This window comes from Heterocephalus glaber, unplaced genomic scaffold (genome assembly GCF_053883595.1).
Source record: "Heterocephalus glaber isolate CG9 unplaced genomic scaffold, H.glaber_assembly_v1.0 deba00001498, whole genome shotgun sequence".
Taxonomy (NCBI): domain Eukaryota; kingdom Metazoa; phylum Chordata; class Mammalia; order Rodentia; family Bathyergidae; genus Heterocephalus; species Heterocephalus glaber.
In genome coordinates this window covers 2686340-2758428 of record NW_028258321.1, presented here as the reverse complement: position 1 = coordinate 2758428, position 72089 = coordinate 2686340, and the positions used below count along the sequence as shown (strand labels likewise).

At 37.4% G+C, this 72089-nt stretch overlaps 1 protein-coding gene across 1 annotated transcript; it reads left to right on the top strand.

Annotated features, from left to right (window-relative positions):
- Positions 1-31725: 31725 nt before the first annotated feature.
- On the top strand, positions 31726-45714 carry LOC101719933 (ribosomal L1 domain-containing protein 1-like). The gene is given in 6 exon segments (XM_087185720.1): positions 31726-31735; positions 33112-33341; positions 36708-36838; positions 39314-39366; positions 44153-44252; positions 44254-45714. Coding segments are annotated over 6 exon segments (1842 nt in total). The 3' UTR covers positions 45572-45714.
- Positions 45715-72089: the final 26375 nt, after the last annotated feature.

The following is a 72089-nucleotide window of genomic DNA, read 5'->3' as shown; positions in this document are numbered from 1 at the left end:
CTGTGACCCATTGGTTATTCTGAAGTGTGTTGTTCAATTTCCATGTGTTTATGAAGTTCTTGTAGCTTCTTTTGCTATTGATCACCAATTTCATTGCACTGTGGTCTAATATACAAGGGATAACTTCTATTCCTTTGCACTTACTTAAACATGTTCTATGAGCGAGTATGTGGTCTATTTTGGTGAACAACCCATGTGCAGCTGAAAAGAATGTGTATTCTGACTTTGTGGGGCGGAACACTGTGTAAACATCTGTTAAGTTCATTTGTTCAAGAGTTTGATTGAGTTCTAGTATTTCATTGCTTATTTTTTGTGTAGTTGATCTATTTGTGACAGTGAGGTATTGAGGTCCCCCACTACTATTGTATTAGTCCTTATATGATTTTTCATGCCCATCAGTATTTGTTTTATATAGTTGAGTGCACTAGTGTTTTGTGCATAGATATTTATGATTGTCATCTCTTCTTCTTGGATTGTTCCCTTTACAAGGATGTAGTGTCCTTCTTTGTCTCTCTTAATCAGTGTTGGTTTGAAATCCACTTGATCTGCAAAGAGGATAACCACTCCTGCTTTTCTTTAGTTCCTGTCACATGGAGTATTGTTTTCCACCCTATCACTTTCAGTCTATGAGTTTCTTTTTAAATTAAGTGTGTTTCTTCATACAGCATATTGTTTTATCTTGCTTCTCGACCCATCTGCCAGTCTTTTTCTTTTGATTGGTGAATTGAGACCATTAACATTGATGGTTGTAACTGATACGTATTGACTTATCCTTGTCATGACTTTTTCTTTTTGTTTTATTCTCCCCCTTTGAATTTAGTTTCTTGCCATGCTGGATGGATTCATTTTGATGGGCTTCCTGGGTTTGTGATCCTTATTTTCTTTTCCTAGGATATTGTCTAAAATTTTTTGCACTGCTTGTTTGGTATTCATGAAGTTCCTAAGGTGCTCTTTGTCATGAAAGTATCTTATTTCTCCATAAATTCTGAATGATAGTTTTGCAGGGTGTATTAATCTGGGATGGAGGCTATTTTCCTTCAGGGCTTGAAATATGTCACTCCATGTTCTTCTTGCCTTGAGGGTTTGCATTGAGAAGTCTGCTGTGATTCTGATGGGCTTTCCTTTGTATGTGATTTGTTTCTTTTCTCTAATTATTTGAAGAATTTTGTTCTTCTGTTGGGTTTCTGGAATCTTAACTATTATATTCCTATGTGTAGATTTTTTTTTTCAAGGCTAGTTAGAGTCCTATATGCCTCACTTATCTGTATGTCAAGTTCTTTTCCCCTGCTTGGAATATTTTCTGCCATCATTTCTGTGAACAGTTTTTTTATGTCATCTGCACTCTCTTCCTGTTTCTTCATTGACTCTGATCAGTCTTGCATTATTCTTTGCATTGTTTAGCAGCTGCTATATTGATTTCTTGTGATCCCTTACTATTTTAAAGAAATTTTTCTTTTCCTCATCACTAATTGCAATCTTGTCTTCTATATCTGAAATTCTGACCTCGCATTGACTCATTCTGCTGCATAAACTTTCAATGGAGTTTTTAATCTCCTGGAAATCTGGTTGTATCTGTTTTATGGATTCCATTTGTTTCCTATGTTGGGATTCCATCATGTTCCTCAGCTCCTCTATTTTTTTTATCTGTGTCCTCTCTAGATTTATTAATCATGTCTTGCACTATGGGCACAATCTCTGCTCTTATCTGAGAAATTATTTCTGATTTCATTTTTCCCAGATCCTCTTTTGTTGCCAGTTCAGGGAGTCCAGGTGGTTGTGTAGCAGAGTGTTCCATCTCATTTCCCTTTGGGGTTTCTATAGGTGATCTGGAAGTCCGGTTTTGAGGCTTGTTTCCATGTCTTCTCATCTCAGGGGGGGGTCATGGGGGTGGTGTGTGTGTGTATGCTGCTGGCAACTGCACGGCTCATCTCCTCTGCTCTGGCTGTGCTGGTATGGTGACCCAGAAGCCTCCTCCTCCATGCTGGGGGTGACTCACCTCCTAGGCACTGGGGGTGGTGTTATGGCAGCCCAGAAGTCTCTTCATCTGTGTGTGAGGGGGTACCTAAGCAACACTTCTAATTTTTATAAATGGTAATATAAATCTTATTCTTTCTTTGCTTATTTAATGACATGTTTTTGAGATGTAGCCTCATTACAGTATATCAACCTGATTCTTTTGCTTCTGACGCTGCATAATATTTTATCTTAGGCATTTCCCTGAAAATGGATATACAGTTTCCAACTAGTGACTTCCAACTAGTGGCTTCCATCACCAAAAACTTGTTATACAAAGTTTTTTGTCTGTGAAATTATGGAGGATTTCTCTGGATATAAACACTGAATAAAATTCTTTGATCTTAATAAGATTATATAAATCTATATGTGAGGCATTGATAATCTATTTCCACAATGAATGAAAAATTTATTAACACCCCAGCAATGAACAGGCTTTCATAAATATTGCTGTAAGTACATTCACATTTGAAAACTTTGTCATTTTGCTATTGTTTTAAATTAAGAGAATATTTTTATTTTAAATTGTCAAATTTTATCATAAGGTCATATAGAATATCATCATTTTTCATCATATTTTGAGATATTTATGTTCATCTCCCCCAAGACATCCAGTATTATCTACAGTAAAATTTTCTAATGTTAAAATGGTTACATTTCTGGAATAAACCCATTGGCTCATGATATATTATTTTCAACATACTATCACTAGCTCCTGTTAGATTTTCTTTTGTTTTTTCCATTAAGTTTATTGGTACATTTTAGATATGCAATACAGTTACATTCATCATTGGTGTTAGATTTTCTTAGCAATGTTGTATTCTTATTTATAATTGAAATTGGCTACTATTTCTTTCCTTGTGCTACCTTAACTTGTTTGGACATCAAAACTTTAATTGACTACACAAAAGTAACTGAATAAGAGAACATTATATAGATTTCTGTTTATGAACTTATTAGGAATTTCATGTTTATTTAAAATTCTTAATATTATTTTATTTTAAAAATCTGTAATACATATAACTATGCAAATATAAAAGTATAAATAATGAAAAATATGTATTCCATGTTTGCTGACTTTGAAGTGCTAAGTAGAACATGGTTTCAAATCTCCTACATAGTCTCTTATTTATGTTTCCTATCAATCTTATTTTCAAAAAGGGTATATTAAATGATTACTTCTCATATACTTCTGTCAAGTACTCACAATAGATTTTAAAATGATATTTGACATTATATTATAATATCACTTTTATTTGATACATTTTAGTTTTCATTTTACTCTTCCATTAAATTTGATTTTCTATTAGAATTTTGAATCTGATTTCTTTAGAATAAGCATAACCTTCAAGCAACAATTTAAAGAGTCTTAATGAATCTTTTGCAAAACAATATAGAATATTTTGATTTTTATTCACTCTGAGAGTTTTATCATTTGATCAATGAATTTAGCCTAGGTTCATATAGTGATATTACTGATGTATTTGGACATATTTTTATTATTTTGTGCTTTTTATTTCCCATTTATATCTTTTTGCCCAGCCCCTTTTCTACCTTTCAAAATAGATCTAGATTTTTCTGCTGTATATTTAAAGGTTGCTTTCTTTTGATTATTCAGGTGGATCTTTTATATCCATAGTAAAAATGTGCTCCATTATCTTTTGAAACTTAATATATTTGCCTTCAGATTGCAATTACAAACAAGAATCTAATACATAATCCTCTCAATCCTAATGTCCTCTTCTCATGATACCTCATGTAGAATTTGAGATTGAATTATGCTCCCCAAGTAGTCTTTATTGTACAAATTACTAAGAACATGAAATACACCCAAATCAAACATTCTCATTTGTAAAATGCAATGTCTACCCAGTAAACTTGCATGTCAAGGTGTTTTGTGAATCATGGAACGCTAAAGCAAGGATAGTGATTTGTGCACAGTGATGCACTGCATATTTGTAAGCTTTAAACTCACAGTCACGTATTAGCTAGTAAGATCCAGTGCCATTGATGGAGTTCTAAAAAGTCCAAGCAAGCACTCCAGAAACAAAAAAGATCTACCTTATAATTGTACTTACTGTGTTAAGTCACTGCTTAAAAGGGAAGAACTAGCGTGGCCCATCACAGTGGTGGCAGGCATTCAGCACTTTGAGATTGGAGCAAAACAAGACTTATCCAAATTCACTTGTTTCTCTAATCATTATACTAGCTTCTCATAGTATTCCAGACTTATTAAAACAAAAATGCAATACCTGAGATCCTCTTAGCCTTTGCACTTAGCACAGTTTGCTGTCAGACAAGTCCCAGCAGATTGCTTCTGACATTTGAGGAGCTGGAAACATAGGAAAAGAATTGGTGAGGCCTGTCCTCCCTCAACTGCCCAGCGCAGTCCAGTCCCTGCCCTGGCTTGCAAGTCCACGGACACCCTTATCTGCATGCAGAGGCTGCATCTTGCCTCACACCAGGCCCAGTGATTATGCTCACTAAAATGGAAGCGGCTTCCCTCCACAGGACATACTCGGGGAAGAGCTCCTCACAGGTCCCCAGGCAGATTGAAACGGGTTGAGCAGAGGAATTTCTGGGTTCCTGACAACTAGAACGCAGTCTGGAAAGTAACACAGATGCACCCGCCGATTATGAACACGTCCTCTTAGGTCCGTGGGATCTTTGTCCCAGAGAAGATCTGGAGAAGGGCAAGGGCAGCCCCTGTGAAGCACGGTGTCCAGGACAGGGGCCACAGGACCTTGGATACAAGGACATAGCTGCGCAGACGTGATGGCCATCGAGGGGGTGACAGCCAGGTGAGTGATTAGGGATTGGCTCTGGAGAAGAGCAGGTACCCTGACATGGGGGCGGAAAATACAGCCTGATACAGAAGCGTAAATGAAAAGAAAATCTAGCTGAACCAAAATCAGTGTCTAAAGGGTGGGTAAGGAGAAACCGGAGCACTGCTGGGTCACAACACTCTACCCCGACCCTGACCCGGAAGGAATACACTGTCCAGGAAGAGACTTAAAGCCATCATATTACAATGACACACACACACACACACACACACACACACACACACATATATGGCAGCAAAAAATATATGTTATATATAAATATGTAATACATAAATATATATTATATAATAAATAAATATAGTATGTATATTTGGCAGCAAAATTCACAGTAGCTAAATAATGGAGGCAGCCTATATGTCCATCAACAGATGAATAGATAAAGCAAACGTGGTCTTTGTACACAATGGAGTACTACTCCGCTATTTAAAAACGGGAGAAAATTGAGTCATCTGTAGGAAAATGGATGCACTTTGAGACCATAATGTTATGTGAAATAAACCAGACACACTGATTAAATGTCACATAGTTCTCTTAGATGAGACACCTAAAGTGTAAGTAACCCAAAGAACACAATTGGAATTAGAGAATAGGAAACATGGTGACAGATCTTTTTGGACTGTGAAAGGGTCTGAGACATGGAGTGAGGGGAGAGATGGGGAGTAAAGCGAATCACGATGTGTCACGTGTGCTCAGGTACCACTTCCCACAATGGATGTAATCATTACGCACTACAAACACGTGCTAATAACCATACAAATAAAAAAGAACACAGCTTGTCCCTGCTTTTCAACCATCAGATTAATAACTTGGAGAGGTGTTATTAACCCTCTCCCAAAACCATAAGATTTTTATTTTATTGACTGTAGGGTTAGTGGTTGAAAAGCTTTCTGTACATACTATAAGATAAGCACCTTAGGCTTTTAGTTTATTTTGCATTTTAGATATGTCTAGAAATTTTGATTCCTTAGTTTTAAGGTAGAGCTGGGAATATGCATCTTCAACAATCTAACAGGCCTTTCATTTTAATGTGAGGTGACATTGGGTAATTGGATTCTTCTCAAGGAGATGGTAATCATATGGAAAAGCTTTAGATAACTTAATAGATTGAATATTAAGGTAGTTGTAGAAACAAAATAAGTAATGTGTTCTTTTAAGATTTGCTTTTCCCATAACTCCTTGTTTAAGGTGATGATTATCTGCCTGTAACCAGTAACTTCATTAACCTAACAAAGTTACCATGCCAAGGTGAATTTACAATTCACCCTGTATATGTGCCTATCTTGTGTCTGTGACTTGTAGATAGGAACTGGGATTGTATTTACACATCAAAGACCACTAAGGATGAGATAATGGCTAAAGAGGATATAAAAAGGGAAATGCTGAACAAAGGGTGCAAGGATACTGACCAGACTGGTTTCTGGCTTTTAATTAAGCTTTCCTTCTATCAGAAAATTCAAGAAGTATTTATATTTCTATAATGGAGTATGTCATAAACAGGAGAAATCTGCAATTTTGTAGTAAATATAAGGTTAAGTATCTTTCTTAAGTCATCCTACCAATTACCAGAGCCTTGGTACAGATTGTGGCAAAAATTTGGGTTTCAGTTTAGAACAGTTTACCTAATGGGATTGAAAAGGAGGATTATTGCTTGGTTGTTACCAGCAAATGAGTCTCAAAGGTAGGATTTTGCTAAGGAGAAAGTCAAATTATACTGTAATTGGCCTGTCAACTAATTCAATTACATATGCTTAAAGCCAATAGATATCAAGAGGCAAAGACATAAGAATTTTAGCATGTTCGTTCTCTGCAGAGTCTTCTAGTTAGAATTCCACTAGAATCAGGAGTTGAGGTGTAGATTTTACTGCAGACAACTGAGGAAATGGTTTGAAGGGAAAACAAGGTAATAAGGAAAGATGGAACAGCAAATGAAAACTCCAGTGAAACAGAAAGCTTGACTTCCACCCTGCAGTTCACTGCTCAGTGGACAAAGGAAGTCAGTTGTTTACATTGTCTGGGCTTGTGGAGCCTCATCTGGCAAAACAGTTTAGGTCATCTCTTTGAGTGAAAAGAGGGTTGTCAAGGAAGATACAATGAAAAAAAATGTATAAAGGCTTTTGCTTTCTTGAAAAGATCTGTTGACATTTCTGTGCTAATGATAGCATTCTTTTTTTTTTTTTTGCACTTTATTGAAATCTTTTATTGGTACAGTCTTAAAACCTGCACAGAGTGGTATTTTAGCCAGTCCTGTCCTCTCCAGGTTAAATCAGGTGCCCGTGTGATGGGGAGAGGACACAGAGAGTGCAGAAACATGTTGCTTGTTACAGCCTTCAGACTGGGGTGGAAAGACAGGCTCAGAGTCACTGTGAAGGAAGAACAGAGGGAAAGGAGGGGGAAACGACTTTTATTTCTCCTAAGAAAAATATTCTTGTTTTGTTCTTTGCCTCTTTCAATCAACAGACATAATTCTTAGCATCCCATTATTCCTACTATTCCTACTATATTCTGATAGAATGCTATTGAATATGTACAGCAAAAACACCCGTCTTGCTATGGGTTTCTAGATAATATTAAATGCTAGACCTTTCTAGATATTATTCGTTTATATAAGTATGAAACATAATGCTCAGAAATCAAAATTGAATCTGGGTCAAATGAAAGTGAAAGTTTGACAGCAAAGAAAATTTTAGGTATAGAATAGACAGATGTTTAAATATAAATGTTTTGTGAGGGGTGAGGAGAAAACACTTCATATTTCTATTTGATAATCGTTATTATAAAAGACATGTTTTATATATTTTCTCATTTTGTCCTGCCAAAAAATAGACGATATAAATGATGAGGATTAGAACTATCCCTATAAATGACACGTGAACTGACAGTGAACCAAGGTTCCTTGCATGTTAAGGTCCAGATTTCTGTCCTGCAGTGCTGAATGTCAGAAGCAGGTCAGTTCTCTTCAGTTGCCCAGGTCCACATAGCCTCCCTCTAATTTTCTCCAGCTACCACTAACAGAGAGAAAAGCCACGGTCTGCTTCAGTTAATTTTACCACTTTAATTCGCTGTGACGTTTATCACTGCAGACAACTGTTTTGCCAGTATCTCTGTTCCTTGTCATACCAAGCAGAAAACTTCTCTGACAATTAGGACGTTTAGCCACTGAACTCCCATCCCCTGTGAATCATACATTAATTAGTGCCAGAATGGATACAGATTGTCACAGCATGCACAGGAATTGCACAGATACCAAGGCTAATCAACACTTTATTTTACTTGCAGTCTATTGAACAATGAGGTTAACCACATTCCATCAAAACTTACTAGATGAGAAATGTACTAATTTAATATAGCTAATGAACCTGCCATCTTGTTCTCCAAAGAAAGACATTTCTTAACTTCTTCATTATTTTCAAAAACATGCATACTTTAACGAACCTGCCAGTGGGTTTGCTCCTTCTGTCCCTTCTTTTGCAGACATATGTCATGTGGCTGTCTTTCAGAGCTGTGTGTACTTTATTGAGGGAGGTCTCTGTCCTTATGATTATGAGTATCTAGATGCAGTGGTTTTATCATATATCAGAACCATAAAGTGGATGCATTTTTCTGACATTTTAAAAATAGTGAAAAATACACTTTGCTAAAAAAAGAAGTATGTAGCTCAAAACATGTTCTTTCTCTTTCAATAACCTGTGCAAATTAAATTATTTTTACATAAGTGCATAGATTTTTACTTCATATAGCAAATTCTTATACAGTAAATGAAAATTTAGGACACAGTCATGACCAACTATAAAGTATCTACGAAAATAAGTCTTAAAGTGAGGGGATATGTATTTCAAATAGACACAAGGCATTTTATTTGGAAGCAATGCAGGGAGACTGACTTGCATTAGAAAGTTTTGCCCATAATGCAGATTTAGACCCAAACCTTCCCCTACTCCACCTATCAAAACAGAATGGCAGTTTGTGATATACCTTCGCACATTTCCACATTTGGGGTGACAGCTGACTCCGAGTACAGATGGTAATACTTCTCCGATCCACCATGTCAGCAGCCATCCCTGCTAGAAGGCAAGCACCTGCCATCTTTCCCGCTAACAACCAATGTGGACTGCTCCATATGCTGCACAAATGAAGCCACAGGATTCCCTCACGTGGCCTAGTGGCCGTTGGGCCAGATAAAAGGGTGAAGTGAAACAGCTAAAGTCATTGCCCCACAAAGTTGGTGTCCTCCAAAGGGCTCCGGAATGAAGGAAACCGAGACAGCCTGTGTTCCTTAGCGGGGTCAGGTGAAAGAAGGGAGTTTGCTCTTTGTTCTACTTGCATACTCCCTACATCAACCGAAATCATTATATGTTTAAGTTGTAGTTCAGTTAATATGGGTTCCACGAATATGTGGCTTTGGGAAACACCCAAAATGCATAACTCTCTTTCAACTCATATGGTGCTCCAGACTATTAGAGGTACTGAGAATTCATGCATTTTAAAAATATATCTAAAAGTCTACAGAATTGTTTTCCAGAAAAGATGCTATAATTAATGTTGTTCTAAGAAACCCAGGTAATATAAATTATTTCTAGATACAAATTTCATGACATTCATCCAATGGAATTTCATCTTTTCCTTTATATACAGAGACATCCTGCTTCAGATATACTGATGTCTAAGATAAGAATGGAGGATTTTGTGCTTTGATATTCTTCAGCATTTATTTCATCTCTGTTGTCTAGAGTCTTCAACACTTAGTAAGCACATTGAAAATATGTACTAAATGTGTTTTAAGCTGTTTTATTGGCGTTTTTCTTAATCTAATCTTATCCCTTCCACCTTTCCCATCAGCATCTATAGTTCTTGGTTCATGTCAGTTTTCCTGGCTTTCAGCTCTTCTGCATAAGATTGATTGGGGGCCTTTTTTTTGATGTGAGTCATCTAACTAAGTCCTGACCCACCCACTGCTTCCCATGTCTCTGTTCTCAGTCTGCCTTTCTGACTCAAGTTCTGCTCTGACCTCTGACTGCCAAGCTCTCTCTGTACTCTGTCTCTTGTTTTTACTTCAGTTACCTCCAGTTTTTACTTCAGCCTTGACACCCTAGTCACCTGCTAAGGTATGTGACACTATGTGATTCAGCACAGAAATGAAGCCCATGCAAAGAAAGCAGGCCAGCATTTCATGAAGTCACACCTGTCGGTGCGGAGGATCACAGTTTTCTGCAGTGTAGGTCTGGAAGTACCAACAGGTTATGCTAAACCATGGGTCAAACACCAGAAGTCAACCAGTTCCAAGGAGCAAACTAAGACACTCGGCATCAGACAACATAAAATGAGAAACCATCGTATCTAGAAAACTAATTGATTTCAACACAAACAAAAGTTAGCTTTTACCAATTGTATATATAGAATTGTCCAGAGAGCCACAGTCAGTAAAAGAAAGGCCTGACATGAAGATAACTTATAGGTTAGGTTTGAACATGTCTGCAGTGTCTGTCTTTTACAATCTTTGACCACACAGCAAGTGGTTGGCTTTGAAATATATGTACAGCACTTTGATGCAATTAGAGAAAGCTAGAATTTTATGTTATTTGAATTTGTCAATTTTTTTGCACAACAAAGAAATCCATGTACCAGAAATCCAGAGAGTCGGCACTTTCTTGCTCCCATACCCAGTGGAACTCAGCATGAGATGCCGACTGCTACCCCAGACAATAGTCAGTGTACAGGAGGCCACTGGACAGCTACACAGGAGGGACATGCTGGCAAGGGGACAGCACCTGAAAGCTTTTCTATCCTCCTATAATTCAGGCAAGCTAGATGTAGAACATAATTAAGGTTCTGCCTCATTTCTGTTCCCTTACAGAATCAGGCTACAATGAGGGACATAGAAGCAAGAATAGAAAGGATGATTGGTACCCTGAGGTGGCATGAATATAATGAATTAATTTCCATACCGCATTCTTATGACTAAATGTGCTGTGCTGAATGAGGTGAGTCTGCGAACAAATGCCAGTCATTCAGTGGCTGCTCTAGCGGTTCCGTTCTTTTTAAAATCGAGTGACGTCTGTGTGCACACAGACACGAACACAGGATGTTTATTGCTCCCTTTGTTTCAGTAGCAAAGGACCCCAAACAATCGAAATGTATATCAGTAGGAGATGGAATAAATTAGCCATAGTATAGTAGTACTCTGCAATATTCAGAAGAGATGAGAGTATTCAAACGTGACATGCTGTAACTAGAGGCAAAAAGGGAAACCATACAACATTCTGCACATCTGCAAGCATTTTTGTTTCATGTGTGTGTAGCACACACAAGCATACTGTGGACGTATGTGAGAGAAAGTTTTTGCTGAATAACCTTTTGTACTATTGATAATTTTTGCAGTGTGATTATATTTTTTTTAAATATCCTGTGTAGACTCAAACCTATCTTGTCTCTTAAAGACAAGAAGAAAAAGGAAGTGAGGTCCATGCTTCACACTGTTTAAGGATGTCTAATGTATGCCATCTTTAGAATTCTTCCATATTTTATACACATAGTGAAGGTTGAAGTCTGAGATCTAGGTCCAAAGAGGATTTATCAAAATAGAAATTTTTGAGTACATCTGCTTATATCTAGCTGTCTCAAGAAAGAGTCCTACTTTGCATCACATACTTAAAGAAATTGAAGAACTAAAAAGTGTTGAGGAATATTGTTCTGCTTAGGCAGACTTTTATAAAAGCTTTCACTAAATTCTACTACATTCTTCAGATTACATATGATATGATTAGATAAAATATCTATGTGACACGTTTGCTTGGCACAGTGATAAGTACTCATGTTTTCCTAGTGAATACTATGTTTGTAATGTGATCTCATAGTTGTGTGATATGAATTTATAGCAGCGATACCTTAGTCTGTGCCTTTCAAATTGAAAAAGCATAGCTCTCGATATTTTCCAGCTGGCTAGATATTCCTTGTGGCACAAAACAAATATAACACACCTTTTGGTAGCATTCATTTTATTTGCTAATTTTTTAGTGGAACAAAGTGATACTATATAATATCTAAACTTGTTTTTGAGATAACGTTTGAGATTAAAAGTGTTTTGTCCCCTCCAGACGGGGACATGATTCTTGGTTACAGCCTCAACATTCCGAGGATTCGCATTTTCTCTGGAAATACTTTGGTACAATTATTTGAAAATGTCTCCTTTACATATATTAATGCTATACAATCTGCAATGAATTTTTTTTTCCTTCCTTACTTGAGGGATTAGTAGTTGTCAAGGACAAAAATAGGGAGTTCTTGTCTTATTGGGGAAAACATTCTCATCCAGATACCTCAGTTCTTTAAAGAACCAAGCCAAATATACTACTGTAAGTCTTGGTTTAGATAACTCGCCTCACCTGAATGCTTATGGGGGGAGGGAGTCCACAAGGGGAATAACCATACTGAAATATGCTAGAGTTTTCTGTTTTTAACGAAGTATATTATCAAGAGAAATTATTTTACAAGAGCCTAAAGAAAGGAAGAATGTGGAAGAATAAATAAAGTAAGATAAAAACTTTTTTTAAAATTTGTAATTGGTTAATAGATAAGAGTTTGGGCTGGGGATTTAGCTCAGTGGTTTTGCCACCTGTGGCGCAAGCGCAGGGACCCGAGTTCAATCCCTGGTACCAAAAAAAAAGAAAAATAGATAAGAGTTTGTTCAAATAAAAATAGCAACTATGTATTTGTTTATAAATACTTTCTATAAATGAAATGAATGTTAGTCCTGTTACAAGAAACAGGTGAGATAAATTAAAGATTTTTTTTTATTACAAAGTACTTGCACTACTGGTTCTGTGCTAATATTGTTATTCAAAACTGCACTTAAATTATTTGTAGGTGAACCTGGAAGGAAGCTCCCCCGCCTCCATCCCAGGCTCCTAGGGCAGTGAAGCCCAGCTGGTTCCAGCACCCGGAAGGAAGCTCCCCACCTCCATCCCAGGCTCCTATGGCAGAGAAGCTCAGCTGGTCCCAGCACCCGGAAGGAAGCTCCCCTGCTGCCATCCCAAGCTCCTAGGGCACAGAAGGTGAGCCTTGTGGGTGCCAGAAGCACCCCCCGCCCCTGTGGAAATGAGAAGACACATAAACAAGCCTCAAAAACAGACTTCCAGATCACATACAGCAACCCCAAAGGGAAACGAGATGGAACACTCTGATACTCAACCACCTGGACTCTCTGAACTGGCAACAAAAGAGGATCTGGGAAAAATGAAATCAGAAATAATCACTCAGATAACAGCAAAGATTGTGCTCATGGTGCAAGAAATGATTAATAAATCTAGAGAGGACACAGATAAAAAAATAGAGGATCTGAGGAACATGATGGAATCCCAACATAGGAAACAAATAGAATCCATAAAACAGATTTCCAAGAGATTAAAAACTCCATCGAAAACCTGCGCAGCAGAATGAACCAATGTGAGGATAGAATTTCATATATTGAAGATAAGATTGCAATTAGTGACCATGAAAAGAAAAATTGCTTTAAAATTGTAAGGGAACATGAGAAATCAATCCAGCAGCTGCTAGATGATGCAAAGAAGAATAACATAAGACTGGTTGGAGTCAATGAAGAAACAGGAGAGAGTGCAGATGACATAAAAAAACTCTTCACAGAAGTGATAGCAGAAAACTTCCCAAGGAGGGGAAAAGAACTTGACATACAGATAAATGAGGCATATAGGACTCCAGCTAACTGTAATAAAAAAAAAATCTACACATAAGCATATAATAGTTAGGATTCCAGAAATCCAACAGAAGAACAAAATTCTACAAGCAGTGAGAGAAAAGAAACAAATCACATACAAAGGAAAGCCCATCAGAATCACAGCAGACTTCTCAATGCAAACCCTCAAGGCAAGAAGAGCTTGGACTGATGTATTTCAAGCCCTAAAGGAAAACAGCCTCCAACCCAGATTGATGGACCCTGCAAAACTATCTTTCAAAATTCATGGAGAAATAAGATGCTTTCATGATAAAGAGCACCTCAGGAACTTCATGAATACCAAACCTGCACTCCAAAAAATTTTAGACAATACCCTAGGAAAAGACAGTGAGGATCACAACCCCAGGAAACCTAGCAGAATGAATCCATTGGGCATGACAAATTAAATGCAAAGGGGGAGATAATAAAATAAAACAAAAATAAAAAGTCATGACAAGCCTTTTAAAACTTTTGACTTCATCTCCCTAATGAGTGTATAATTCAATCTTCTTATTGTACTGATTAGTATTTTTCTGATTCTAGAATTGCACACCATTCCTTGTGCTATACTGGCTATTTACCTTCTTATGCCTACATTTTAATTGGGTTGTCTATTAATGAGCTCTAAGAATTCTTTATATATTCTGCTCATAGGTTATATGCATTGTAAATATGGTCTGTTTAAGGACTACTTTTCATTTTAATGATGTCATTTAAAGTTCTAAATTTTGATGGAATCTCATCAATTTTTTTTCTTTTATACATCATGTTTTTTGTATCCTAGGTAGTTCTTGCCTACCCTGAATTCATAAATATTTTCCCTTATAATTTCTTCTTAAAGTTTTATACTTTTAGGCTTTCTTATTTAGGTTCATAGGTCCCTTCAAGTTATTTTCATGTATGGAAAAAAAGGGTTGAGGTTAATTTTTTATATATGGATACCAGGTGTTCTAGTGCCGTTTGCTAAAGACACTATCTCTTCCTCGGTTCTTGAATCGAGTTTATATTCTATAAAATGCTAATGTTAAATAATCTTTCAAAACTCAGTGGACCGTATATGTATGGTTCTATTCCTAGATTCTCTGTTTTATTCAAATGATCTATATGTCTTTCCTTACACCAACACTGCCTTGATTACTGTACCTTTAGAAGAAGTCTTAAAATTGGGTGCTAAACATCTTCCAACACTGTTGGGTTTTTTTGTTTGTTTGGTTTTTTTTGGCTTTTCTGGGTCCTTTGTTCTCCTACATAACTTTAAAATTTCAATATCCAGGTCTTCATTTATAGTAAGTATACACAGACCTGAATTTTTATATATACCTTGTGTTTTCTAATCCTGCTAAGTTCAAGTACAAGTTCTAGGGGCTCCTAGAGATTTCTTAGTATATTCTCTGTAGATGATCATTTCATCTACATATAAAGATTTTGCTTCTGTCATGCCAATCCTATCCTAGTTGTGTCATTTTATTGCCAGACTATTTTGGTTTAGAATTATGTTTCAAAGTCTAATGGACAGATGAAGAGTAGGCATATATGCCCTTGTTCCCCACTTTAGGGAGAAAGCATTGTATCTTCTCCATTCATAGAAGGAGTTTTTGTTGGAAGTATGGAGTACATGTCTTTGATCTGTTGAGAAGGTTCTGTTCTACTTCTAGTCTCCTGATACCTTTTACCATGAACAGCTGTAGAATTTAGTCCAATACTCTTTCTCCAACCAGTGACAGGATCATATGGCTTTTTCCTTTCCTCTGTTAAAACGATTACTTTTGGGGGTGGATCTTCCATTGCTGAACCAACACTGCCATCCCTATAACAAAACCAGTTTCTACATACTGCCAGATCTGACTTCTAAGAGTTTGTTTTGTTAAACAAATTTCTATCTATGTTCATACTTTTTTCTTCCATTATCTTTATCCAGTTTTAGTATTAGCACAATGTTGATTTCCTAAAATGAGGGGAGAAGTGTTCCTTCTTTTTTCTGCTTTAATTGTTTGATATAATTTATCAGTTAAAATGTTTATGAGCCTACTGTTGTCATATAGGTAGGTTTTCAAACTAGGAATATGCTTTCTTTAATAGGTGCTATTCAAATTTTATATTTCCTCCAGAGTTAGTTTCATTAATTTGTCTTCTAAGTTACTTCTTGGAAGTTGTCAAATTTATTTCAAAAAAGATTTTTGTAATATGCTTTCTATATCCTTTTAAATTCTGTAAAATCTATGGTAATGTCTCCTAGATCTTAATATTGTAATTTTTAAAATGTATAACTGATATTGTGTAACAGGAAGAAAAGTTCTAAAAGAGCAGGGGAATTGGGAGGGGTAGGGGAAGGGAAAAAAGGGAAAGGAAAAAATATGAGAAGAGGGGAAAAAATGGAAACAAGGTCTTTGCAAATAGGGAAGGGTGGAGGAGGTGAAGGGAGGGCAAAGGAAGGGGAAAACAAAAGAACCAAGATACTTATGTAATGGTACAAGATCCCAATGATGAATGTAACTGTACTGTATACCTAAAATGTACCAATAAAGTTAATGGGGAAAAAATTATTTGTAGGTGTAATAGTAGGGCACAAAGTTAAAAAGAAGTAAAATTGAATGCTCATAAATGGACTCTTAAATGATCACATTAATAAACGCAGCAAAAGTACTTGACAAAATCCAACAGTCACTCATAAGACAGACCCTCAGCAAACAGAAAAGAACCCCTAAACTTGTCAAGAATATGAAAAAAATAAAGCTTCAGCTAAGACAGTGATTAACTTAATAGTGGGACACTGAAAGATTTTCTGCTAAGATTATGAGCTAGGCAAGCCTCTCCTTTCACACCACCGATTTCACATATTGTATTAAATGTTCTAAGTAATGCAATGAAACAAGGAAAGTAAATCAAAGTTACAGAATTTGGGTAATAAAAAATGAAATTGTCATTATTTGCAGATGCCATGATCCTCTATGTAGAAAATTCAAAAGAATCAACAACAAAAAAACCCTTCTGTAGCTAATAATCATAACAAATTTGAAGGATATCAGGTAATACATACGATAATATATTGATAATTTTCCTATATACCAGCAATGAATAAGTATAATGTGAAGTTACAAACATATTAATTTTTTTTAGAAAATTGCAAATAAATTTAATTTCAGAAACTGAGTTCACCGTTTATAAATACACTTAAGCATAATCAACACAAATTTAGATTAAGTATAGGTACAATATTTTAACAAAATGACAACTTTTCTAAAAGATCAATATTAAATTGATTTGAAATGAGAAAATGAACCCTGTGTCAGATGTTAACACAAAAACTTTGAGGACATATTGATTGTTAAAAGAGTCTGACAACTGATGTTTCATTCTGATGTCACTGAGATTCTAAACACCCGAGTGACTGCTGGGTCTTTCCTAGCTTGAAAAATATAAATACCTCAGGCTATTTTCACAACTGCAGTATGACCAGCACCTTCTCTGTTTTAAGAAGTCACCTCCTCTGAAAGGGATCTTAGCCCTAACTGCTCAAACTGGGAGTGCATGCCCAGGTGTGGGGGATGACTTCAGAGCACAGTGCTGAACAAGCCGCACGGAGACTGGATCAACAGGCTGTCTGCTGTGAATGTCTCATTTTATGCAATGGCTAAATCATAAGCACAAATTTACAAACTTGGATCCAATTTCCAGGAGCTCAGGATACAGAGTTGGAGTACCTCTGAGTTAACTGTGTAAAATCCTGAGTACAAAAACCCTGAATAGAACGTTCTGGTGACCAAATCACCGACACTCTGCAACACTTCTCTTCAGTTTCATTCCTTTGTTTTTCCCCATTAAGTTTATTGGTGCACTTTAGGTATACAATACAGTTACATTCTTCATTGGGATCTTGTACCTTTGTGTGGTGTATCTTGGTCCTTATTTTTTCCCCATTCCCCTGCCCTCCCTTCACCCCCTCCATCCTTCTTACTTACAAAGACTTTGTTTCCATTTTTTCCTTTTCTCATGTTTTCTTCTTTCTTCAGTTTCATTTCAAATACCCTGTCCCTGTCAAAGAATCAGCTTCCAGAATATTATCTCTGTTGCATGCTTACAGCCTACAGCTGAGAACTGCTTGGTCAAGATGGCTTGAACTCCACCTCCTGTTCACACCTTTCCTTGGACAGCCCAAACTCAGTATTATTTACATTAGCACCTTCATAAATTATATACTGTTACAAATCTTAAAAAGTGTGCATAGTCTATGTGAAAAAATATATAATAAGACTCTGATGAAAGATATCACAAAAGAAATAAATAAACAGAGAGATAGTCTATGTTAATGGATAGAATGATTTAATATTATTAACATGTTAATTCATCCCAGTTTAAGCTGTAGATTCAACACAATCCCAGTCAAAATCTCAGCAAGGTATTTTGTAGTTATTGGTGAACTGATAATAAGGTTCATATAAAGAAAATGAAAGAGTTCCAGAATTTCCCACTAAGTATGGAAGGAAGAAAGGAACAAAGTCAGAGGTGTGACAGTCCCTAATTTCAAGACTTATTATAAAGCTACAGTAATCAAGACCATGTTGTTGGCAAAAGAGAAGAGACAAATAGATTAATGGAGCAGAATAGAAAGCCAGGAGCTAGGCCAATACATACAATAGATCTTTCATAAAAGAATAGTACAATGGGGAAATAATAATCTTTTCAATAAATGGTACTGGAACAACTAGATGAGGGAGGGAAGGCAGATGGCAGACACACACATACACACACAGAGAGAGAGAGAGAGAGAGAAGAGAGAGAGTAGACTTAGACCTTACATACTTTATAAAATTAATTTAAATGGATTATAATTTAGGTGCAAATTACAAAACTATTGTTATAGTTTGTATCTACATGTTCCCTCAAAGCCTTATGCACTCATAGGTGGAATCTTTCAGAAGACTGGATCCAGGACATGTGATACTGGTATTAAGGGTGTGTGGTACTAAACTAGTCCACTGATTGGAATTTAGTTCTGGGTGGCACCACCCAAAAGGCCAGTAGACTGGATGGAATAAAAAGGGAAACCAGGCCGACTGCTTGCTGCTCCTTGCTACATTCTGCATGCCTGCCATGGACTATTTATTCTCTGTGATTCTCTTCTGTCATGCTACCCTGTCTTGGAGCCAGCTGACTATGGACTGAAACCTTTACAAACTATTAGCCAAAATAACTTCACAAACTTGTAGGTGTCACGTATTTTGTCTTCGCAACAAGAAAAGTTGCTAAAACGTATTTTGGTACCAGGAGTGGAGTTGTTGCTGTGACTATACCGAGCCCTGTAGTTTGGAAATCTTTGGAACTGGCTTTCAGGAAGAGTTTGGAAATGTTTGGAGATACCAGCTGAAGAAGCACCCCAGAATGCTATAAGATGATCTTGATGGGAGATTCTGGTTATAACTCAGAAGACCAGAATGCTGATAGAAATGCATCCAGTAAAGATCAGGTTCAGGTGGTTTTGGTTAGGAACAAGGACTTTATTGGTGGTTGGACCCCAGACCATGTATGTTATGCTTTAGCAGGAAAATTGTTTTCATTTTGGCCATGTCCAGAAACTTTGCAGGTGACTGACATTAAGTGTGGTCGACTAATTTATCTGGTAGAAGAAATTTCAAGAACTTCTAATGTTGAGGAGGTGGCATAGCTACTGTTAGGGGCTTTTAGCCAGATCTATGTTGAGGATCAATAGCAAATGCCCCATCAGAATTATTTAAATACTTTGAGTTTGGCCAGAAAGGAAGCCCTGGTAAAGTTGTGGAATGCAATGATAGAACAGAGGAGAACCTGGTTTCTGAGAAGGAACAGGACAATAGAAAAGATGATCTGAAGACATCACAAGAACCAGCAGCATGCCAATCTTTGCAGCCTCAAAATTGCAAAGGTGAGAGGCTTTACTTTGAAGAGAGAGGCCCAGAGCACCATGTTCCTGAATGGTAGCAGGTAGGGAATTTATTCCTCAGGATTGAGTTCATAGTGTTGAGAAATCCAGGCACTCAATCCTTACAGCCACTAGAGAAGGAAGCCTGGCTGATACTTCACTTGGTAGCATATTTTGGCATCATCCACATGGTGCTGGTTTTAGGAGCATGCAGACTGCAAGAGTTGTGAGGTCAGGAAGACTTCCACCCAGATTTCAGAAGAAAGCCTGGAAGGCCAGCCAATGTGGGTATGAAAGGGCTATGTGTGAAGATGTGAGTGTGAAGGCAAAGGTCCAGTGGAGACCCTAGAAGTTCAAAGAAGCCAGTTATGTAAATCATCTGAGGAAAACTGCAAGGAGTGAGAAAAGCTGGCCCAAGAGAGAAGCTGTGAGAGCCTCACTGCACTGACAGTGCTGTAGGGATGGAGCCACTCAAGCCCTTTTGAGTTCAAATCTTGCCACAGAGACTCTTCCAAATATTGGACAAGGAACTATGGGACTTAATGTTTGCCCTGTTGGATTTTGGACTTGCTTTGGTTGAATTTCTTTCTATTCCCCCATATATTATTTACTTTCCTCATTGCTGAAACAAAGGACCTGATACCCAAAGTTAAAGGAGGAATGGTTTCTTTAGCTTACAGTTTGCAGAGGTTTCAGTCTATAATCAGCTGGCTCCAAGCCAGGATGGCATGGCAGACAGGCATACCAGAGGAGAAACAGTTCATGGGGGCAGAAGGATGCAAAGCAAGAAAGGGACATTAACAGTGTCTTTCTGCCCCTTTTGTATTGTATCTATGGTACCAGGATTAGGGTGGTGCCAAGCCAATCAGTGGACTGATTTAGAAATCACACATTTTAATCCTAGCATGACTCACTCTAGATCTAGCCACCTCTGAAGTAGCCCCACTGATGACTGCATGAGGCTTTGGAAGGACAACGAGACACATGCCATAACACCTTATTTGTAGCTTTGGGAATGTTTGCCATCTGCTACTGTATTTTGGAAGTGTATAACTTTCATTTTATTTGTATAGGAGCTTAAGCTACAAGTTTGCCTTAAATCTCAGAGGAGAATTGGGATTTGAACTTTTCAACAATGCTGAAACTGTTAGGAGTTTGGCAACTCTTAGAGATGTAATAAGTGCCTTTTGTAGAAAGGGATGCATATGAGTCTATTGGGGCCTGGGGCGGAATGTTATGGCTTGTACCTAGATGTCTGCCAAATGCCTCATGTGCTCATAAGTAAAGCTTTCCAGACCTGGCTCAATCTAGGGCATGTAATACTGGGATTAAGGGTGTGTGGTACTAAATTAGTCTATTGGTTGGAAACAGCATAGTTCTGGGTGGCACAACTCAAAAGCCTAGTAGCCTGGATGGAATAAAAGGGAAAGGAAGGCTAACTGCTTGCTGTTTCTGCTGCTGCTTGGAATGTTCTGCCTGCCATGACATGGACTGTTTCTCCTATGTGATTGTGTTCTGACACGCAACCCTGCCTTTAAGCCAGTTGCCTATGGACTAAAACCTATAAAAACCATGAGGCAAGATAAATCCTTCCTCTTTTAACTTGTGGGTGTTGTTAGGTATTTTGTCTCAGCAACAAGAAAAGTAAGAAAACTATAAAACTTCTGGAAGGTAAAATGAGAAAATGTAGGTAAATTAGGCATCGTGAAGATTTTCTAAATACATCACTGAGAGCATGTTCCATGAAAAAATAACTGATAAGCTCAACTTTGTTAAAATTAAAACCTGTTTTGAAAATGAAGAGAGAAGTCACAAGTAGGGGGAAATTATTTGCAAAAACTCATATCTTTTAGATAAAAGACATCAAAAATATGAAAAGAACCTTTAAAACTCAAAAGAAAAAATGTGCAGCCCAATTAAAAATATGGGCAAATGACCTGGCCACATCATCAAAAATAATATACAAATATCAAGTAAAATTATGAAAAATTGTTCAACATTATGTCATAAGGGAATTACAAATTTAAATAATGAGATACCACTATGGAATAACCAGTAGAATGGGCAAACTCCACAACATTGACACCACCAAACACTGGCAAGGATGTAGAGTTACAGGAATTCTCATTCATCACTGGTGGGAACACAAAATTTTATAACCTCACTAAGCGCACTCTTACCATATGACTCAGAAATCGTGCTACTTAGTATTGTCAAAATAAATTAAAAACTTAGGTCCATACAAAACCTACACACTTGTTTATAGCAATGTTACGCATAATTGCCAAAAGGTGGAGGCAATCAAGTTTTTCTTCAGTGGAAGAGTACACGCATAAACCCTAGCACATCCATACAATGGAATACTGTTTGGTGCTAAAAAGAGAAGAGCTATCAAGCCACAAGAAATCATGGAAGAAACATAAATGTATATTTTTAAGTTAAAGGAGTCCATCTCAAAAAGCTACATATGGCAAGATTCCAACTATACAACATTTTGGAAAAAGCAAAACTATGGAGATGTAAACATATTAATGGTTTGGAGGAATTAGTGGGGAAAGAGAAATGAACACCTAGAACACAGAAGAATTTCAGAGCAATGAAACTGCTCTGTGTGACACCACATGAAGGACACATGCTGTGCTACTCTTTTTCATACTCACTGAATATACAATGAAGATGGAACCATAACATATGCTATGGACTTTGGTGACAATGACATATCAACGTATTTTCATCTACTGTTTTTTCTAATTAGTTTTATTGGTACATTTTTGGAATACAATATAATGAAATTCATCATTGGAAATCTACACCTTTACAAAGTCTCCCTTGGTTCTTATTTTTTCCTCCTTCCCCTGCCCTCCCTTCAACCCCTCAACCTCTCCCTATTTAAAAAGACTTTGCTTCCATTTTTCCATTTTCTCATATTAATTCCATTCCCTTCTTTCCTTTCCCCTACCCCTCCCACTTCCCCTTCCCCTTTGCCCCTTTTCTTCCTAGTTCACATTATCTATTATACCTTTTAGTCCTTATTTACACTTTCAGGTTCTCACACTAGAGAAACTATTCGGTATTTACACGTGTGTCCTATTTATTTCACTTAAGAGTATCACCACAATGTGCATCCTTTTAGCTACAAATGTTTCTAATTTCTCATTTTTAATGCCTGAGTAGTACTCCACTTTATTTTTAAAAACCCAACATTTTCTTTATCCAGTCTCCAGTTGATGGACAATTGGGCTGCTTCCAAGTTTTAACTATTACAAATTGTGCTGCTATGAATATGGGTGCACATATATCGCTGTGGTATGATTCTTCTAATTCTTTGGGGAAGATAGCCAGCAGGGGAATAGCTGGATCAAATGGGACTTTCAGTCCTAGTTCTTTGAGGTATCTCCATACTGATTTCCACAGTGATTGCACCAGTCTACACTCCCACCAGCAGTGGAGCAGGGTTCCTCTTTCCCCACAGGCCCGCCAGCATTTGTTATTGGTTGATTTCATGATAGCAGCCATTCTTTCTGGGATGAGGTGGAATCTCAGCATTGTTTTCATTTGCATCTCTCAAATGATCTGTGATGCTGAACATTTTTTCATATGTTTATTTGCTATTTCTACTTCTTTGTCTGAGAAATGTCCGTTCATTTCAGATGCCCATTTTTGGATTGGGTCTTTCAATTTGGGAGGTCTGATTTTTTAAAGTTCTTTATAGATTCTATCTAGATAGTAGACCTTTGTCTGAGGAACAGCAGGAGAAAATTTTTACTCAATTTCCATCTATTGTTACCAATGTTCAACTCTGATGTGGCTGCTCATAGGAAGTTGTGAGCACAGAGGGTACACAAGAACTCTCTAAACGTTCCCTTGAATTTTTCTGTGAACCTAAAAGTTCCCTAAACCCCAGTTTATTAATTAAAAACAGTAATATGAAAATTGCTCTCAATAAAGACTCCAACAAATATTTACATGAACATGTCTGAGTTTTAATTGATAGAAGTATTAGTCCTTTGCATAAAGGAATTTCAAGTGCAACAAAAGCATTTGGTTAATTATGTAAAAGTTGGTGGAAAGAACACCTATTGGTACAAAGTTTTTACTCCTTGCTATAAACAGAGAATCCAGTTAATTATATGCAAATAAGCCTCAGTAACAAACACCTAAATAACTCAGGCTTGTCTTCATTAAGCTCCAAGATATAGCACATTTCTCAGGGAATTAGACAAGGAGTATTAATCAAAGATGCTTGTAGGTCCTAATGAGTTTATTGATTATTGACCTCAGTGCTTCCAGCAGCAGCAGAGACCCAAATGACGGAAGTTAGTTCAGCAACCAAACACTGAAACCCAAAATTCAGAACAGAGCTCGTGGTTCATTTTTAAGATATCTTGCCCAAAGCTTTTCTTTATGAAAACTTTCTTCATGCAGAAAAAACCTACACTTAATGTTATCTCTCACTGTCTGCTGTTCACCAATAATTAGGAGCAATTTCTATTTTTCAGTCATCTGCAGAGCATTGGGGGCAGGAAGAGCTGGAAATTTCTCTGTGAACTAAGGGCAGAAAAAAAGACAGGCTAAATAAAAAGGTGAAAGATTAAAAAGCCAAACGGAATTTTCTTCAGTACTAGCAGTTGGCCTTGAAGCTGGTTTCTCACTTTACTCCCATATTCTCAGATTTCAGTAGATTCTTTTCATTTCCCCTTGGCTTAAATGGCTCCGAGTGCATTCTGTTGCTAATTGGGCTTAATGTCAGCTAAGTGCTTTTGACACTGTCAGGACCTGTGGAACGTGGCTGTCTTTCTGTACAGTAGTTGCTTGGTTACTTTTCTGTAATAAAACACTCTGTTCTCTACTGGTTGATGATGCAGTTAAAAGTTTTAGAGTGTAATTTAGCCCTTGTTATTTTCCATTTTAAGCCTTTCTAGTAGGGCATTTATCTCTTTCCTTGATGCCATTGATTTATTTTAATTAAGATTCCCTATGTTCAGGCATCACAATTAGCTACTGTCACTATCGATTCCCACTCCCAGGCATTTGTGCATGGTTTCAAAGCTGACCAGTGACAGTTTAACATGAGTCCACTGAGGCTAAAAGAAAACTGAGGACAGCAAGAATCTTCTAGCAAGAACTTCCTCAGAAGAGTAATAATAGCAGCTACAGATACAGGGTTTATTGCTAGTATATTTTGTTTTATAAATTTTGCAATATGTACTTTTATATGTATGCCTTATTTTCAGAATAATCCAATAAAGTAGTATTTGTATCTCCTCTCTGCAAATGAGAAGCTGTGAAGTAGAGAAGCTAATTGCCTAACTCCTTCAGCTAACAAGTGGTAGAGTCAGGATTCAAACCAAGGTCATCTACCTTCAGAATCTCTGTCCTTTACCAGTAATGATCTAGGGTCGCTACATCTGATATGATTGAATACTATTGATATTATTGAATGAGTAGTAATGCTATCATCAAGAATGGCTGCCTCTTCTGATCATAAACTACCTGTTTGAATCTTTTCTGGCTCTATAATTCCATGGTTCTTAACTTCTAAGATTTGTAATTGGACAGGATTATGATCTCTTATCTTTCAAGTGGCAGAATTGGCACAAGAATTCTGGTTTTCTATGTTGTTTGCTCAATATCCTTTCTATTATGTATTCTTACTGGGGATGCGAGAGTTGTTCTTGTCCACCTAATGCATGAGAAGGGAAATAGCTCTTTCCTTCCCATAAAGAGACTACACTGTTTATAAAATTAAGGTTAAGTAACTTGGTATAACTTTCCTCTCACTAAGGAGTTAATTTTGACAAAGCAACTCTGCTCTTTGAGAGTCTTCTTGCTAAACACGCTGCATATAATGTGAACTTCAGTACCTCTACCGCTGCATCTGCTTGTGTGCTTGGAACCTGGAAAACCCTGTCAGGAGGCAAAGGCTTGCTGCTCAGAGTCTTGCATGCTTTAATCCTTTATTTTTTTTCAATGCAAACATCTCCTGGTCGACCAGCTGATTACAGAATTCCTATATGAAATTCACCCCTGATTGCCCAAACATTTAATGAAGATATGTTATCAACTCTTAACATGGATGGAGAACCATCATTATGTAGGTAGCACTCATGTTCTCCTCTGATTTATCTTAGTTTCGTGCTTCACTACCATCTCCACACCCACCTCAACCCCACCATGGGACGTTTTCCAAATTCTCCCTATGCTAGAAGCACAGCTTTCTATTGTTTCTCTCCTGGGCTCTTGCAATGCCTTTCTAAACTGCTGTCTGAGAGCACACCGTGTACTCCATGCACCCATCACACTGTTGCCATGGAGAGCTCCTTGTATACACTCTGCTCATTTTATTTTTCTGTTCAAAAATCTAGCAGTGATTTCTTACTGCTTATTAATGACAGCGTTCGGCCTGGCATTCAAGGCTATCTGTTTTCTGGCTGCAACATACTTCCCTCTACTACCATTTCTCATCTCCTGTGTGATGGGAACACCTTGTGTGCCACTCCTATGCCCATGGTCCCCTCCACTCTGTTCTGGCTTTGGCTCTTCCCCTAACTTCTCAACCCTACACTCATTTTTGGAGGGGCTTTACACAAATGCCATTTGCTATGGCAAAAATGAAGCTGCAAGTGACCTCTTACTTGGGAATGATGACCCCTACTCTTAAATTCATGCATTCTCTACCTTTATTAAGGGATTTCCTATAGCATTTACACTCGTGACCTAATTGCACATTCTAGTAAAAGGGTGACTCTGCCATTCCACTTTGAATCCCCTACATATATCAGAGTGTATAGCCACAGTAGATAATGGAATGAGTGAATGAATATTTTCATCTCAAAAGACTTTCACATCACCTTTAAAAATTTCTACTCTGTGGGCCTCTCTTTCTGAATCTCCGAAATTCTCTTTGTGGTTAATAGAATATTTAAGATTCAGCTGTGTTCAATATAGAGGGAAGAGAACAGTAGAATATTAAAATTAGAGACTGAACTCAAAGCACTGGAGAGCTGCTTCGAGCTTCTACTTCATAACATTGGGCACCACTTGTTGAAAGGAACATGTCTGTCACTGTATGAACAATCAGGCCACTCCTGTCCTCTCTGCCTATGTTACTCTGCCATTTATTCCCAGGATGCTTTTCCCTCCCTGGTACTCAGAGGAGATGTCAAATCTCACCTCCATCCCCTCCTCTGTAAAACCCACTCTAAGCAATGACTTCCATATCCATTATTGTTTTTCCCTTCATTGTTACTCTTATCAAGTGGCATTATAATTCAATTATTTTATAGTCTCTGTTTCCTTTTCTACTGTGATTACTTTAGGGTAAGAGACAACTTTGTTGCATTTCTATGTCTCTAATTCTAGCCTAAATAAGCTTCTATATAAATGCACATAGTACCAAATCAAAGGCAAGCTAGTCAGTGCCAAAGAGAGGACTCAACTTCAAAGTGGAGAATAAAGGGAAAGCAGACTAGTCTTGTCCTCAGAACAAGTCCCTGAGCCAGGCAGAGGGGATGAATTGAGTCCGAGTCAGGTTACACTTTTTATTTCAACTGATATCAGAATTTTCATAACCAATGTACTTCCAAATATAAAAGAAAAATTGTACAGAATGTGACTAAAAGAAAATTACGAGATTAACATCACTTCATGTTTTCCAAAACTGACAATTTTAAGGACATAAGCATCACACATTTTCAAAATTCTAAACACAATTTCTGAGAAATATTAGTGTGTTTAGTGTATTAACATATACAATGTACACTGATTCTGAGACACCTAGGAGCAATTGTGAGTCTTTCTCACAGATACAAACACAAGCTGCCTTCCTATCTTCTCTGTAATTTAACTGGTTTTGAAGTGCCAAAATCGTAATTATTCACTGAAAGTCTATACTGTGAAAATAATTTATAAATCACTTAGCAGAAATATGACCAGGTAGATTTTATAAAAGATATTTCTAAAGCTCATGTTCATTTTCTTTAGTATGCTTTTCAGTTTTGCATAAAAGGTTTGCAGCAGCAAATCATTTGTCTTCTGTTTATAATATAAGTGGTTACTATTCAGAAAGTAAAATGTAGAGTGCCCCCGACACTACTTCATACAGAGACATTGTTAGAAGTATGGGTATGTTCTGCTTTTATTGATTGATTTATTCATTCATTCACTCATTAATTAATTTTGTTGTTCTCCTGTGTTAGTTCCTGTTATGCCTTATGTCTAGATGTCTGCTCAAAGCTTCATGTGGTCACGGGTGGGGCTTTTCAGAGGTGGCTGCATGTAGGGTGTGTAATTCTGGGATTAGGCACAATGCTGGGATTAAATAAGTGATTCTGGGACTCAGGGTGTGTGACTACTAAATTAATCCAAAGATTGGTTTGGCATAGTTCTGGGTGTGGATAATGGAACGGTCCACCCTGGGTGTGAGTGGAACCACCCAATGGACAGGTATCCTGGGAGGGATAAAAGACAGAAGCAGGATGCTGTTGCTGCTTGCTCATTACTTTGCTGCTTTGTTGCCCTTGTGCCTTCTCCCTGCCATGAACTGATTTTCCTCTGCTATGCCACTCTGCCTTAGAGACAGCTGACTAAGAAACTGAAACCTCTACAAACTGAGCCAAATAAACCTTTCCTCCTTTAAATTTGGAGGCTGAATATTTTGTCTAAGCAATGAGAAAAGTAACCAAGACAGTCATATTTTTGTCACTATGACAAAATACCTGAGAGAATCCACTTAAAGGAGAAAAGATTTATTTGGTTTTGTAGTTATGGGGGCTTTGGTTCATGCTCAGCTACTCTAGTACTTTGGACCTGAGGTGAGGAAGAACACCATGGCAGAAGGGCATGAAAGAGTAAAGCTGCTCACCTATGGCAGCCAAAAAGCAGAAGGAAAGAGAGTCAGAATGGGACAAAGGGCCAGGGGATGACATACCCTTCTGAGACACACCCTACTGACTTACTTCCTCCTGCCCGCTTCACTTTTTCATGTCTATCATTTGACTTACAAACCTATCAATGATGAGGTGAGCACCTTTGTACCCAATCTCTCTCTGAGCCCCACCTCTGAAAACTGCTTAATACTGGATTTTTAGAGACAATTCATATTTAAACTGTAATATCTCCTTTCTTAGGTCCACAAAAATAATCAGTATAATTCAGGCCAAAGGCATGAGAGATTCTGAAGACAGCTCTACATTGGTTCTTCAACAGAGTGAATCACAAACTGCATCAATACACCTGTGCCAATTACCATTCATCAAACACAATATATCCTCCATAGTGACCAGAGGTTCCAGTTTGCAAATTATGATCTTTTAAGAATAAGGCTTCTGCACAGCAAGAGAAACCACCAGCAGTGTGAAGAAACAACCCACAATGTGGGAAAAAATCTTCACCTGCTCTTGCTCAGACAAAGGTCTACTATCTCGAATCGATAAGGAACTTAAAAAGATCAGACTTCCCAAATTGAAAGACCCAATCCAAAAATGGGCATCTGAAATGAACGGACATTTCTCAGACAAAGAAGTAGAAATAGCAAATAAACATATGAAAAAATGTTCCACATCACAGATCATTTGAGAGATGCAAATGAAAACAACGCTGAGATTCCACCTCACCCGAGAAAGAATGGCTGCTATCATGAAATCAACCAGTAACAAATGCTGACAGGCTGCAGGGAAAGGGGAACACTGCTCCACTGCTGGTGGGAGTGTAGACTGGTGCAACCACTGTGGAAATCAGTATGGAGATACCTCAAAGAACTAGGACTGGAAATCCCGTTTGACTCCGCTATTCCACTGCTGGGGATCTTCCCCAAATATTTAAAAGAATCATACCACAGTAATATATGTGTGCCCATGTTCATAGCAGCGCAGTTTGTAATAGTGAAAACTTGGAAACAGCCCAAATGCCCATCAACTGGAGACTGGATAAAGAAAATGTGGGGTTTTTTTTTATAAAATGGAGTACTATTCAGCCATAAAGAACGAGAAATTAGAGACATTTATAGCTAAGTGGATGCACATTGAGGTGATACTCTTAAGTGAAATAAATAGGACACACATGTGTAAATACCAAATAGTTTCTCTGGTGTGAGAACCTGAAAGTGTAAATAAGGACAAAATGTATAATAGGTAATGTGTAATAGGAAGAAAAGGGGCAAAAGGGAAGGAAGTGGGAGGGGTAGGGGAAAGGATAGAAGGGAATGGGATTAATATGAGAAAATGGAAAAATAGGAACAAAACCTTTGTAAATAAGGAGGACTGGAGGGGTTGAAGGGAGGGCTGGGCAAGGGTGAAAAATAAGAACCAAGAGAGATTATGTAATGGTGCAAATTTCCAATGATGAGTGTCATTATATTGTATACCTAAAATGTACCAATGATTAGAATGAATAATCGAAAATGTAAAATAGGAAGAAAAGGTCCAAAAGGGGTAGGGGTAGTGTGAGGGGCAGGGGAAAGGAAAGAAGGGAAAGGAAAAAATGATGAGAAATGGAAAAACTGGAAATAAAGTCTTTGTAAATAGGGAAGGGTGGAGGGAGTGAAGGGAGGGCTAGGAATGGGGAAAAAATAAGAACCAAGATGCATTATGTAAAGGTACAATTCCCAATGAGAAATGTAATTGTGTTGTATACCTACAATGTACTAATAAAAGAATTTAATTAAAAAAAAGAATAAGGCTTAAAATAAGTCTACTATTCTTTTAACAATAAATGCTTAAATGTTAAAAGGTTAAAGATAGCTATCATTTTTATGAATTTCATAAAATATATAAGGGTAGATTAAGGAGTCAAAAATCATGAGGCAAAGAAAAAGTTAGGATTGTTGTACCTGTTGTGAGTAGTAGAGTGCTGGGGAGTGTGGAACGAAGGAGAGAATCCATGGCCAAATGAAGCCTGGATTCAGACTTTGTTAGCCAAGAGAATGATTCAAGGGCCTAAATTTTCCAAACTCCATTTCTCTTTTATTTTGAGGATAATAGTGTCTTTGTTACTTTACTTCATCACTGAGACAAATACCCCAAACCCATGAGTTAAAGGAGGAAAAATGTATTTGGTTCACAGTTTGCAGAGGTTTCAGTCCACCCTCCAAGGGAGGGTGGCATGGCAGACAGGAATCACAGAGGGGAAACAGTTCATGGTGTAGCAGGCAGAAAACAGCAAAGCAGCAGACAGCAGCACCAGTAAAGCAGCAAGTGGCAGTCACAAGCAGTGATCCTGCCTTTCCCTTTTATCCCATCCAGGCTACCAGCTTTTTGCTAATTCCACCCAGCACTATGCTAATTCCCATCAGTGGATTAATTTAGTATGACACACCTTTAATCCCAGTATTATATGCCCTAGATCCAGCCAGCTATGAGTACGTGAGGTTTTTGGGGGTTTTGGGGTGGCTTTTTGGCAGGGGGTAAGGGGGAATGTAGATACAAGCCATAACAAATAATATCTAATTCTAGAATAGGATAAATATTTAATGACATTCTGTAAAGGGTTTAGCATAGTGACCATCACAAAATAAATAATCAACAGATACCAACCAACAACTGCTCTGTTATTTTCTCACACTAGGTAAGAATGTATCCACTTCAAAAGTATCAGAGGAAGGAAAGAATTTCTATTGTATTCCTTTTCCGTTGTGTGGGTTGATTTGTCCAACTTTATAACTAAATTCTCCTAGAGTTGTGCCCCAGTTTTGTGAAAGATGAAGGATTTACGAATATTACATGAAATGACATAAAGAGTTTTTGAAGCTGCTCAACAGTTTGGAGTAATTCAAGAAATCCAGTCTGCAGCAGGGTTGAATGAACCATCCTTTTAAGAAAAGGTGGCTGTCTTATGCATAAATCCCATTTTTGACACTGTTATGTAATTATTTAAGGAAAGGACACAAAAAATCTAGAGGGGTTTCTGAGCCAATGTTACAATTCAGTGCTTGTTGCAGGTAGCAAATTCAAAGCCTGGCATCAGCCTGTGTGTAACGGAGCTATGGAGGAGGAATCCACTTGATGCCAAGGGCCAGAAGTCAGCTTGCAAACAGGCAGGAGAGTATTGCAAATAGATGTCACCGAGGAGAGACAGACTCTGTCTGCTGGGTACCTGTGTTTCTTGCTCTATGGATGTGGGATGGGGTTTATGGAATTTCATCTGAAGAAATCCCTCTCTATCATGTACCCATGGCCCCCATGTAGGACGACATAGCCTTGGGGGCCTGGATGGTTTGAACCGATCTTCTCTCTGCTTGAGGACATGCGATGGGTTCCGGTGAGGGAAAATCCCACCACTCTACCTGAGAACATGTTGCCTCCTGTGATGGTGACAGCTGACACAGGAGAATGAGGGAGCTCAGGACAATGCCAGAGACCACTGGAGCACTGGGAAGCAAAGCAGCAATGTGTGGGGAGAGTGACAGAGTCCAGGTGTGGGAATGGCTGAGGCTGACTGTCTCAAATGTGCTCCTCGGACTCAGGTTTTTTATTTTCTCTTCACCACATAAGGTATACTTATAAGGAAGCATATGACAAGAGTAGTTTTGAGAAGTAGAAATTAAGCTCACTTAAGTGGATAACTAGAAATTTTAACTTGCGCAGGTATGAATACACTCTTTGTGTGTGCTATGGCTTAAGCCTAAGGCCAAACTACATCCTTAGATACAAATTTTGAATATGCAGTTTGTGCAAACATTTTCCCATTAAATAATGAAGAGATTGAAAAAATGGAAGGCCAGAGCTGGACACAGTGGCACACATCTGTCACCCCAGCATTCGGGGAGGCTCAGGCAGGAGGATCCCAAGTTCAAGCCCAACTTGGCCAATTTCACAACTTAATGAAATCCCGGTTCAAAACTTAAGAAGAGATAAGAACGTAGTTCAGTGCAGAGACCCTGGCTTCCATCTCTAGGACAAAACAAACAAACAAAACGGGGCCTCTTCTGTGATTTCTCTTAATGCTAATATAAGACTGATTTGAGATCACCAGATGTTCTTTGGAAATGTGCTTTGGAAATTTGTATTTTCTGGTAATGTTTTCTTAGTAGCTAATAAAATTCTTGTAGAATGCTGGTGAGAAGCTTTTCCTCCACTAAGCCCTCTACCTTCCTCTCCAGCAAACTATGTGCTGAATCCTCAAAAAACTGAGCTGCAGCCAAGCTGCGTTCCTTCCAGTTGTGAATGTCAGGTATTGTGTCTCAGGGACCAGAAGGTGACTGAGGCACCCAGGCAGCAGACATCAATCCACTTCTGAAAATGCATTGGAGGCTCTGCATGCCAGTTTCCTGTGGAAGGTTGCTGGTGCACAGGTAGCCTCCTTCTCCGAGGGCTCCACTTGGATGAAATCCCACTGCTTCCTCTGGCAGAGATGTGACAGCATCTAAGCCTCTGTGCTTCTGGGTGACCACAGGGACCCCAGACCAGTGCTGCCCCTGCTCCTCTGTCTGCATATCAACCCTCCTTGCCTGACGCACAAACAAACAAGAGATACAGCCTATTTCCCTTTTCTTCTTTTAGCCCCTAACAGAATGGTGGCCCCAGAAAGCACCAAATTTGCATAATATTACACATACAAATTTATTCTTCTAAGAAAGTTTGGATGAGCAGCAGAGCCTAACGCTACTTCTGTTTCATCCAGCTTTCCTTTTCCAGGACATGCTATTGAAATCAGCAATGGCATCAGCCAGCAAACAGTCTGGCTGTGGGAAGCTTTTGCCACAAACACAACTGGAAACAAAGCTTCCACGGATCCAGAAGAAGTGGAGCAGGGACAAATGCCTCTGTCCAGGCCTGTGCCCCCGGGGCTTCCTCTCCACCACCAAGCACAGGGGCTCCTGCTGCTGCCGGATAAAGCAGATCAGACGCTAATGCTTCTTGTCTGGGTACAGTGACTCTGAACGTGTTTCCTCAGAAAGGAGACAGCATTCAGCTCAGAGAAATCCTGCTTTCTCTTCCCAGCTACAGAGTCCCTAAATGAGCGTCCTTGCTGAGGGTAGAGTGGAGGGGTGGGAAGGGGGCCTTCAAAGGAGAAGCGGACTGACTAATAAACCTATAGGGACAGGATGCTCAACTGCGAGTAATGGAAGACATGTGGTGTTGTTCACCTGGGTACCCCCAAACTATGACCACTGAGAACCCTTCAAAAGTATGTGAAGGACCTAAACTCTGACTGCCGAGGGGTTGTCCGAGGTACTAAGTCAGTTGCCTTTGAAGTCCACGTGTTGCAGAGGTGTGGCTCTGTCTGAACAGCCCCCCGCCCCAGGCTCAGCTGGACTCCAGCCAGCTCCACTGAGTCTTAACCTCTGGGTTGGAGCCACAGCACCCACTCTGCTCCCCACACAGCCTCCCTCTGTCCCTTCCCTCAGACACAGGGAAGCGAGGTGTGCTGATGTGTTAGATGGACACTTAGAGCTTCCGAGGAGCTGCTGGGCTGTCACTAAGTCTCAGGCTGGAGCGACTCTCCTCTGAATCCTACCGTGCTACACTTCGCACCCAGTTCTTTCTCCTCTGTACTTCAAGGTGTTTGCTAGGTTGTGGGGTACGGGTTTCTTTCCTCATGTGCTTGCCACTCTGCTACTACAGATCTGTTCCTGAGCTGGGAGATGAGCCAGGAGTGTCACAGGGTCCTCTCCATCCCAGCCCCTTCTCAGGAGCCACTTCCAGGAGCTTCCCAGCTGCCCCACAGGGCACAACTGTCCTCCCAGGCTCAGTGTTAAAGAGCAATTCTGCCTCCTTTAGAAAGAAAGCAGGGATGCTGCTGAGCAGGTTAGCAGTCTGAGCAAACACAGACCTACATACATACTTAGCAAACGGACAGTGACATAGACTAAAACAGGAGCGAGAATGAGAGATATTTATCACATAGTGGCAAAACTTTGGAACCAATGTAAAAATCTCAATACATTTTAGACTCTACATGATGGTACTCTATTAATGATATTCAGATGTCCTTGCTGTATAAAATGGAGGACAATTTTTAAACATCCTTAAGTCTGATAGTTCAGTTTGGACTCAAGAGCTTTTGTCCCAAGAAAGCTAACCATGTCACTAAAAAATGAACGTGAGAGAAACAAACTCCATGCAAATAACCAACTTCAGTGATGGCCCATAGAACCAAAAGTTGGATAAGAGAAAAAATGTGTACCCCAGCCAGGAGAAAGTGGAAAACAAAGAGACAGAGGAAGGAAGGGAAGAAGGCAGGATGGAGGGAGAGAGGGGGTGAGGAAGGACAAGGAAGAAGAGGGAAACTAGGAAAAGGAAAAGATAAAATAAAATATTAAAATTTAGGTTGGGCTACAGGGGGAAGAAAAGGAAGCAAGGGAATAAGCAATTATATAAAGTCATTAAAGGATGAAATAGAAACAAATGATTCCAAAGAGTTTATCAATCAGGTTGAAACCCAGCCTCATATGACTGGTCCCACGATATTTTCATCAAGGTGGAATTTATGAGGGACTCAGAGAAGTCCCCATCTGAGCTTTGCCCATGGCAAGAGTTTTAGGGCACATGGCAGGGCCGGAAGCTAAGCTGGTTGTCAAAACAGTTGCCAAGGAAACTGGAGTTTTAGAGAAAAATACTGGAGAAATGAATTCTTCTGGCTCTTTTAAGATGAAAGCAGCCTTTTCCATTGTATGAAAAGACAAGACAGAAACCCTAGTATGATCCTGGATATAGGGAAAGACTTAGATGAATAAGAATAGAAAACTCAACCATAACGAGAATGAATCTTAGATCACAAACCGAGAGCGGCAACAAATAGAATGTCCTTTCATTGTGTTACTACTAAATTTCTATTTCGAATCCATCCTTTGCTGAAGTATTAGAATACTCAGTCTATCTCAGTTCATCTGCCCTTCCTAGCTTTCCCTCTTTATATTGACTGTGAATACCAGGGCCTGAGGACTCATCCTGCTGCGTTTGGCTTGTCATGGTTAAGTCATCCTTTGTGCTCATCCACAAAGCACTGTTCTGTTAAGCAGCTCATCTATGAAGTTTGTGCCAGGTAAAATATTCTGGCAAGAGAGAAAGTGAGTGTACTGGAGATTATGTGGGTGGGTGTGAGGACACTTCTGAGAAGTTCTGAGTGCTCATTGAAAATTAATAACTATAAATTAAAATTGATTTTTAGCAGTAAGGTTGTGTGATTTCGCTAGATCTTGAAAGCAATATCAGACAGTTCAACAGAGTAAGGAAGGAGTTGGTTAGAGCAGAATTGCAGTCTTATGAGATTTTCAGGGGAGATACAGAGGACTTTAAAATATATAAATTATCTGCCAGAGTGCTGGACACGGAACCCAAGATGGAAAGGAGGGAAAATGAGTGCATAAGCCAGGAAAAAGTTAGGAAAGGGAAGAATAAAAGCACTGTAAGTTCAAGTGGAGTTAAGTTGCTCTCATGGGTGCAATAGAGTAAATGGACTGTGTAAAATATAGAATGCAGTGGTCAGAAAGGGTCAAAATTGAAGTTTGCAAAATAAGATGCAGTTATTGCTGATAATGTCAACTAAGCATTGAATGAAGGGATGGGTGAGTAGGGTAGAGAAGTAAGATTGTGACAGCCCTGGATTTGCACTGGACCATCCCCATGTCTGGTAATGTCACCAAGAAGGATTTAAAATTACGGTTGAAAAGAAAAAGTGCTCCTGATGCTAAAGTTGGAAGCTTGGAAAACAGCACTAAGAAACAGGACAGAGGGGTCGGTTGTGATGCCAAGTCCTTCAGAAGAGTAGGGGCTTGGAGGAACACTCCAGAAGTGACAAGCAGAATCAAGAAGTGGTCCTCTTTCTTAATCCTGGGATTTGTGGCATGAGTAGTATGATGGCAAAAAATGAAACGAAACAAAAACACAGCAGAGGGCTTAACAGCCTCGAGGAAAGCATGGAAATCAGGACAATCAATAGGGCAGTCACCCTGCTCATAGCAAGACAGAGAGACGAAACCCTGGCAAGTTTCTATATATGCTCATATGGCGAAATCAATTTTTGTGTACAACGGGTAATTTAGGCTTTAATAGTGATGGGGAAGTAGGAAGGATATAAAAAGGATTTATCAGAGAAAAGAAAAAGTGATCCTAGCTTCATGTGGTGGAGATGGGTTGAGGGGTGACACACGGCCCGCGTGGCGGGGCTCGGTGGTTTAGGGAGGAGAGCGGAGGGACATCCTGCTTCTTCCCATGCGCCGTATTTCAGTGAAGCAGAGGTGTGGACACTAAAGCCTCTGTTAAACTCAATCCACATCTTCTTAACACAGGACCGGAAATGTTGGCCCTCCAAAGTGAGTCCATGGTCCCTGCGTTTAGAGAACTGTCTCGGAGCTCGTAGTGGAGCTCTCAATGTGCTGATGACGGAGGGTGGCGGCTCCTTTAACCGGAAAAGCCCCAGGTGCGTCTTTCCTCCATTTTTGGGTGAGTCTGGTCCCCGGCATTGGCATTTGGCAATGCCAAAGAACAGCCTGGGCAGTGGCGACGTATTTCAAAAATGTCTCTCTGGGCTGCCTAGTGTAGTCTATGAAATTTAAAGAGGAGTCTTTGTCTCCTCCCCCTCTCCTGCTTAACACATTTATTTTCAAATGTCAATCTTAATACATTTTTGTCAACGTTAATACATTCCACCTGAACTTGCTAAAGTGGTGCAGAAAGATTATAACCTTATCAATAAAGTAGAATGAAAAATGCACTGCAAGATTTAATTTTCAGATCCCATGAATTTCTATCGATTTGGGAGGACACAGCCAGGAATAGTGAGGAAGTAATCAGCAATTTGTATCTAGGATGCCTATTTCCAATGCTTTTGTTGCAGAGCTGTTACACTGCAGAAAACCAGGTGACATTCCACTGAGAAAATGCATGAGAATCTTCCTAGACATACTCTCCCAAAATCTGTTCTAAATGTGAGAATAAAGTATAGTGATAACCTGAGTAAGCTGTGAACTTACATACTTTTAACAAATTGTAAGCAAAGCTGTGAAAAGAGATAAAAGAGGATCATATTCAGAATAACTTTATAAGAAAACAGATACAAGAAAAAGAGTTCTTCTTTTCTTTTATTTTTATCTTAGGATTATCCTTTGAGCTTTACAATGCTAATTAGTGAAGATTTTTTTTAAAATCTAAAAAAGAACTATTAAAAATAATTTGATTTACAATTATTCATTGACTATTTGGCCGTCTTACTTTTCAAGTGGAACTAAAATAAAACTACTTATTTAGAGAATTGAAAAGGAAGGATAATATAAATAATTGCTTCAAAGATGTTTACCTGGCTTCTCCAGTAATATTTAATTGAAAGGCCTGGTCTAGAAAAAAGGTAGCTTTGACTGTAAAAGTTTGGACAAAGTCAGACTCACAAGGTTAAATATTGAATGGTTTCTCTTATGTGAGAACTGCCCCCCCACAATAGAGAGATAGATTTGTTAGAATCTTTGTTACAAACATTGTTGCAATACATGACTACATTGAGGTTTCAGCATTAAGTACACTTATCAAAGCGATATTCTTTTAGAAGTCTTTGTAGTCCAAAAGATTTACTGTTACTAAATAACTCTGTTCTTTCCAGTGTATATGAATACTAGCCATTTGTTATATTTGTTTTTCTGGCAATATGTCTTACCATGTGAAACATATTTATTTCCCCATGATTTCTGTTAAGAGAACCAAATAGACTTTACACATGTAAACGCTTAAAGCTTCGAGTACATACCACAGCCTTTTAAATGAATAATTGATCTGAAAAAAACAAAGTTTAGACAAAGCAAATGCAGACCAAGAATGCTTGAAATACGTGGGCCATGCCCTCTTTTTGTTGAAAAAATAAGTTTGCCTCCGATTATTGTACATTGGTGTACACCTTGATTTGATAAAACACACTTATTTTCTCACTTATGATCTACTGTGTTGTGTTGGACAGGCATTTTATCCCTTTCAGCTGCCAGATCATACTAAGAAAATAAACATTTCTCAGCAGCCTCTTTCAAAAAATGTAATGATGTCAATGAATATTTTGTTCTTTTGGTTTATAAAGTCACTTAAACTCTAAAATTAAAAAATACACATTTAAAATTAATTTTGCAGCATGTTCCTGATGATTATAGATTCCTGAGTCATTCATAGACCCATAGATTAGGATTAATGTGTTAATATTGACACTCTGTAAGGCCCATTTTCTATTAAAAAACAAAATATATATTCACAATGAAGTACACAGATTTATCTTTCTGTGAATTAACATCATATTATGTTCTATGAGAGATCTACGTTAATTAATATATTGCCTTTTCCTTTAGCATTTTCAAGCTTTTTAAATCAGGACTGTTAAAGAAAAATAAAATAGTATATATGAATTCCCATGTATCTGTCTCCCATCTTCGACTATTATTTACAGCAAGTCACATTGAATCTGTGCCTTGTTCATTATTTCTCTGTCATTTTATATTATGTGTCCTCCCCAAAACCCTGTGGAAGAAAGAAATTGAAACCAACATATGAGATCAGCTGTGATTGGTGAGCACCTTCTAAGAAAGGAAGCTCAAACCCTTTCAAAGTAACTACCAGGAGGATAATGAGCAAGTTACCAGCCTAGATTCCCCACTAGTGTCTCACAAAGCAGTGGTTAGAATAGTCTAGACTTATTCTACCCCTACATTTCACACGGAGTTTATCTTCCCAGATCTTATTTGTAACTTCTGAGGCTCTTTGTAAATATTTTACCTTAACCCTCCTTCCTCACCAAAGTGCTGGTAAATTTCCCACAGCACTCAGCCAGAAAAAAAGAAAATCTTCCAAAGTGCAGACATACTTCCACTGCCACCCCAATGCCTGCTCTCACCAAGCTTTCTGGATTCTATACTTCATGTTCCAGAGTGGCCCCAGGCATGGAAGGGACCGAATGCCAGGATCACCTTGTGGGCAATGGTACAGGAAGTTTTCGTGTGTGCTGTGTTTGAGTAGTGTGCAAGAGAATTCATCTGGTGCTCTGGAAAGGAAAACAATTATTTTCTGGAATATGTTCTTGGTCTAGACTGCTAGCCACCCTAAGTAGTCTGGATAAGATAAAAGGGGCAGGAGGACACGGCTAAGCTCCTTGTTGCTTTTGCTGCCTTGTGAGCTCCATAGACTGTTTCTCCTCAAGACGCCCCTCTGCCATGCCACTCTGCCTTGGAGCCAGCCGACTCTGGACTGAAACTTTTACAAACCGTGAGTTAAATAACCCTTTCCCCCTTTAACTCTGAGTGTCCAGTGTTTTGTCTCAGCAGTGATGAGGGTAACTAAGACAGTTTCCTATCTTTGAAATGTTGTAGGAACTGCTGACTCTCCTTGGAGCACGGGACATCACAGGAGACAGTGGACGGGTAAAGAGTGTGCTGTCCGCATTGGGGTTAGTCTTTACCCCACCTGTCCTGTTTGTAGAGTTTTGTTTCTTGGTGTTGTTCTCCATGATCACCGGGAGAGTATTCACATATTTTTTGTTCTTTCAGAGATTTTTAGAGGTCATTTTACTCTCTTCCCCATTTTTGTTCTATATTAGCACACCTTTACAGGAGACAATGAGCCCATTCCTCGTGAGCAGTTGGTACAGGCACACGACACAGCTTAACTCTTTTCCCATTCCCTTTTTCTTCCTCCCTCACTCTTCCTTCCATCTCTCGCTCCGCTCCCCTTTTACAAAAGATCTATCTCTCTGTTTCCTATTGTTTCTATTTTATTTCACTCTTTATTTTGGGTGGAGCGTATATAAACGAAGTCATGTGATAGTTAAGCTTGTGAGTCTGATTTACTTCATTTAACTTTATGGTCTCAGGGTGCATCCATTTTCTCACACAGGAGTGACTCAAGTTTATCTTTCACATCTGAATATTAAAAATCAGAAATCCCTCAGGGAAAATGTTTCTCCTCAGTTTTGTCCTTGGTTCCTTACCAATGTGTACTTGGCTAACATGGACAGACTGCCTGAGATCTTCTCATCACTTTGGACAATATTAATTCCAAAAACTCCAGTAGTGGCGTTTTCTTCCCATTGATATCTATTCAGCCAATACTGCAAACGAATAGGCTCATTATCGCTTTATCTCACCAGAATTCTGTAGGGTTTTTTGCTTCACAAATAAAACATTTGACTCGCAAGGAAAATGTGTATACTGATCCCTGCTGTGTTCACAAACATCTGGGAACAAAAGTTCTTTATTATTTCAACTCGTTATTACTGCTGTTGAGAAAGTTTTGTAAGGTTAGTTTGCAGTTTGGGTAATTAGATTTACAAAACCCTGGTGTAGCTTGAATTTGATGGTCTTGATGAGATTAGTTTAATGTTAAAGTTATTTCAAATAGAAACAGGGAAAAAATCATGCACTGAATCCATTTAAAGCAAAACACCCATAGAGGAGTTAGAGAGAACTTTGAGAATATTCTTATTTGATGATTTTGCATGACTTAGAAATATTTTAGCTAGTAACTTTCCCTGCCATATTTGAGAACATTCAGTTTTACATCTGTTAAAAAGACAAACTTTGGCACATTAAATTTTAAGAGTTTATGTGAGCATTTGGTGATTCATGAAGTGGGCAGCACTAGACTTCAAGAACCCCAATGCCTTACCAAGGTAAGGGGACTGTAAGAAAGTAAACTTTTGTAACTTATTTTCAGAAGCTAAACAAAGAAACTATATTAGATTGGCTGAATTAGAAAGCTCTTCGTTAAGGTTGGTTGGCATGTTCTGACTGATTAAGCTTTCTTGACTTTGTTTTACTGTTTATGTTATGTGGTTATGTCCAATCTGCTTAAGAACTCAAGCTGCCTGAGCCATAATGTCTTCCTAGTTAAACATTTTCAAAACATATTCTTTGCTTGTCTTTTATGACTAAATTTTAGAAGGCTGGCTATGCTTTCATATTTTATGAGTCAACTCTTGATTACACAGAAACCATGGGGAATAAGGATACTACCAACAAAATATGCCTTATAAAGTGTTGGTTTATTATTTCAAAAACAACAGTTTCTGTTTTCTTACACATGATCCTTTCTTCATATGTAGGAACTAACCACCTTACTATCACATTTTCCCAGCTTAAAATGATGCCCCCAAAATCTTCTACCCCAGTTTCTCTTTTTGCTAAAAAAAATCACTTGGGTTGGTGATGATAATTATCCAACACTCTCTGAAATTAGGAAAGAATTGAGTATAGCAAAATTATTATTTAGTAGGACAGAAACCAGGCTGGAGACCCTGTCCAGTCTTAGAGAACAACAAAATTATCCTGAGATTATTACCATGTAAGTCACTGTTCCTAAGCCTCTAAGAATTTAGCTGTCCTATGGAGATATTATTAAAGACAAAAGCTCATGGAAAGAATCTTCATAAACTTCAAACACAAGACTGATCTTTGCTGGTTGAATTTGTGGCACTGGAGAAGAAGATTAGGTTCTTAAATCCTATCTCCTGTCAGAGAACTAAAGATGTGTAAAAGCTTCAAAATTGTCTATGATAGTTCACAGTCCTGATCAGAAGAGGGAAAAAGAAAGAGGAATAATTTTAGTGGCACCATATAAAAAGGTGATAAATATTGAGGTGCTTAGATATTTTATCCCAAGTACCATATTTTCTTTAACATTATGTCACGGGGAGGGATATAGAGGAAGGTAGCAGATCCCTCAGGTTTTTTTGAACTGATGCTCTTTCTCACCAGCCAGCAGTGGCCAAGTGCTTATGTTAAGGAAAGACTTTCACTGCCTGTGAAGAATAGAGAATGCTCATATGAACATTTCAGATTTTCTTTTTAACTTGAATTAAAGGTGAAAATTAATTCCTAGTCAAGTTGTAGTATATTGAAGTGATTTGCCTTAAATTGAGGTATATGTGGGAGAAATCACAACTTTTCAGCTGATAGACTCACTAAGACATCAATATTGGAATCTCTAAAGTCTTGGTTCTAATTAGAGGTGTTTTACTCTGAAAGTGACTCCTTCCACAAGGCAGACTAAACTGGATGTTGGGAGGAAGTCCCGTATAGCACCTGCCACACCAGAGAGGGCTTAATCAGAAGCCATTTTTGAAGGAGTTGTTTGGAACTGAGCCATAGAGCAACAGAAGAGAAGTTATAATCCAGGGTTTCTGGTGTAATGAGAGTGGGTGAGAGACGTCAACAAGAGATAGTCATGGGCTGGGACCAGGCTGGATATACACCACTGAAAAATTTAAGCTCAGCCAGGAGAGATATGGGGTCCCATTCCTCTGTGGTGAGAAGCCATGCCCTTTGTGTATGGCTTTCAGAGGTGGCTGGGTCTGACAGTATTAATTTTCAGTCCAGCAGTTTCCTTGAACCCCTGCACAAAGAGCAATGATCTGTTTGCATTCCTAACTGACCAATGTGAGCAAGGACATGCCTTTGCTTGGATGATTGCCACGCCCTGGGGTGTATGGATAGAGAGTCAACCTCACAAATGCACAAGCCTTGGAGCTAGAAAGAGAAAAAGGACGTGGGTACATAGAGGGATATGGAAAGTAGTAGCTGCTGAAGTGACTACAGTCTTAGGACATTCACCACTGACTACCCATGCCCATCAGGAAAGACAGGACAGTAACCAGGATTTGCACATGAAAACATGAGTGTGGAAACAAAATAGGTCTTAGCAGTGACACACTGTCCATTCCCCATGTCTGCTGGATACTAAGACTTCACATCCTGAAAAGACTCATTCAAAAACACAGAGGAAATCTTTCTTTCTCTTTCTTTTTTTCTTTCTTTCTTTCTTTCTTTCTTTCTTTCTTTCTTTCTTTCTTTCTTCTTTCTTTCTTTCTTTCTTTCTTTCTTTCTTTCTTTCTTTCTTTCTTTCTGCCTTCCATCTTTTTTCCATTGGTTCTTATGGGTTTACCTTTTTCCTTCTATATTTTAATTTTTTATTTTGCTCTCTGTTTTTGATTTTTCTTCTTTTTCCTATTTATTATTATCACATTCATGTTATCTAATTGTATTATTGTTTAAGATCCTTTATCTCACTTTTCTTTTTTTCAAATTTTACTTGTGTTAATTTTGCATTCCCCATGTGCTCTATCTTTATAGGTATTATCATTAAGCTTTATTAATCTTTAGATATTTAGTTAACTCCATGCTATTATTGTTGGATTATTTTCTAATATTACTGGAGGTAAACTTTTTGCATTTAGCACCTATTTACTGTGTGTCACTATGTGACTTTTCTTAGTGGTTATACTATAATTATAGAGCTCTTTTCTATGGTTAACTGTAGTAAATCATTGGTTCTTATGCTGTATCAATATCTAGTTTATATTTGATGTAATTATTGTAGCTATTTTGTTGTTATTGCCAGGGCGACATAGTTGTTGCAATTAATTGGTTTTCTCTGCATGCCAATACCTGGGTTGTCTTTGTCTCATTAAGAACACTGTGGCCCATTCCCAGAGAACTGTGGGTGGAGCCAATACCACTACACTGTCCTCTCCCAAAAATGGAGGGGGTTAGGCTGTGGGATGGAGACAAAGGACAATATTTAGGTACAACCAGAGTGCATTACTGAAAAGGAGACACTAACTGAAGAGATCTCTGTATCAGCAAAAGTCTTTCCAATATAGTCACCCCAAACCTCAGTGCATGCACACACACACGCGCGCACACACACACACACACACACAGTGGAAACATGAGAATTCAAGGCAACCTCCCGTGGTTGGCCTAATTTGCACAAGGTGTGAGTGAAACGGAGGACTCATCCTCCACTGGACAGTTGCCTTCAGCAGCCACCTCGACTCCAGCGGAGCTGACCTCCCTGGAGCAGCTGGACAAAGAGCAGAAAGGCAGTGGAAGCTTGGTTGACACATTCTAAGTCCAGGAAGAACAAAAATGGATTGCTTTTGAATGAAAATGAAAATTTCTTCTTAACAGTGATATTATGGAAAATTCCAGGAAAAGAATCGAGAGTCAGATTGCCCTTGCCTCATAATATTCGATCAGATCTGTCAGAAATCTGTTTATTTACCAAGGATGGACTCCAGTCAGCTGAACAGACAGAATGCTTCTATAAAAAGCTTTTGAACAAGCATGGAATTAAAACAATCTCTCGGATTATTCCTTTCCGAATTTTAAAAACGGAATATAAAGCCTATGAAGCCAAGCTCCGCCTCCTGCATAGTTTTGTTGTCTTTCTTACTGATGAAAGAATTAGGCGACTTTTGCCCTCGCACATAGGAAGGCACTTCTACAAAAGGAAGAAAGTTCCAATACCTGTAAACCTTCAGGCCAAGAATTTATCAAAAGAGATCAACAGCACTCTAGCTGGGACTGTCTTAAACATCTCCAAAAGTGGTTCTTGCAGTGCTATATGCATCGGTCATGCTGGAATGCAGGCTCAACACATCACTGAAATCATTGTTGCTGTGATGGAAAGTCTTTCAGAAAAATTGCCAGAGAAGTGGAAAAGTGTGAAACTCTTGTTTGTGAAAACTGGGAAGTCGGTTTCCCTTCCCATCTTTTCCTCATTTATCTCTTATCGGAATGAAACCAACAAAATCTCCATCAGTGAACTGAGGGAAAAGGAAGCTAAGAGGAAGAAAAGAGAGGAAAAATACCATGAAAAGCAGAAGTTGAAGAGGGGAAAAAAAAAGTTAAAGGAAAAAGCTAAGAAGGCTGCGTCAGTCCTAACTAAAGGTGGCGTAGCGTCTAAAAGCAAAGGTGCTTCCGTGAGGAGTTGTGGGTCCTGGAAGAAAAAGACTGGCAAAGGAAAAACCAAAGTGAAAGTGAAAAATGAGTCTGACGATGAAATTCCACAACTGGTACCGATAAGTGAGACTCCAGTAAAAGGAAATGGTGAGGCGCAAAAACATGTCACAGAGAAGTCTCCAAAGAAGAGTCCTGTTCCCAACACACCTAAGGGCAAGAAGAGAAAGGCCCTGTCAACTCCTGAGACCCCAGGTGCAGGTCCAGGGAAGGAGCCAAAAATGGAACAGAAGAAGAAACAAAGAAAACCCTCACCAGGGAAGAAAGATCTAAGACAGACTCCAAAAAAGCCAGAGCCCAAGCTCTTCACTACTGCTCATAAATCTACAAGGAAAGCTCCCCACACCCCTAAACAATTGCCAAAAAAACCCAAAGTGCCCCAGTCAACCTAAAGTCAGTGACTCAACCAGAAGGAAACAGCAGAGTTACCTGACAGTTTTTGGAAAATTCTTGGGTCCTGGGCTGGAGATGTACCTCGTAGCAGAGGGCTTGCCCAGCATGCACAAGGCTCTGGCCTCAGTCCTCCACCCCATTACAAATAAATGAGTAAAATAAAAGACTTGGGTCCTGATCCACCATTGCAGCCTTCTTCAAAAATGAGGCCTGGGGCTGGGGATTTAGCTCAGTGGTGCCGCCGCCCGCCTGCCTCAAAAGTGCAAGGTCCTGAGTTTGATCCTGGATACCAAAAAAAAAAAAAAAAGGCTTGAGTTTAAATATTTTTAAAACCTCCACAGGTAACTCCTGACAAGTATCTGGTTATGAGAAACACTGGTTAACATGTATTTTTAAATTGCTCTTCTGTTTAATTGTTAATGTCAGGCAAAATGAATGCTTCTCCATATTTGTGATTTTTAAATTATTATTAAAGTGCAATGTTTGCTTCTGAGTAGAAAGAAAAAAAAAAGAATTCAAGGCAACAAAGTGCCTTCAAAAACTCCCTACTCACCAAAACTGATCCAAGGGCTCTCAACAGGGAGGAAATCAAAAGTCACAGAGCTAAATTATTTAAAATTATAAAAGTGGAGATACAAAATAGATCAATAAGTTGTTCTATGAACTCAGAGAAGATAAACTAAACAGGAAATAGATTTAATAAACCAAGCAATCAGTGAATTTACAGAAGACACTAATAAAAATCTAGCTGAGCAAAACAAAATGATACAAACCATGAACAACCAGTTTAACAAAGAATTGGAGTCCACGGGAAGATACCAAACAGATATCCAGGAGATTAAAAAGTCTATTGAAAGTATGGGTAGAAGTGACTAATGTATGAAAAGTGGCAGAACTGGAAGATAGGGTTGATGTTCAGGGACCATATACTCATAGACATTTTAAAAACAATACATGAGAATGAGAAATGAATCCAACCGCTGGATTGACTGAAATCAATTGAAATTAGAAATAAATCAGAAGAAACCACAAATGGCATTTAAAAACTGTTTACAGAAATAATAGTAGAAAATTTTCCAAGTGTCCTTGGGAAAATGATTTGCAATACAGATAAGTGAGGGATATAGAACCCCAAAGAGCCATGATCAGAAAAGAACTTCTCCATGACACATCATAGTAAAAATTCCAGAAATCCAAAACAAGGACAGAATCTTAGAAGTTGTTAAAGAAAATCAATGAATCATTTATAAATGTAAACTCATTAGACTTACAGAAAGCTTCTCAACACAAACTTTTATGGCCAGGAGAGCTTGAAGAGAAGTGTTTCAAGCCCCACCCACCTTGCCTACCCCCAAACACTTCCAACTCAGACTGATACACTTGCAAAACCATTTTCCAAGTTGTTGAAGAAATAAAGTATTTTCCTGAAAAGGAGTACTTAAAGAAATCCATGACCACCAAACCAGCATTCCAAAAAGTTCTCAAGGATATTCTAGAAAGAGATAATGAAGCTATCAGTGCCAAAATTCCAATAGCATGAATACACCCGGTAGGGTAAGTGAATAGCTAGAAGGAAAAGAAAGAGAATCAGCCATAGAAAAATAATGCACTAACAGGAATAAACTAATACTTTTCAGTAATAACTCTCAATATGAATGGTCTCAATTCCCCAGTCAAAAGATGCAGATTGGCAGAATAAAGAAACCTAATTCAAACATATGCTTTATGCAAGAAATACATTTAACCCCAAATGAAATTTATAGACTAAAAATTAAAAGCTAGAAAACAATATTCCATGCAACTGAAACCTAAATATAAGCAGAAGTAGCTATCCTATTTTCAGACAAATTGGACATTGAGCCAAAATTGAGCAGAAAAGGCAAAGAAGGCCACAACATACTGTTTAAGGAAACAATACAACAAGAATAGTTAACTGTTACAAGCCTGTATGCTTTGAATGCCATCACACTCAACTTCCTAAAACACTGTTGAACATAAAAGATCTGATGAACACAATTGTAATGGAAACATCACTACCCCACTGTCACAAGCAGCCAGATCAATAAGACAAAAAAATCAACAAAGATGTATCATTGAACAAATTGACTTAACAGGTGTGTACAGAGTGTTCCAATCAACAATGAGAGAATACACACTTTTTTCATCAACAAATGAAAGTTTCTCCAAAATAGACCACATACTAGCCCATAAAACATACTTAAATAAATGCAAAAGAATTTGAAATTTCCATTCATACTATCAGATTATTGCACAGTTAAACTAGAAATAACTGACAAAAGAAGCGACAGAAATTATGTAAACACATGGAAATTAAATTATATATTCTTGGATAATCAATAGGTCATAGCAGAAATCAAGAAATTAGTTCCTGGAATCAAATACTAATGCAAATAAAGCAACCAGAAATTATGGGACACAATGAAAGTGATCCTCAGAGGGAAGCTTATAGCTGTGAATGTCCATGTCAGAAAAACACAGAAAGCCCAAATAAATAACTCAATGATGCACCTTGAGGTCCTAGAACAGCAAGAATAATCCAGATCCAAAGCTAGTACAAGGGAGGAAATTATAAAGATCAGAGAAGAAATTAAAGAAATTAGAATTAAAAATTAACTATATAAAGAATCAATGAATTGTAGAGGTGATTCTTCAAAAGAAATCAAAATAGAAAAAAAAAATCCCTCAGCCAACATTATGAAAAGAAGGAAAGGAAATACAAATGCAATTAGAAATGAAAAGGGCAAAATTGCTACACACACCACTGAAATACAGAAGGTGATTAGTAACTATTTTTTTACTAATACATGTTTGGAGTATATCAGTTTACAATTATCTTGGGGTAGATGTACATAGTACAGTTTGGTTCTTTTTTAAAACCTTCCCTCTCCTGTCCTTCCATCCTCCTCTAAATCCTCTTCATCTATTTTCATCCTTGTTGATATTATTAATTGTATCTCATGCTTATGACATATAATGTTTACACTCATTTAGGTTATTAGGTTCCAGTACATGGACATAAGTAACTACTTTAAAAACCCATATTCTAATAAATTGGAGAATACAAAAGAAATGGGTAGATTCCTACAAAAATATGAATTACCAAATTAAATGAAGAAGATATAAAAACCCTGAATAATCCAATGAAATTCAAGTAGAAATATGAAAACCTATCAACTAAGGAAAACTGAGGACCCAATAGATTCATCACCAAATTTTACAAGAAATTGAGGAAACAGCTAATGCCAATATTCCACAAACTCTTTAATGAAATTAAAAAGGAAGGAATATTCTGAGAGTCATTCATGGAAGATAGCATTACCTTGATTCCAAAACCAATCAAGGACCCAATCAAAAAGAATACTACCAGCCTATCTATTTAATGTACACAGATATACACAAAAGAATCTTAAACAAGATACTGACAAACAGAATGTTACATCATGACCCAGTTGGCTTCAACTCAGGGATGCAAAGAGGGTCCAACATATGCAAATCAATAAACGTAATACATCATATAAACAGGAGCAAGGACAAAAACCACATAACCATCTCAACAGACACAGCCTTGAACAATATTCAACATAATTCATGATAAAAGTCCTGGAGAAAATACTTGCAAAAGGATCTAGTCTCGGTCTGATAAAAGTCATTTAGGACAAACAATGGCCAAAATTATATTAAATGGGGAAAATCTGAAAGCCTCTAAAATCAGGGAAAAAACTAGGATGTCCACTATTGCCATTCCTGTTGAATATTATACTCAAAACATTAGGCAAAGCAATCAGACAAGACAAAGAAAATGAATATATATAGGAAAGAAAGAAGTAAAATATTATTATTCACATGTGACATAATTCTTTAAATAGAAGATCCAAAAATTCCACCAAAAGACTCTAAGAAATAATAAACAAATTCAGCATTGTAGCAGAATACAGAATCAATAAACAAGGTTAACAGCATTCTTGTACACCAATAATGAAGTCACCAAGAAAGAAATTAGGAAAACACTATTTACAGTGACATCAAGAAAAATTAAATATTTAGGAATTAACCTAACCAAGGAAATGAAAGACCTCTACTCTATAAAAGGATATTGGATAGGATATCAGAAAAGTGGAAAGATGTCCCCTGTTTCTGGATAGGTGGAACCAAAACTTACAACACTGATATTATGATTGAACACATTCCTAATCAAAATATCAACAGCACTCCTCATAGAAATAAAGAAAACAATGTAAAATTCATATGGAAGCAGAAGAGACCCAGCATAGCAAAAGCAGTCCTGGGTCGCAAGAGCAAAGCAGAAGATAGCACAATCCTGGATTTCAAGATACGTTATAAAGCGACAGTGAAGAAAACAGCATGGCACTGGCACAAAAACAGGCTAGAGGACAAATGCAATAGAATAAAAGATGGAGAAATAAACCTGAGTACATTCCACCATCCTGTCTTTGGCAGAGAGGCTGAAAACATACACTGGAGAAAAGGTAGCCATTTTAACAAGGAGTACTGAGAAAACTGACTATTCCCATGCACATTGAATCTAGACCATATCTCTCACCATGTATTAATTAAACTCAAAATGGATCAAAGATATAAGTGTCAAATGGAAACACTTATCCTTCTGAAAGATAAAATGGGTAAAACTATTGACAATATAGATGTATGCAAGCATTTCTGAATAGAACCTCAATTGCATTAAAAATAACATCAAGAATCAACAAATAGGATCATATCAAATTTTAAAAGCTTCTGCAAAGAAAACAACAAATAGAGTGAAGAAACAATCTGAAGAAAGGGAAAAACAATTTGCAGCTACTCAGACAGAAGAGTAATATCAAGAAAATATAATATATAGAAGACAAAAAATTAATCTCAAAAAGTAAAACACTCAATCAGAAAATGGGCAACTGAAAGGAATATTCACTTCTCAGGAAAAGAAGTACAAATGGCCAATAAACACTTGAGAAAATATTCAGCATCTCTGGCCAATAGAAAAATGCAAATTAAAACAACATTGAGATTTCATTTTACTCCAGAAAGAATGGCCATCATGAAGAAATCAAATAATAACAAATACTGATGAGGCTGTGAGGGAAAAGAAATACTTCTACACTGTTGAAGAAAATGTAAATTGGTCCAACTACTATGGAAATCAGTATGGTGGTTGCCCAAAACAAAAACTAGGAATTCTATTGGACCCAGCTGTTCTACTTCTAGGTATTTTCTTGAAAGAGTTAAAGACATCATATTACAGTGATACATGCATACCCATGTTCATAGCAGGACAACTTATAATAGCTAAATATTGAAAGTAGTCCATTTGTTTATCAGGAGATGAATGGATCAAGAAAATGTGTTATTTATACACAATGGAAAACTGCTCTGCCATGAAGAGTAAACTTGAGTCATTTGTAGGAAAATAGATGCACCGTGAGATCATATTAAGTGAAATAAACCAGACACACAACCTTAAATATCATATGATTTCTCTTTTATGAAAAACTCAAGATATAAATAATTGCTCAAATAAAATAAAAGATAATAAGAAACAGGAAAATAGATCTTTTGCAAGACATAGAGGGATGAAGAGATGGAGGGAGTGGGGAGGGAAGAGATGGGAAATGGATAAAAAAAGAAAATGTAAACATGTACTAACTCTTCACAGTGAACAAATGATTATGTATTGCAAGCGTGTACTAATATGATAAAATGCCTGGCCTCAAAATAGCTGAAAGAATATGTCAGAACTTAGCCCTCACTATGATTTAGGGGAAGCACCAAGAAGAGATACTGGGAGGGCTGCACCTCAGCTTCATCTGTGCTTACACAACATTTCCCATTCTGAATAGATCCAAAGTGCAAGTGGGAAGAGGAATTTCATCTTCCCTCACCACATGTGAAAGCAGACAGCTCTTTAAATCCAAAATTGCTTTGGAGTCCTGCTCACTGGCTGTGGATGCTGATTATGTCTCTGTGGAAAAATTTTTGTTTCCAGCATAAGAAAAACTGTGTATGGAACTAATGAACTCTCCCCCGTGGGCAAGATCGAGATCCCTGTTCTATTCAGTCTGCAGGCTGCCTTGCCCCAGGCTGTGTCCTCTGAAGCCTGCGTTTGATATTCCAGGTTGAAGGCTGTGGTAATTCACACACATCTTGGAATGATCTCAGCCCTGCTAATACCGATGAGTTTAATTGAGACATTTGGTTATAGGGCAAAAGCAAATCAAATATTGTGAGATGTCTCAATTATACTCCTTGGATGTCTTGAAAGGAAGAGAATTCTCTCTGATGTTGCATTGGTTCTCTGAGCTCTAAGGGAAACAACTCCTGTCAGCTTTCTTTGCTGTCCAGAGGGGCAATGAAGTCTTCCGTGGGTGTAGATTGCACACACCGTTGGACTACAGAAAATGAACTGAGTTACGCACAGGGGCAGTGGCCCAATCTTAGCTCTCCAGTGATGACCCTCAACCCCAAAATGATGCTTTGGCAGGTGACAAGTCCCATGTGGCATTGTGGTCTCATAAATAATAATGAGACAGAAAATTCTTATCACCCTCTTTTTTACCCATCCCTTCTCCTATGTTACACATGTTTGTTTGTTTGTTTTCGGTACAGGGGACTGAACTCAGGTCCTTGCGCTTGTGCAGCAGGCGGCGAAACCACTGAGCTAAATCCTCGGCCCTATGTTACACAGTATACAGTATACAGATACCATCGTGTTACAGTTGCATGCAGTACTTAGTGTGGTAGCACGCTGTACGGGCTGGAGTCTAGGACCGATAACCCTGCTCTGTAGTCCAGGTGCACAGTAGGCTGGGTTGTGCTGCTTTTCGGAAAGTCACTCTTACAGTGTTCACAGTGACACAATCAACTGATCCTGCATCTCCAAGCTTCACGAAGTGATGCATCACTCCAGTGTATTTATTTCTATCTACAGACAAAGATAAGAGTAATTAGTATGCAGCATGCTTCTGTGATGTCTGGGGTGATTATTGTTGTAGCTATTTAACATATTCAATAAGTGATATCCTGATAGAAGAAATGATTTGAAGTCGCAGGTATTAATCACTGACTTCGGTTATGCAAGGTGATTAAGTTCCACGGTTCTGTTGCTCAACATTTTGTCTGTGTTAACACTACTGCATCAGACACTTTAAAACTTGAGATCGGAAATTCAGTCTTCTTAGCATATCAGCAATAATAACAAAAATGCAAAAGGCAATCTCCCGAGTGTATCAGTGAATATGCTAGTAAATCACTATGAGTAATAAACTAAAAGAAAACTGGGCACGCATTTACTACCCAGGTAAGATTTTAAATTTTCAAGTGATTTTTAACCAAAACTATGATCCACATTATTTTTAAGCAAATAGATTGTAATTGATATGTTTACATTTTTCAAGTTAGAGATTTTTGAAATGTGACATTTTTTTCAATAAAATAGACCACATTTTTCAAAGTGTGGTTTAAGCTAAGTGTGGTGCTGCATGCTTGTAACCCCAGAACTTGGCAGGCTGAGGCAGGGAGATTGTAGGTTTCAACACAGCCCGGGCAGTTCAGAGATTTTGGGAGAGGCTGTCTCAAAAAGAAGCGGGGTTTAATAAAGACTTTTTAAAATTGAATGCTACTTATTTATTTCAACTTTTTTCAACTTACTACACTTGTGTCCAATTAAAACAGATGGTAGAAAATATTAATTTGCATAATGTATATACAGATTAACAATTCACAGTTAGACACCATTGATTAAAGAATTATATATTTATGGACACGAGAAGAAATGGACAAAATGGCCGTTTTAGGGTAAGTGCATCAGTAGCTAGTCTGTGAAATAAATATTATTTAAGCTAGCAGACATTTATAAGAATTACATTTTAATAATATCATTGTAAAATATCAAAACTAATGTTAAGACTATAAAATGTGATTGCTATAAAATATTTATTTGAGACAGTGTTTTGAGCATGGATGTTTACCAATATCTTCATTGTCTTATAATTCAGTTGTTAAAAATGATATGTGGCATAAATAAAATTCCTCTACTACATGTATTTTTTAAAGTAGAAGACAAATACTATTTTAAAATATTCAAATCAGATTAGTTTTAATTTAGTTGTTTAAAACTCAAATTTTTATTTGTTTAGAAGAATTAACAGTTAACAGTGAAAGAGGAAACTTACTAAATAAATTTACTAGCTGAATAATTAATAGATGGTACTGAAAATGAGAACCATTTCTACTGAAATGTCTGTTAAAACAGAAATAGTCAAATATATATGTTTCAAGGAATTATGTATATGTTTTTGATTCTGAGATCAAAGTTTGATAATTCCAAGAACATCTCATACAATTTACAAAAAAGGTAAAATGTTGGTTTGGTCTTCATCTCATTACACGGTAATATATTTCTAACAAAACTAACACTTTTATAATCTCGGTATTTCTCTTTCAATTATGAATATGGGTGATTTTTTTTCCTTTTTGTAAAAATTGTTCTTTTCCTATAAAGAGATAGAATCAATGTCTAATGACCCTGTATTTTACATTGACCAACATCATCTATCTGCAGCAAGCTACCCTCTTTTTGGGGGGGCGGGGTACCAGGGATTGAACTTGGGAACTTGCACTTGAAAGGCAGGCAGCAGAAACACTGAGCTAAATCCCCAGCCCTACCCTCTATTTTTATTTAGCTAAAGCTCAAATTTCCTTCCTGAAGTTTTGTAGGACCACTGTCTATTGCAAAATAAAAATACACGTTCATCATTTGTATTTATACATGGCTGTATGCATGACGTTGACCTAATCTTTCCATGGGGCATTTTATAATTCTGTTATGGATCCAGGGCCAAGATATACCATGAGTAATAAACAAAATGAGGTAAAAGTGTCTGCTCTCTCATAAGCCTGTGGAGGTTTCCAGTCTATAACTACTTGGATCTGAGTCTGAATTGTGCAAATTAGGACTGGTGAGGTGAGTCCAGGAGGGTAAGAAAGTACTGATAACTGATGACATGTTGTATGGTACAGAGTAGACATTGGAAACCAGGGACTGAAAGAAGCATGGGATTGCAAAATTTCCTGATGAAAACATCCAGATACTTATGATGGATTTTATTTGTTAAGTGTCTGTAATCTTTGACTCAGTCTTGGGGAAGAAATTACAAGAACCCATACTAAACAGATGCAGATATTACTGGAACTTTGCCAAGGAGTCTTAGCCAATTCTTCATGCTGTTCTTTAAAGCAAGCATTAACTCAGACAACTTACTGCTGCTTATGAAGCCAGGCCCAATAATATGAACATATTTTCGTAGTCATTTTGCTAATGTATGCAGGGAACCATTGATGTTTTGAAGAAGAAGCCATGGACCAGCCATCTTGGCTTGCCTACCAACAAACTTCCTCTGACGTCCTTCCCCACAGACTTAGCTACAAAAATATCTTGTGTATCTTCTAATACACTATGCTCATGTGAACAAGTGTGACATTCATCTTCTCTACTTCTGAAGGAATTAAGGGATAACATTTAAAAGACAAACATTTTTTGTATCGAAAATCTTATCAAATTCAAATTTTATCTGAATGTAATATTTTTGCCTGTATTACCACTGCCAAAAGTGGTTTTCATATTACAGATTGTAGAAGTTAAATTTAACAAAACTTATGTAATTGGAGGAAGGCAGAGTTCTAGAGATTCCTTGCAGATACACGCTGCAGAGGAAGGGCAGTTTTCATGCTAGCATTGAGGTCCAATTGGATTACTGAGCGACTCTCTTGCAAGATAAGGAGGGAAGCAGAGTCCATGCCAGCAAGAGAGAGATCCAATGAGTGCATATGCAAGAAAGCAGCACAAAGGTCTGTCTTGTGAAGAACAAACCCCCTGGCCTGATCGTTAAATCAAAACCACAATTAGGACATCACCTCTGCTACCATTTTCTTGTGATGCTCTTGTTAATCTGTGGACACTTCTTTCTCCCAAACAGAAATTACCTTTGATAAGAAAGAAGGGCTGAAGGCAATTTTAGACTGTCAAAATATGATTTTTAGTCACTGTAAATTTTTTGCTTTAGAACTTAAGAAATCTTTCTCTGCTGGAATTAATATCCCTGGGCTTTTGGCTCAACGGTGGTAAACAGCAGAGAGTACGCTTCGGGATTCCTTACACCAGGATTTAAAATCACTTCTCTCTTCCCTTTCAACCACTGCCAGCTAAATAAGTGCTTCAGTCTGGGCTCAGCACTCAAATTTCATTTATTTTATTTTTCTGCTGTAAAAGGAAGATAGCAATGCTTGTCTCAAATATGTAATCATACATGTGATGACAAATGTTAACATTGTCAACCTAGAAGATGGTCTGACACATATTAGCAGTTCAAAAATATTGCATCTTAAACAATTTTTATAAATCAAAAAACAAAACAAACAAAAAAACACAAAGGGGTTTGAGATGTAGCTCAGTGATAGGTTGCTTGCCTAGCATGCATGAGGCCCTGGATTCCATTTTGAGCACCAAAAATGAAAATTCAAGGAGAAAAAGCCCTCAAAAATACATACATGTGTATCAATTAATTTAAAAAATACTATTTGGACAAAAGATCCTACTATGTGAAGACGTTGTGATATATTTTACCTCTAAAAAGCTATTGTTGATTTTTTAAGACCTCAAAACAAAGAAAAAAATATAAAAGCTTTCTTTGAGTCTTATGATAGGAATGAAATACTTTAGAAATCTTCTGTCTATAGTAGGTTTTGGAGAGAGAAAGAGAACTCTATGACTGTTAGAGAACTGCAATGTAAATTACAAAGACAAAGAAACAGAAATGGAAATTGAACAACTTAATTTTCAAAAAGAGGAGTAAGAAGAATGATACAAAGAGTAGATGATACAGCTAAAACAGTAAGAGTTTTCCTCATACTTGAAAAAATTAACTTGTACTTAATAACTATGCATCTGAATCAATAGGACTATTTCCATGCTACTCTAAAGTTAAGAACTTACAGAATTTTGCCCATTAGACTTTCTTTACAAGTCATTAAAATTGAAGAAAAATACATTACAGTTTTGAATCTGAAAATGAATTATTTAAAATTGGTTCTCCAAAAACAAGTTCTGTGGCCTCACATTAAACAACCTACTGACATTTACTACTGACCGTTACATGCCCTAGTACTATTCTGGCATAGAAAAACAACTTAAATTCAGGATATAAAATAATTTTGGCCTGTTTATTTTTTTTCTTTCATCAGGAGGCATTTCGTGTAAAAATGGAATCTGAGATGCTTCCCTGAGAATTGCGAAGACACCTAAGGTTCTGAGGTATTAGTTTGGATGGGGTCCTGGGCACCTGAGTCTTAGGGCTGACATCCCTGAAGCCCAAAGGAAAAGTGCCTTCTTTCAGGGATCATCAACAAAGAAAGTGCGGGGAGCAAAGAGCAGTTAATCAAGCTAAATAAATCAACTCTGTATTGAAGACAAATCTGAGAATAGAAACTTTGTCAATATCATCAGAGCAATCAGTCTTCAGAAAAGTGAGAACTATTTCTATGCTAATATGTGTATGCGCGGCAGAAACATAGATCGAGTGGAAACAAAGCTTCTCTACATGGCTCTGAGCAGAATTAAAAGAAACACAGATTTTTCTCCATGAATGTAGAAAATGTCTGACTGATCTCTGATTGCTACTTTGCTCCCGTGGTCTTGCCTATTATCAGGTTTCCTGGCATATCAGATTCTTTCATCTGCAGCAGATATAATCACAGGAATTATAGGTTTCATTTAGACTCATCTCACCTCCCCTGGGAAGCGCCCTTCCGTCATTTTCAGCAGACAAAAATAACACTTGCTAGTATAAATGGGGACTCAAGGATGTTCAGTTACACAGGAAGATCTCTGCTATTCGTAGACATCCAAAGATCTTGTACATTATCCAGAGCTGTGTCTTGTTAAGAAAATTCACGATAAATGTCTGACTTCCAGACTGTCCTCTTTGGGTTATCTATATGCTGACAATTATCAAGACCTGTTATAACCTGCTTTCTGTGTGTTATCTAACACCATAGCTTTACCTCCCCTGGGTATTCATATTCGTAAGACCTCAGAATTCCTAGAAAGTATTTAAACTTGAAAATACACTATGGACTTTATAAGATGGTATGTTTTAGTTTATTTTGACATTTGATTTGAATCCTGCATTCTAAATGTCTACACAAGATGGTTGAGGAAAGCAGTTTTATAATCTTACCTGTGCATAAATATGGGGAAATCACACTTGTGCAGATATGGGGAATTCCCATTTCACTGTTGGAAGAACTCAGGAAAGGAAGAGAAAAAGAAATGAATATTAACTTGCACAGGTGAAGAATCTGAATAACTGACTTCTCTCAATTCCTATAAACTGAGAAACAACCCATACCTTCTCTCCTCCAAAAATCTAACCACATATTGTCTACTGCAGAGCTACAAACTGGGTCAGGTGCATCTATTGTCATTTTTCTTTCCTAACAACATTCATAGTAATGCTACTTATAAAGCAAACAAAAAGAATCAACACTGTAATATTTATTCCAAGATAGGCCCTATAATAAGCACATTTTATTCATCCTTTCACTTATTCTTCATAGCATGGAATCCAAGTGATGTCGTGTTCATTAATTTACAGATGAGGGAATAAAAATGTTGAAAAGTTAATTAAGGCCTCTAAGATTACAAAACTAGCACTGGCTGGAATTGGAATTCAAAGCCAAATAATTTTAGTCCAGATAAATTCCTGGGTTTTTTTTTTTCTATCTTCTCTAACCCCTATATCCTTTAAAAGTAGAGTCCTCCTCCTGTTTATTTTTGTAATTATCAAAGCATATAAAATGAGCATCTCATATTAGGTGCATAATAAATATTTGTTGACAAAATAAACAGGTTTATAGTTAGAGAAATTCTAAATGCTAATCAAGTTTATCTCATGCCAATGTTTTCCAAGCCATCCATACCCTAAAATATATTTAAAGTAGACTTTTAAAAGAGCAAGTGCTTTTCAAATATAAGGTGTTCATAATAGAAGATAGAATATTCAGGTCAAAGGATACTCCTAAGTTTGGCCATATTTGAGTCTTTTCCTTTCAATATTCAGTTAGAATTTCTTTAGGAAGCTTGATACTCAATAGTTCTTGAAAGAAGAGAAAGATGAAGCTGGCTGTTCCATGTGCAGAAGTATACACACAAACAATGAAAAAAGAAAAGGTTAAAGCAAACGAGAAGAGAGATTTAAAGAAAGGTTGTGATGGAAGAGAGTAATATGGAGAAAAACTGAAAAAAATATGTATGAAGTGGCCATTTTCCTTATGCAACCTGGTGCCTGTTTTATTGAATGTGTATGTTCTACAATATGAAATAGCTGTCAAAAATTTTAAATAGCCTAAAGGATTTAAACATTTAATGGTGGAGAACTGTTAACCTAACACATGAATTAAAACTAAAGAGCAGGGTTGTTTTTGCTTCTAAGAATTCAGAAGCAGTGAGAGCTGAACCCTATGTTAAAGTAATGAGGTTTACATTTTGTGCATGAATTTTTATAGACACCATTCAAGCATGAGAAAGTATCTTTTCACCAAATACTATAATTAATATTTCATGGCCACATTTTATCTACTCGTCTAAGGTGGAATACCAGACAACAAGGAAAACATCATCAGGGGAAGGATTTGTATATAAAAAACAAGAAGCCACCTAAAAATGTACCTTTCAAAAGCATGGACAGCTTCAGCTACAAAGAAAACACTGCTGACTTTTTCCTGGAAAATGTAATAGAAATTCCTACTGGGTTCCTTCCGCTGTGTGAATGTTTAAAATCTAGATCTAGTATATTCCTTTTGGAGATGGGCTATCAAACCACTTGGGAGGCTTTGAATATAAAACACAGAACCAAGCAAACCTAAAGCATAATTTAAGGCAAAGTCTTCCCCTACAGCCCAAGTTAGTCTTTGCAGTTCTCCAACTTAATCGAATCTCAGAATCCATGCAAAACTCTAAGATATCTAAGGATTGATTAACAAGAAAAAAATCAATTTTCCTCCACTTTATCCTATAAATAGATTCCTGAACAGAGTTCTTATATTTAATATCATCTCAGAAATAGTTACAGATGAACATTATAATTATAATCCTGGAATCAAAGAATAAGAGTAACCCTTTAATCTCAAATTAATTATATTCACATTAAAGTACACCTTATATTTGTAGCACCAGTATATTTAGCCATCAAAACTCATGATAAGGGTCAGGGATTTAGCTCAGTGGTGCCATGCCTGCCTGGAAAGCACTAGGTCCTGAGTTCGATCCCTGGTACTGGGGCAAAAACAAAAACATAAACAAACTCCTCATGATATATGTATAACCTATCACTGTTTTTACATGACCCATGAAGCAGGAATGGCTTTTAGGTTTTTAAATGTTTTTTACCATTCAAAAGAAAAATAATTTTTCATAACATGTAAAAATCACAAGAAATTTGTCTAATTGTGTCCCTAAGTGAAGTTTTGTTGAAACACAGCCATGCTAACTATTTTCACGTGGGCCACAGCTACTGAGGCCCTGCAGCACCTGTGCCGCGTGGCTACAGGGAAAATTGTGTGTCCATCCACACAAAGATGCAAGAGATACTCACTTTCTGGCCCTCTATAGGCAAAAATGGGGGTTCTTCAATTTGTAACAACTCTGATCTTAGACAATACTAATTTCGAATATCGTCCTTTATTATAAACATATGTGTCCTAATCATTTGAAAGGAATATATCCTCTAACTCTGAATGTCTATTTGAATAGTACAAAATGATTTGACTCTTAAAATATCAAATCTATGGCACGAAATAGCACATGAACCAGGAGTGTATTGTACTTCTGGTTCCTGGTTCTCCGTTACAGCTCAGTGAAGAGTTCAAATTTTGACCCCTATTTATTCAACACTGAATGATCAGAGAACATTTAAAGTAAAATATTTTTAGAGTCAATACGTGATTGAGTTCTCATTCAGTATCTTCATATCTAGTATGAGCTGTGCTGAGGAAATTAATAAGTTTTTCTCAAGTGCTTCTTTGATCCAAAGGAGTCACAGTTCCTGTCCTCAAAAAATTTCCAACATATACAAAGTTGTGTCCTTGTCTATGGAAATTACTTATACACTCTTGATAACATGAGAAATACAAGCATAGTGTTTACTGTAGTGTTGTATAAAGAAAAATTAGCTTAGTGTTTTATAAAGAAAAATTGACTTATTTCAAATACAATTACTTTTTTCCAAATTTGTAAACTATTTATAAAATGAGAAAACATCATTTTGTAAATGACATTTTTATACATATTAATTTTTAATAATTTTATTTATTAAAGGTCCGCCCAAAGCACTAAGATAAAATAATAATAGTAGTGTGTGGAAAATCCCAGTATGCAAATCATGCTTTGGCTGACAAGACAAAGTAGTAGATTACTGGTGGGAAAAGTCCAAACACGAAAGGAGGTTGGTGTGTCCAAATCATCCAGAGTTACGGTTACCAAGTAGAAGAATTTAAATCTAACTTATGAGTCAAAGGGGAGCCACTAAGAGTTCTGAGCTCCAGAACGACATCATTAGAGCTGTACTTTAGGAAGATCAGTTTGGTGGCGGGAAGGAAAGGACTGGCTGCAGGGGACACCGGAAGTGAGGCGCTCAGTTGCCGCCAGATGGGGTGCAGTGCAGCCCTGGGACTGAGCGGCCCTGGGAGCTGGAGGAAGTGAGCAGCAGACAACCATGGGGGTCAGCCTTGATGCTGGGATTGACAGGACGAGACGGAAGAGAAGACAGATCGGCACCTCGTGGTTCCGGTCTGGCAACTTCGGTGCTGTCACAGAAGAGAGAAACAGGGCAGGAGGGACCGGTGTGAGGGCGACTGCAAGGCGCAGTGTTAGATTTAAGATGCAGAGCGATCGATGGATGGTCTAGATGTGGGCACGGCGACCCCTGGAAACAAAAGTTTCACTAGGCCGGGCCGGCTAGGTAAGTTGCTCGGGGATACCCTGCCTTAGCCTACCGGGGCACAGAACTCTACAGCACTTTATTTCCATGGCATTATCGATTATGTTATTTAAATAAGCAGACAGAGAGTTATTCCTTCCTAACCAGTAAACTATCCAGAGGAAAACTGGATCCGAAAAGCTTAATACTCTTACATATTCCTTAGTTTCCAGGGGCAATAATGGCTTATAATCCTACAGGAAGTGTGTGTGTGTGTGTGTGTGTGTGTGTGTGTGTGTGCGCGCACTGCCCCATCTACAGCTCATTTGGCTCAGGGAAACAGCCAGTGGGCTACACTGTGAAGTTATCACCCCAACTACTTCGGCTACCAGCACCTTGGACCATGGATCATAAATAATTCTAAGAACCCTAAACCCCAAGAATGTAATGAATTATGAGCTTTTCATCAGAAGACACGACAATCAATAGAAGCAGAGGGTTTCTAGATAAGCACATTCCGTAATTACTGCTTAGGACTGAATAAATCAATTTAATATCACACTTCAGAAAAGTTTTCAAAATGTATTTTCCCTCAGATTTACTAGAGTAATGGTGTGTTGGTTCACGGTTCCATCCCATCTCCCTTTTAATATAACCTTTTAAGGAAACTTAATTTCGACTTCAAAAGGAGTTACATAAAACATCAATTTTCTATAACTGGATTTGACACATTTATGTTTTATTTTTTTCCCCTGGAGGAAATGAATCAATCATTTGGTTACTTCTCAATTTATCTTCTATTTTCAGTGAACCAGCAGCTTAAATTTGTCAGGTTTCTTTAGCAATTAGATAATAAACATGTATTTAAATATTCTTCATGGGTAATCTGATAGTACAGCTAATGAAGCTGAAATAGACTACATGATGTATGGTAAGCTGGCCACTTCTTTCAAATTTAATCCCTTTTCAGAGTGATTAAAAATGCACACTTGCTGGTCACCTAAATAGTCTAGAAAGCTGTGAGTAATTAAAATCTGCAAAGCTTAATACCTACACCAGTAAAAAATATTTGGGTTATTATTTCTATTATAGGAATCAAATTAAGGATGAACAAGGGGCATAACCTTAACACAAACACATTTCTTTGTTCTGTGCTGTGTGTACATGTATACACACATATGACAAAATAGTCACTGCTATTCAGAAGGGGAATTGTTTGGAGCGCAAAGAGGAATGCATAACAACTCGAACCTGCAAAGATTAAATAGCTGATGATATATTTGAAAGGAATAAATAATCTTGGCAAAACTAATCTTTAGATTTTCAAGATTTTCTCAGCATTCTTGTCAACTGGGTACTGTATTCATGAGCTTTAAAATGTGCAAATTCTATTAACTATGCTATAAGAAAATAAAATGAAAGTTAGATGAGTATAAAAGAAAAATCAGCGTAAATATCAGGAAGTTTTCAGAAGGAGGGTTATTTGACGTTAAAGTAAGTTAATGCTTCTTTGGCTATCAAACTAGAAAAATAAAAACTTGTTCACCAAAGAAGGTCAAAATTCACAGTGAAAAGGAAGACAGCAGATTTTGTTGGGCTGCAAACTGCTCACTCAAGGACCAAGCAGAGGACTGGCATGGGTCCCTCCTCAGCTCCTGGTCCACAAGGCCCACGGGCACAGGCTCCTGACAGCAGCTTTAACTCGACCTCACCACAAGCCAGGAGTATCAAAAGTGAATGAAGCATTTTCTCAGGGAAGGATTATCAATACTAATTACAGAAACAGTATTTTTAATGCACTTTCAATGAAAAAGGATATTTTTCAAATGAGATGATTAAAAAAATACCTTTGGAGAAATTATCATACTCACATCATGTAGTTAGTTTTTCATGTAGTTATTAGTTCCTAAGTTTCCAAATTAAATTGATATTTTTCTTAATTCTAATAAGAAATTTGAAGAAGACACATTTCTGAGACCAATAGAACATTGTATTCATATATTTAAACATTTAATTGTTGATTAGTATATGTTTGTGATACACAATGCATACACTGTACTACACATCGAATCTTGATCCTTTTTACTTCTGCTTCCCCCATCTCCTCTCATGCCATTCCCCTTGCCATCTCCACAAACTCTACCTTCCTGTTTCCTATCAGCTTTCTTTTATTTTGCTCTTTAAATTATTTACACTCCAAACTTCTCATATAAGAAAAATCATGTCTAATTTACTTTTCTTAGCATTATGTGTCTACTTTCCTACAAATCACTCAATTTCATCCTTCTTTGTGGGTGAGTAATATTCCATTACATTCCACATCTATACAATCATATATTTATGAATAATATTCATATATATATTCCACTATATATATCCCATTTTCTTTATCCATTCATCTGTTTGAATACATATAGGTCACTTCCATGATTTATCTATAATGAGTTGTGCAGCTATAAACACGAATATGTGTGTATCACTGAAATATTGCTGGGTATGAAGACCCCCCAGGATTGCAAGAACAAACTTACATTGAAATCTGAAGTCTTGAGAAAGCAAAATGTACTGTTGCAGAAGGGCATGCAACATCTCTAAGGTGAGGCAGCAAGCACACTAGGTGGACAGTCCACCTGGTCTTTTATTTCCAATGCAGGGGAGGCTCTGTCCTTTCACCTCATTGGCTGAGGCTCAGGCTCACAGCCATGTTCTCACTTGGCTAATGGAAATGGTACCAGGTGAGCAAATGACTGTGGAATGGGGAGGTCAGAAAGCACCGCTAGGCTATTTTGAGATCTTGCGAGAAGAGTCGGGGCCTAATGTCTAAAACAAAGGGCAATTGCCAAATGGAGGCACTTTGGTTTGATAGAAAGGACCGACTTTCTTAAAATACCGTGTCTTTAACTCTTCCAGGGAGACATCCAGAGGAGGAATGGCTGGGTCAAATGGAATTTCTATTTAGTTTTTGCAGAATCTCCATGCTGATTTCCATAGTGAATATACTAGTTTACATTCTCACCAGAAATGTAGAAGCATTTCTTTTTATCCATGATGTACACGGTATTTATTGTTTTCTGAGTTCTTGATGATAGTAATTCTTTCTGGAATAAGATGCAATCTCAGGGATATTTTTTAATTTGCACTGTTTAAATGGACAGAGATGCTAAACATTTTTTCATGTACCTATTAGCCACTTGTGTTTCTCTTTTTGAGAAAGATCCATTTATTTCAATGGTCTTTTTCAATTGAGTCTTTCACTTTTGAGGCGTAGTTTTTGAGTTCTTTATGTATTCTAGATATTATTTCTAAGAAGTAGCTGACAAATTTTTTTCCTTTCTGTGGATTGTCTCTTGATCTGGGTTTTGTTTTCTTTTTCTGTGTGGAAGCTTTTAAACTTGATATTATCCCATTTGTTGTTTGTTGGTGTTATTTCTTATGCAATCAGAGTTCTATTCAGAAAGTCCTTGCCTATACCTATTTCTCCCAGAGTTATATCAATTTTTTCTTCCCTCAGGTTTAGTGTTTCTATTTTTGTATTTAGGTCCTTGCTCCATTTTGATTTGATTTTAATACAGGGTGAGAAATAAATTCGACTTAGTACAGCAGAAGATTCGACCTTCTGCTAGAGTTCTCCCAGCATCTTTGGTAAAGAGGCTATGTTTTCTCCACCATGTTTTTGGCCCTTTTGTCAAATATCAGCTGAAAATGCCTGGGGTTGTTTTTCTTTTCTCAGTTTGGCTCTGTTGATCTCACGTATGTTTCTGTGCCAGCACTGTCCTGCTTTGGTTTTTGTAAATCACAGTAGCATTGTTACATAACTTGAAATCTGGGCTTGTGATCCCTCCCCTGTTGCTCTTATTGCTCAGGACTGCTTTTGTTATTCTGGGTCTGTTCTGGTTCCACATAAATTTTGAGATTTCTTTTCTAGTTCTGTGAAGAATGGAGTCACTGTTTTGACTGAGATTGCCTTAAATCTATATATCTTTTTGACAATATGATCATTTTGACAATATTGGTTCTGACTGTCTAAGGGGATGTCTTTTAATTTTCTGATATCCTCTTCAATCTCCTTTTTTCAGAGTAATATAGTTTTCTTTATAGAGGTCTTTGTCTTCCTTTGCTAGGTTAATTTCTAGGTATTTAATTTTTAAGCTATTATGAATGGGTTTCTTTTCTTGATTTCTTTCTCTGAGGGTTCATTGTATACAGGAATGCTACTGAATTTTTTTGTATTGATTTTGTACCCTGATACTTTGCTGAATTTATTTATTGGTTCTAAGGGCCTTTGGGTGGAATTTTTTGGGCTTCCTCTGTGGAGCATCATGTCATCTGTAAATATGGATAGTCTAATTTCTTTCTTCCTAATTTAAACCCTTTTTATTTCTTTCTCTTGCCTGTTTGTTCTGGTTGAATTTTCAAGTTGAAAACAGGACTAAAGTGATTGGATGCCCTTGTATTGTTTCCAATTTTAGGAGAAATGCTTTTGTTTTTTTCCCATTCAATATGTTGTTGGCAGTGGATTTATCATAAATAGTTTTATTAGTTTGAAATAAGATCCCCCTATAGCTGTTTTCATCAGGGTTTTATTTTTGTAGCATGAATGAATGTTAAAATTTGTCCAAAGCTTGTCTGCATCTGTTGAGATGATCATGTGCTTTTATTTTTACCTTGCATTTGTTTATATGATGTATTATGTTTATTGATTTATGTATGTTCAACCATCCTTGGGATGCTTGGGATGAAGCATCCCTGGGATGAAGCCAAGCTGATCATGAGATATTCTGTTTTTAATGATTTGTTTCTTTCTCTTTATCAGTATCTGGTTGAATATTTTTACATCTATGCTCATTAAGGAGATTAGTCTGTTATTTTCATTTTTTAAATCCTTGTCCGATTTTGGTATCCAATGGTAGCTTCCAGAAATGAATTAGCCAGTGCTGCTTTCTCTCCAGGTTCATGAAAGTGTCAGAGGAGTCTTGGTGTTGGATTTCCCCTGAAGTTCTAACAGAATTCTGCAGTGAGTCCACTAGGCCTTGAGCTTTTCTTCCCAGGGCTTTTATTACTATCTCTTTTTTATTGCTTGCTATAACTCCATTCAGGGTTTTATATTTTTCTTGGTTCAGTTTTGGTAATTCCTATGTGCCTAGGCACCTCTTCTAAGTTCTCCAATTTATTGGAATATAAGTTTTAAAAGTAGTTTCTTACAATCCTCTGGATACTGGGGGTGTCAGTTGTGATTTTGCTTTTCTCCTTTCTAATTGCATGGATATAGGGTTTTTTCTTCTTTTAGTAAGATCAACTAAGGTTTGATCAATCTTTTTTAACCTTTCAAAAGCAAACTCTTTGATTCACTGATCCTTTGTATTTTTTGTCTCCATTTCATTAATTTTCACTCTGATTTTTATAATTTCTTCCATCTACTACTCTTGGGTGTGGATTGTACTTGTTTTTATAGGACTTCAAGATGCATCATTAAGTTATTCACTTGAGATCTCTCTGTTCTTTTTAGTGTGTGCATTTATAGCTATTAGCTTCCCCCGTAGGACTGCTTTCATTGTGTCCCTTCAGTTTGGTATGCTGTGCTTTTGTTGTCATTTCACTAGAAAAACTTTTAAATTTGTTCCCTGATATCTTCTGTGTTCTACTGATTATTAGATAATGTGCTGTTTAATCTTCATGTTTTTTTAATTAATGAGGCCTTGAAATTTTTCCTATTGTTTTTAACCATTAATTGTATACTTAGTAAGATAAAAGCCTGGAGTTGACATGATGATTCTTCATTCTTTGTGAAGTTTTTCTACTAAACTGAGGATTTGATATCAGGAATTGTTTTCCCTATTCTTTGACAAAGCAAAGTTACAGAATGAGAATTTAGTTCAACCTTGAAAATATTAACCAACAGTGTGAAGTTTTGCTTAATGCTAAAGGATAACTTGATCTCCAAAAGCTTTGCAATTTGACTTCAGAAATTGAGTACTCATTTAATATCAGTAATTCATAGAAATTCTAGCCTCAAAGTAATACATACATACACATGCCAGTATTCATTGTCTCTCACATACGGAACTCTGAGTTTGATCATTGTGTTCATCTCTGAACTTGGTAGTTAGAAAAGCTACCAAAATCAACCAAATAGAAACATGGTATTGAGATATCAGTGATGCTCTTCTTGAAAATTTTTCTACAAATGATTTGTAATTAGAAGAATTTTCATTAGGTACTCAGTGAAAAACAGATTTTCTCTCTCTGTTCTTTTCTACAATAGCATAGTTTTTCAGGGTGACTTTTCTGCCAAGGCTACAAGTACAACTAATCTGACCAAAGGGCCTATTTGTGATAAATATGTTCATTAAATCAAGTTTCAACATTCTTCTTAGCTACAGTAAACAGATTCTGAGGGAGAGAGAGACAGAGAGAGAGAGAGTGAGAGAGAGAGGAAGGAGGGAAGGAAGGAAGGAAGGAAGGAAGGAAGGAAGGAAGGAAGGAAGGAAGGAAGGAAGGAAGGAAAGGTGTTTAGAGGATAGTTCCTGCAGTCCAGGCACTTTGATCTCTCTGCTCATGGTTGCTCTTGGCTCTGCACTTTAAGCTCTCAGAAGAGGCAGGATGAAGCAGTCACCTAACTCAGTACACAACCCAGCTGCTCAGTAAAGGAAGAGCTTGTAAATAGCAGCTATGTGACACTGTGTAAACAGTACACATAGAGAGGTAAGCAGGAGGATAAGTGCTCAACTTCGGACATCATAAAGAATTTGGAAGGGTAGAAACACATCATTTTAGGACACAATGAAAAAGACAATAATCTGATACCTAAATCACCTATTTCTGGACATGTGATCTTACAGAGGAAATTTGGCTTTTTATGCCTTTTAATAATCAGAATAACTATTGTTTTGATAATACATCTACAAATGCCATATTTAACTTAAAAAGAAGATAAAGAAAGACAAATAGACAGGAAGAAATAACAACAGGGAGAAGAAAGACGAAGAACAAAAAAACCCCCACACTGGTCAGAGCAATTGCAAATGACCCATGAAGCCCTTATTCAGTGGGCTTGGGACCCCCTCAAGAGAGAATTCCCACTTGATCAAAATGACCCTCAAATGTATGTCGTCTTTTGTTGAATACATAATTAAATCTTGATCTCTGTAAAAATAATCCCCAAAATCCTAAATGAGTACAAATTGTTTTATTTTAAAGAAATAAGTATGAATTTTATGGTCTTTTTATCCATGATATCAAATATAATATCTTTGTGTGCCTCTTCTATGTAGTTTTACTACTACTTTAATGAGAAAAGAATAAGTAATGTCATTAAAAGTTTTGGCATGCAAATCAGAAAGTTATTATTTGATGCTGAAATCAACTATTTCTATTTCAGTAATCTGTTTTTTATATTCTTAGCTTCTCATCTTTAATATGATGATAAGAATGTTTACCTAAAAGACATTTGTAATATTAAGTGAAATACTGTAAGTAATTTCTGGGGTGTGTGTCCAATAACACTTGTTATTCTTGCCATTAAGGTTGTGTTGATAGTAGGATTGTTGTCATTGTTGTTGGTAATCATTTGTTATTCCCCACAAGAAGCTGGTTCTGTTTACTGGTCTAAGCATACTAGATGAGATTTAGAAAATGAACAGTTCTATATATTTGGGCTCATACACCATGATTACCCAACTATTTTCTGCTTCCATATTGCAAAGAAAACAAAATACCAGTGTTTGAGGAGGGAACTTTTGTATTATAATTGTCTTCCCTTACCTATATCAGAGTACTTTTAAAATTATATCTGGCAGAGAATGGAAGAATACAATGAAGAAAATACATATCAAATTAATCCATAACAGGATTACTTTAAAACATTCTAAGTGATATAAACTGCACAATGTGAGTAGAAACCTGACCCTCCTAAAACAGGGAACATTGAGAAGAACAGTTTTTTAAAAGTGTCTCAAAATCTTGATAAGTAGTCTCTTCACAAACTTAATCCATTATTACTAGTAAACCAAGGAATATTTTATTCAGAATACAAAGGCCCCTAAAATTATTTTAAATCCTTATCCTTGGGAAGGTCTTCCTCCAAACTGGGAAAGTATATTCAAAATAAATCAATGCCTCTTCTTGCAATTTTCTTTAAATTGCAAATTCAAATCCCTCTTTACTATTCTTTTTTCCATTTGGCAATAATATCCTTTCTCAGAAAGGAGAATTCATGAGTCAAAAAGCTATACCTGACAGGGAGACAGACCTCCCCAGAGGTTACTTGCAGCAGAGTCAGTGCAAAATAAATCTGGAAACAATCCATTTGTAGAAAAGACTTGGAGAAACATCTAAAGATTTAGTGTTTTTATGTGCAAATTCAGATCATCTCTGTTTCACAATTTGTCCTTGACTGACAGTGTGGTCACCTCTAAACCTGTTAATCTCAGGATAGAATAAGTCAGCATAAGAAATTTATCCAGGCAGCAGTTTTATATGTATATATTTATTGGTACATTTTAGGTATAAAATACATTTACATTTATCATTAGGTGTTTGTACCAGAACCTGATGTATCTTAGTTCTTATTTTTTCTCCCATTACCTGTGCACCCTTCACCCCCTCCACCCTTCCCTATTTACGCAGACTTTGATTCCATTTTTTTTCTTTCTCATAATTTTTCTTTTCCCTTCTTCCCTTTCCCCTTCCCCTCCCACCATCCCCAAACCCTTGGCCCTTTTCTTATTTCAAATTATCAATTATTCATTTTCATCCTTATTTACACTTTCAATTTCTCACAATAGAGAAACTATTCTGTATTTACACATGTGTGTCCTATTTATTTCACTTGAGAGTATGGCCTTGATATGCATCCATTTAGCTATAAATATCTCTAGTTTCTCATTCTTTATGGCTGAGTAGTACTCCATTTTATTTTAAAAAACCATATCTTCTTTATCCAGTTTCCAGTCGATGGGCACTTGGGCTGTTTCCAAGCTCTAGCTATTACAAATTGTGCCACTATAAATTTAGGTGCACATATATCACTGTGGTGTGATTCTCTTCATTCTTTGGGGAAGATTCCCAGTAGGGGAATAGCTGGGTCAAATGGGACCTCTAGCCCTAGTTCTTTGAGGTATCTCCATACTGATTTCCACAGTGGTTGCACCAATCCACATTTCCACTCACAATGGAGAAGGGTTCCTTTCTCTCCACACCCCTGCCAGCCTTTGTTATTGGTTGATTTCTTGATAGCAGCCATTCTTTCTGGGGTGAGGTGGAATCTCAGTGTGTTTTTCGTCTGCATCTCTCGAATGACCGGTGATGTTGAACGTTTTTTCATATATTTATTTGCTGTTTTTACTTCTTTGTCCGAGAAATGTCTGTTCATTTCGGATGCCCATTTTTGAATTGACTCTTTGAATTTGGGGGGTCTGATTTTTTTCTGTTCTTTCTATATTCTTGATAGTAGACCTTTGTCTGAGGTATAGCTGCTAAATATTTCTTCCCACATTGTCGGTTGTCTCTTAACTCTGTCGGTAGTTTCTCTAGCAGTGCAGAAGCTTTTTAATAAGACAAGATCTCAGTTGTTGATTCTTTGTGCTAGCTCCCGTGCTACTGAAGATTTGTTCATAAAGTCTTTTCCTATGCCAATGTCATCAAGAGTTCTACCTAACTTATCTTCCAGCAAATTTAGTGTTTCTGTCTTAATATTTAGATCTTTAATCCACTTTGATCTTAGTTTAGTGCTCGGTGATAGGTATGGGTCTAGTTTTAATTTTTAGCAAGTTGAAATCCAGTTTTTCCAACACTGTTTATTAAATAGGCTATGTTTCCTCCAATGAGGGTGGTTGGCTCCTTTGTCAAAGATGAGGTGGCTGAGTGTGTCTGGAGTTGTTTCTGCACGTTCTAATCTATTCCACTGATCTTTGGGTCTGTTTCTTCAGGCAGCAGTTATTTTATTTATTTATTTATTTTTATTTTTTCATTTAGTTTATTGGTACATTTTAGGTATATAATACAGTTACATTCATCATTGGGATCTTGTACCTTTACATGAGTATCTTGGTTCTTATTTTTCCCCATTCCCTGCCCTCCCTTCACCCCCTCCACCCTTCTCTATTTTTAAAGACTTTGTTTCTGTTTTTTTCCTTTTCTCATATTTTTTCTTTTCTCTTCTTTCCTTTCCCCTACCCCTCCCACTTCCCCTACTTTTTTGGACCTTTTCTTCCTATTTCACAATATCAATTATACATTTTATTCCTTATTTACACTTTTAGTTTTTCATACCAAGCAGTTATTTTTAATGTTGCAAAACTGGAGACTGGACACAGGCTCAAACAGTAAATCCTGTGCTAGAGAAGAGCTCTATGTACCAGCCTCTACGTCAGATAATCAAATGCGCACTGCAAAGCAAGAGAATCTATGAGCCCTCACAGACCCTGAGAGCTTTAATTTCTCACCAACCTCATATATACATTAGGTAACAACAAAGAGAGCTGAACCACAAGGAGTCCTTGATGATACAGAGAAA